The sequence below is a fragment of the Rhynchophorus ferrugineus genome, unplaced genomic scaffold, assembly GCF_030347505.1.
Source record: "Rhynchophorus ferrugineus isolate W39M unplaced genomic scaffold, kcgeb_rfMv2 rfM8, whole genome shotgun sequence".
Lineage (NCBI taxonomy): Eukaryota > Metazoa > Arthropoda > Insecta > Coleoptera > Curculionidae > Rhynchophorus > Rhynchophorus ferrugineus.
In genome coordinates this window covers 35,903,603-35,975,691 of record NW_027472587.1, presented here as the reverse complement: position 1 = coordinate 35,975,691, position 72,089 = coordinate 35,903,603, and positions in this window count along the sequence as shown.

The window sequence follows — 72,089 nt, the reverse complement described above, 5'->3', positions numbered from 1 at the left end:
ATATTTTTGGCAAAATATTTTTTTTTATTCAACATAATTCCCTTCAAGGGTTTATACACTGATTATAGCGACCCTCCAACTTTTCGATACCATTTTTGTAGTACGGTTTGTCCTTTGCTCCAAAGTAGGCCATAATTTCGGCGATTACCTCTTCATTCGACGAAAATTTCTTCCCAGCGAGTCTTCACTTGAGATCTGAGAACAGGCAGTAGTCGCTGGGGGTCAGATTTGGAGAATACGATAGATGATGAAGCTATTCGAAGCCCAATTTATGGATTTTTGGCATCGTTTTCACTGACTTGTGACACGGTGCATTGTCTTGGGGAAACAGCACTTTTTTTCTTAAAATGCGGCCGTTTTTTGGCGATTTCGTCCTTCCAATGGTCCAATAACACTATATAATAGTCGATGTTGATGGTTCTTCTTTTTCAAGGTAGTCAATAAAAATTATTCCATGCGCATCAAAAAATACAGACGCCATAACCTTGCCAGCCGACTGTTGCGTTTTCCCAGGATTTGGAGCGGGTTCATTGTGTGCGGTCCACTAAGATGACTGTCGATTGGACTTCGGAGTGAAATGATGGAGCTATGCTTCATCCATTGACACATATCGGTGCAAAAACTTGGATTATTACGCTTGATCATCTTCAAACATAGCTCCAAATCATCAGCTCGTCGTTGTTTTTGGTCAAAAGTAAGCTCGCGCTGCACTCACTTTGCACAGAGCTTTCTCAAACCCAAATATTCGTCAGTGATATCATCTACACAGTCAGTTGATATATTTAGAGTGTGCTATTTCATTCAGTTTCAATTGACCGTCATTCAAAATAATTTTGTGCTTTGATTCGTTTGATTGAGAAGTTTGATTTTCCTGAGGCAATGTCCGGAAAATCGGCATCCGGAAAAGTTTTTGCTTGAACTGTATTTTTCCCTTCAAAAATCAATATTTTATCAACCCGCGAAATTCCTTTTTATCCATTTTTTTCACAATAACAAAAGTTGTTTCACTCAAAATGCTATAATTCACAAACTAATGATCCAACAGCTGTCAAATTTACACCCGCATCTTTTGAGAGTTAGGGCTAACTAAAAAAATAGACGGATTTAATTCTAGTAGCGCCGTTTATGTGTCAGACCGCAGTCAGCCTTTTCAATTGACCTGTTATATGTCACAGGCAAAATGAAGTAAAAATCACTTCATAATTTTTTTACCTCGACAAAGCAACACCTAGCCTACAAAAGAATAATTAAATCGTTACTAAAATATATCACGATTAAAATAATGATCTCATTTTTATCAGTTATTTTAATTATTGCTAATATTTTTAATAGACAAACCTCATTAGTGAGTTTAATTGACGAATTTTTAAAAAGCTTTTAATTCTTTACTTTTTTTTCCTCTTTACTTGTCCTGTGTCCTTCATGGCTTCTAAATATCCCCATCGACTAAGTTGTCTCATTTCCATGTTCTCATCCTGTCCATTTGTGGTCCACTCCTGAGTTTTCCAGAGTATTGAATTACTTTAAAGTATTATTATTACCTTATTACTAGACGTTGCCGATTAACCTACAATTTGTATTCACAATAAATTAAATCTACGTGTATACCTAAGAGGAATCATTGGCCCTATTTTAGTTTCTGGTTTAATATGTTTAAAATGTTTATGAATTAGCACTTTTTTTTTATTAACAACATTCACATAATTGAATGCTGTATGTTCATATAGTTTGTAATATTTGCTTATACAATAGCGATTTTTTATGATTTTCCAATCAATTTGATAGTCCAAAAATTGCTACAGAGAGATCCTGATCAACGAGTTGAATACAATGCAATCCTAAGTCTGGTGAAACTGAAGATTTTTCGCCTAAATTGATAATGAGCGATGAAACCCATTTCTTCACAGTGGCCACGTCAATAAAGAGAACAGTCAGTTTTTCGGGAAGACAGAATCCTCAATTAATTTATGAAACATCATGGCATCCACTAAAAACAACTGTATGGTGTGGTATTCATACTGGAAACATCATTAGTCCCTATTTTTATGAAAATGACCAAGGTGTTGCAGTTACTGTTAACTGCTGAATGGTACCAAGACATGATTCGAAATTTTCTTGTGCCCAAAATGGAAGAGCAAGAGTGTTTTTAGCAAGATGGGGCCACAGCACACACACTTCGTTCAACAATTCAATTATTGAAAGACGTTTTTCCATGAAAACTACTTTCGCGAAGTGGCGATTTAGCATAGTCAAGCACATCTCCAGATTTAACAGCACCACAGTTTTTCTTATAGGGTTTTTTAAAATCAAAAGTTTATGTGAATTAGTCCCAAATGATGCAACATCTTAAAGACAATATTCGTCACGAAATTGAAGAAATTCAGCCTCGGATGTTGCAGGATGTCATGAAGAATGTCATTTCGTCGACGTACTTTTTCAACCATAAGAAAAAAAATGTAAAGACTAAATAAACTTCTTATGAAAACCAAACTTTCTTATCTTTCTTTTAACCAAGTTACAGGCTATCAAAACGATAGGACGTAGAAATTTTGCCCCACGTTTTACACTTTGTATTTGATTAAGTCTAAAATTAGTTTAATTTTTACATATGTATTTTCTAAGATCACTAAATATGCAATAGGATACCACTGGCCTTTGCCATAACTGCTTAAAATAATATTGATTTTGAAATAATATTTTTTCTTAACAAAGAAACTAATTTCTTATGAAAAAATTACTGTATAACTATACAAAAATAATACTCATATAAAGATTCTATTGATCTTATTCTCGCTACAATAGTTGTATCTTTAGAGATTGTCCTTGTAGTAAATAATTCATTCATACGTAATAACATCAAGACCCCCTAGAGTGCGAAGTCGTTTCTTAGAAACTCTCCGGTATCCATTTAGTGACCGCACCGTACTTTCTTTCATCCCTTTATATTTTCGAGATATGTTCTTTTGCTGGGTGAATTTTTTAACCTTATTTTCATAAAATATTTATGACCTATTGAACCTTGTATAAGTTCTTGTTGAATTTTTTGTGAATATAGTTGGATTACTTGAAAAAAGTCGTAAATATTTTTATATCTTTATGGCACCAGAAAAGTATATCTTCGTCTTTTCCGATTCCCCTTAGACATCTTTATAAAAATTTTAAATATAGCTTTTGTGATAGAAAAATATTGTAGAAAATGATATAATGGGCAAGAAAATAATGTTCTTTTCTTTCTTTCATTTCAGGCACAAGAAAATTTCGAATCATGTCTTGTTACCTTTCAGCAGTTAAAGGTGACTGCAACACCTTGGTCATTTTTATAAAAATAGGGACAAATGATGGTTCCAGCATGAATACCACACCATACAGTTGTTTTTAGTGGATGCAATGATGTCTCATGAATTAATTGAGGATTCTGTGTTCCCCAAAACCGACTGTTCTGTTTATTCACGTGGCCACTAAGAAGAAAATGGGTGTCATCGCTCATTATCAATTTAGACGAAAAATCTTCAATTTCAGCATACAGCCCTAGGATTGCATTACTGTACTCAACTCGTTGATCAGGATCTCTCTGTAGTAATTTTTGAACTATCATATATTTGAGTTTTCAAAATTCGCCTTAAATTTCATGCTGGAATATATAACTAGGAACCACGTCTTCGAATTGATGTTTCTGGGGATTCTACTACACTACAGGAGTCACATTTTCAACATTACGACACGTCCGTTATTTTCCAGAACGAGACCTGTCTGCTGTCATACCGTACTGTCGAAATTTTGCATGTAAACGATAAATTGTGGTTTTGTGAGGCACAGGACGATTAGGATATTTTTAAAGCAATTTTAGATGAGTTACAATAACGGAATGATTATTTTTAGTAAATATTGTCACTATTTCTGCCCGTTCTTGTGGCCTATACATAATAAATCCATAATAAAATTTGGACATCTTTACAAAACAATGGTTAAAGTGAAACTGAGTTAAACGTCACATAACCAAGATAGTGCGCAGTCAAAATGGTAGCGAGACTTTTCTCCCACCTGTTATAACTGGTTTGTGAAGTTTGTGCTAATTTAAAAAGTTGTTGCCATACTTCTTGGGCAGTAGGTTCTCAGGGGGTTTCAAGAAATATTATTATTTTCTTTTTTTTGTGGGGCAGTAAAGGCACCAAAAACCACTATTAAGTTACAAATTGACCAAAAAGAACTGACTTTGTTTGTGGTATATGAAACGTTAAATATGAACCTAATTTTCCATAAGAAAATTATTTCATCCTCCTTACATATAAAATTGAGTTTAATGAAAAATTTTGTCAAGGTCATGGATAAAAATGCAGTTGTCTTTAAAATAACTGATGCTACATTAAAAGAAGGCATTTTTGTTGGCCCACAGATAAGAAAACTTAAGTTATTTCTAAAGAAAGTAAATCATGGATCTTTAGGCAATCTTAAAGCTGAAAATGTCGACTTTTTAGGGAACGACTTGTTATAAATGTTTAAAACAGATAGAAGAAGGTCATCAAGGAAGACAGAACGCTAAAATATTATCAGATTACTGCCGGTTTGTAATCAAAGAGGATTCTACTGTTCACAAGAGAAAAAGTTAATGTATCTTCATTTTCTTTCAGAATATATGGCTCATATTTTCTATAGGCCATTTAAATTTCAGCTAGCAGTGTCTCTTTTGCAAATATATATATATATATATATATATATATATATATATATATATATATACAGTCTAGAACGAATCTAGGAATAAAAATAACAAAATAATGATATTTAGAAATATATAATGATGAATATTAATAATAAAGTTATTGGCGAATCAGTTTAACGAAAAAATATCCTGTAACTTTTATTTTCTTAAGCCTATTACTGTAAATGATTGATTCTTTAAAACAATTCATCAATATAATATTACAATAATAACAATGAAAGTGCAAATCATTTCGATTTGAGAAAAAATCGCTACAAACAATACCGAAGCGAACAGAAATAAGTTTTAATGGGTTTATTAAATTTAATACGTTCTCATTGTGTTGTTCGATCGTGTGTTTTTGATATAAAACAACAATAGTTTATTGTCTAAAATGGAGCCTTTGTCAGTCGATATTTTAATTATGAAAATGATTGCAGAACGATCCAAATAACATTTCCAAGTTCTGCCTTTAAAAATTTTAACAATACCATTGTCTTCGGTTCGTATTCATCATTGATCGATTTTTTCCTTTTCTGCTGGGTAACTAGGTTGAAAAAAGACGAAGCAATGAAAGCTTTAGAGCACGGTTTCGACATGATTGCTCTCCTTGTTTTTGTAAACTAAATATCATGTAAGATGATTGTGTTTCTAATTCCACATAATTTTTCTATTAGTAATAAATATTAAAAAAGGTCCTTTTAACTTATAGTTATATTTTTAAAGTCGTTATAACGACTTAGTATCATAAAAGGAATGGACTAGAACTTTGTATGAAGCTCATAAATTGCGTTAGTTATTTGGACGATAATTCCATTTATTTTCCACTACAAATTGTTACTATATAAATAATTTTAGAAGCCAGCACGTAGCTGCAGAATGCAACTGTAGAGTTGTTTTAACCGTCAGGTAAGCCATGCTGCATCGATCTGACCAAGTTTTAATCAAAAAGCGCTATGTTTGTCGAATACGCTGGATATGGCAGACTTTTCACATCTCTTGCAACGTGTCATTGTACAGATTTGAGCCTATTGCCGGTCTTTTTTTGAAGCAATACGTCGGTAAATGTGTTCAATTGGCATCTGCAGACGTCTAGAGCAATAGTTTTATTACGTTTTATATTTATTTATTTTATATTTATTAGCTTGTTATACACTGTACCTTGGAGATCTTACCAAATGTACAGCAGTTACAAAATGTCATAGATGACAGTTTGAAATGGAATATGCATCCAAGTACACAACACTTCCTAGATCGAGAATTCACTTTAATTATTGTATTACCGAGTTATACATACTAATCAACTAAAAACTTAATCTCTAAATGTTATAAAGATCTCAACACACTATTCCCCACGTCAGGCATACTAGAAATGGCACCTGAAATAAATGGAATCTAGACTAGACTATAGGACCTATTTTGGTGGCGATGCAACAATATATAAACTTATGGTTTTCTGTAATTTAAACAGTAAAAGTCACACTTAATGACAGAGTTTTGACGTAAATATAATTACAGAGACCCTGCTGGTCTGTTATTACTTAACATTTAAACAATTAAAAAAGGGAACATGCTCATTTTCTGTTTACCACGGTAGACCGTCGATTATAAAATTTAAATAGTTTAAAGGGCGGAAGTGTACGTGGACTCATCCGTTTGATTACCTTCAATAACGTCACGTTCACGTTCACAACATCCGTATCAAAACGCAAATGGAAAACGTCAAAGTAAACTTTGTTCGTTTCAGGTCGGAATGTAACGGGCCCATGCACCTGGAACTCGCGCCAATAAACCAACAAAACAAAACATAATAAAATACAGAGTTAACATTGTGAAACGGCCGTAGAGCGAACGCGGGCGACAAACGTCAACTTCCGGTTATATGGGGAAAATTATACGAGTTGCCACATCAAACGAAATAAATTATTTTAAACAACGCGCGCCCCCTTTTAGCTGCAAAACACAAAATATGCCTACCGCATTATTTAGGGGACCGGAGGCTATGCCCCGGCTAAATGATGTATAAGTTGGCGAAACATACAAATGAACTATTGTTCTGTTTTATGAGGGACCGCGGCTAACGTTGTAAGGTGTGTTTTGTTTAATTTTATTTGCTATTTCAATTGAATTTATGTTTCGTACAAGACTCGTTCTGTAGTCCCAAGATAATTTTGTATTAACTAATCGCCTGAACACTGTTTCCTGCATCTGTCGTGTCGATTGCACCATGTTCTATACAGGTACAATAAATTTCACGTTACGAAACATATATTAGGTTTTTTGCCACAACGATTTTCCTGGTGGAACCAACACAAAATCAACAAGTAACCTTTCCTGCAAATATTATCCAATCAAATTAGAAACCCCTTAAAATAAAAAGATGTCCAATTTTGTTGGATTATATGTGAAATTTGATTTTTCTACTGGATCTACAGTTTAACATGGGCTCCGAACCACAGTCCTCGGCATTAAGTTACCAACTAGCGAGTGATCAAGTTAGAAATCATCCCAGAAGAAATCCGGTTATACCCAGCCTGGTTACTGGCGTGACTGGGATCATTTTCCTTGTCGGATTTTACACTCTTACCTAGGACAATCACAAACATAAATTCACGGTCATGTCCCAGCCTTTACTACTACGCCAACAAAGCCGACTAAATTTATTTTTGAACATGAAATATCAAACAATATTTTTACTTCTTGATAAAGTGAGAGTACTGATTTCAAATTGTTTATTTATTTACGTTTTATTAAAATTTTGTTATTAATCGTTGCCGATAAACATTTATCTAGAAAAACGTGTACTTCCTTGCTTGATCTCTACAGTAGTAATGTTGATGTAGTATGATTGGTATTGTGATCAACGATAACTAATAACGAAAATGCAGCAACTATGAATGAAGCTAATCTATTTTTTCAAAATCTATTCTCTTAACATTCCACAATCTGTCCAGTAGGCAATACATATATGATTATATATGTGTTCTACAATGTCATCTAGGAGATAGCTTGATCAAGTGATCTCCTGCAAAAATATCCAAAAGTTGTATTATATTTACCATAATTTTCCTTGGTTTCTAGAGGATATCGCGCTGAATTAGGTTGTTGTATTAGGTTAATATCTGGAAGATGGCTATGTTAGATTTGCTAGTAATACACCACAGTTTGATAACATACGTCCATAGGGGCCTAAGAATTGACTTATACGGGAATATCTTATTAAACAAAGATAATTTGGCCCTATCAGCTAATACATCTGGTTCAGTTTAAGCACAAGCTATTTGCGTTTTGTCACTATATGTTTTTTCCATGTTAAACGTCGATCAAAATGTATTTCCAGATATTTAACGTTGTCTGCTTGCGGAAGTTCATGATTATTCAGTTTTACTGAGGGACATGTTCTTCTACAAAGGGTGAATGTCACATGAATAGATTTTGTCTCATTTCCTTTGATACGCCACGTTTTCAACCACAATTCGACTTTGTTAAGATGGAGTTGGAGGTTTCTTGTGACTGATATTGGATCCTGGTGTGATGATAAAACCGCCGTATCGTCAGCATATGTTGACACAGTAATAGTATTTGAGGTCAGTACGTCAGTTATATACAGGAGATATAACAATGGGCCAAGGGCAGTGAATATTGACCAATGAAAGTGAATACCACTCCTTCTTCACAATACTGGCATAATGTTTTAAATAATTGTTCCTTCTTTTGTTGTGTTAATTTAATAAAGACAAATAACAAAATAGCATATTGTAATTCTAATATGGTTATTTACTTTTTCTGCCAATTGGGGGCATTGTTTTACTGTCTTATTGTCTCATTGTTCAATCACATTAAAAAACAAACATTCACTATCATGTACCAGTATGATTCGAACCTGTAAATATTACAACATTAAGACCAAGCTATCATCCTAACCACTTCGCCAACCAAACTGTCTATAAAAACTTCTTTTGTCTAATGCTCGTTAATTAAAGCAAAATATACACATGACTAAAATCCAAATACACACCATATTCACACACACAGTCCATAGGGAAATATATAAACTTAAAAGCATATATTTATATAGACATTTTGGATTAGGAACCTACGCAATTTTCCACAGCATCACCCATCCACCCACAAGTTTCATCACAATCGGATAAAGGATTTAGGAACGCATCGAAGACAAACAAACAACTATTTTTAATATATTAGAAAAGAAAATTATTTTTTCTATCTGCTCTGTTTGCTTTTCTGTAAAAGCAATTTCATTTTCAAACAAAGCCAGACAAACTTTTAAATAATCATTCTCCATTGTTGTTATTTATCATTTATCGTTAAGATCGTATAATTGCAAATATTTTTTAAAGTGAATACGGTGCCTTTTAACAAACAATACTTATTGCATCAAAATAAATATTTATGCGTGCATTCAGGTTAACGCTTTTTCATTGTGTCGCAACGTTTGGTTTTTTTTTGTGTTTTGTATAAAAATAGTACAATAGTTTATTGTCTAAATTTTAGCCATTGTTTCTGCCAAATATTTTAATTTTAAATCGTTTATGTGATACTAAGAAAATATAACCGTAATATTAAGTGTACTATTGTTAATTTATTGTTTTATATTGCAATGGACAATAAAACGCAATGTGCTGATAATATTTTAAATAACTTTATATATTCATATAAAGGACTACGTTAATGGATAGAGTAGTGTCATAATTAGCAACGTTTATACAACTTGTATGACGCTAATTACCACTGCAGAAGATAATTAATACCTCAGTATTTCCTTATACACTATAAAAGTTTGTGTGGTTTGCATCGCTTGAATCTTCAGATTTCCTTCGTCCAGTAGCTGGATTGCTTCTATTTTGCAATGATTTAACAACATTATTTCATATTTTAAGACGAGATCTTGGGTCACTTCACGTAAATCCGTCTGATTTCGAGGTCATCGTGCCGTTCTTCGTTAGGTATCGATAATCATTGGCAATTAATCGTAGAACAACGTTTTGGCTGTGCTGGATTAATAGTTAATTTAATGTTTTAGCGCTTTAAAATTGGTTTTATGATTGACCGACAAACTAATATCTTTGATTTTAGATCAAGTTATGAGTTGGGACTAACCAGTGCAGTTACTCTATATTTTGATAAATTGATTCCAATTTAATCTACCATCGAGATGGAAGCGGAGGTATTTAACATTTTCTGCTTGAGGAATCGGGCAACCGTCAACTAATGTAATCATTTGAACATTTGGTTTTTATCATATCGTCACACAAACACGCAACACAAAATTAACATGGACTGGTTTAAAGCTGTTAAAATGTACTTTTCAGTCTCTACATTGATGATACATTGGGTCACTCATGGCAAAATCATAATAAATATAGCGTAAAGGTAACAAAAGTTGATGAGAAAAAGGTACACATGGGAATAATTGTCGATTAGATTTTGCTAGTAATAACATTTGTTAATAATTCATTGCAAACATGACCATATGTTATGAAGAAATACTTCATGTAGTCTTAGTGGTGCAGAATTAGTGTTTTTCCCGAAGTCTAAAGGGTGACTACCATGGAGAAATGTACCACTTCTGCTGTGGTTTGAAAATCAACTTTTAAAGAACTTAAAGGAAACATCAGTTATTGTCAAGGGCAATTCACCATATCTTAGAACGCTGGTGGAGAAGATCCCAACAAGTGCAACAACAAAAGCTGCAATTAAGGAATAATTTGAAGTACATAAAATAAGCTTTGAAGAAACTATGCTAAACAATGAACTGTTTCAAGTTGTTACTAGGTAAATATAAATGAAAAGTATCGTTGCGTTTTTGCAATTTACTTATATTAGAAATAAGCCTCAAAAAAGATATACAGTAGATCAGATGGCTGAATAATATGGCCATATAGCATCACGATTTCGTCCCTAACACTGTGTATTCAATCCAATCGAGTTGATATGGGGAGTAGCAAAGACTTATTATAATAGACATGCTGGTGGAGAAGGATATTCCATCAAGATGAGTGTGGATGAGCACGATAAGACATACAGAGGAAGTAATTGATAAACGGTGGATTGTGAACATGGTTTAGACAGATTGGAAATTAACAGTTTAGTGATTGACTTGGACAGTGACTTGGAAAGTGAAAGTGATTAAATGAAACTTTTAGGATATGTGTTAACGCTGGAAATTCGTGATACCGACCGATGAGAGTGGAAACAACTAAAGGTATGCACATAATTAGTACAATATAACTGTAGAAAATGGTACTGTAGGGCGTGAACGTAAACGTGGCCTTGTAGAAGAAGATTTGTGTGCACAGATATGATTGTAATTGTTCAGAATTAAATATGAGTATTAGGTTAGAATGTATGAGGTAAAATGAATACTAACTTTTTTGTAAATATGGTAAATGCATTAGACAGAACACTATCAAGAATGGTGTACACAGATAGTAGCAGAATAAATAAAAAATTGTGATATTAAGATGACTTAACAAGTAAACACACCATCGAAGGAAACAAGAATTAAACGTAATATGCTCTGGAATGAAACTAAACTACTACTTTGATATATAATTGTTAATTGGTGGATCAGGCCTCCAGGGGGATACCACTACATAAAAAAACGCACGTAGAACTCTACCTCAGGCGCGGCGTAGAAAAGAGTTTAATGTAAACATAATCAAACACAACCCTAACCTACAAACTATTATACCTGTGTTCTTCAATTATAGTTTTAAGTCCGATAATATATGCATTAGATGAACTATAATGTTAAAATAAATTATATTTGATAATATTTTTGTTCAATTATTTTATTTAGATTAGAATTTTGTTGTATGTCAAAGCCAAACTGACCTAAAACTCAGAGTTAGTACGGCATTTTCAACATTCGGCGACGTTCTAACGTCACAGATTTCGATGACGCGTATACAAATAAACTTTGAATAGACTATATATTTAATTTAAAACCATCTTTATAAATTTATAAGAAAATTAGTTAGAATTAGGAGACGTCTAATAACATTATCGATCGCCTGACATTTAAAGAACGTCGAATTCTTCTCCCCCGCGAAGTTTCCTTGGAAACAAATATTTCCTTTCACTACGAGATGACATTTCCCTATTATATCGTATAAAGAGCGGCGGAAAAATAATATCTATACAAATACTTCGTCGACACTCACTTCCTCTCCATAGTACGACACGTCACGATCCTCACAGGCGGACCCTTTCGAACGAAAACAAATCATAGTTGTCAGAATCCCTCGCATGACCGGCCCGGCCCCGAAAACGGTCCAACCTGTCCATCCACTCACCCCCCTACTTATTTTTGATGTTACGGCTCTCTGCATGTAGAAATACCTGCCTCGGTAACTATGGCCTTTCACAATTATTTTTTTACGTGATCACACTTGAAACATGTCAATTTGGACGGGACGATTTGATATCTGGAGGGGCCCCGGACGTGTCCTTTGATAAATGTATTATTATTATTGTTTTTTTTTTCGTCTCCCGGGTTGTGTCGTGAAATGGGTAAAGATGGGGAACCTATACAATCAAAGAACGGATCGCAGTTTGTGTTTCGTTTCCCTGATATCAATTACATGTAAAAAAATAATTCGTTATAATTTTGTTCCCCATTTTCCTGAAAATTATATGGCTTTTGCATTGACAAGGCGATAGTAAAGCTTCCTTTGAAATAAAAGAAATGTTTTTTAATTAATTATAATAATTATAGTGTACTTATATAGAACAGCCGTCTGTCTGCTATATTTCTGTGTTCATATATTGTTTCTTTCTATTTTTCTTTTTTTTTTCGATATTTTAATATCTCCTTTTACAAACTAGGGTTTTATCTAGAGTATAACTACAGTTTAACGTGGATTCCAAACCACGGCCCTCGGAATCAAGTCTACCGACTGGCAAATGACCAACATAGGAATCGTTCCAGAAGACATTCGGCATTACGCAGCCTGGTTACTGTCGTGACTGGGATCATTTTTCTTGTCGGATTTTACAATCTTACCTAGGACAAGACGGCCTCTATTTTCCTTCTTTTTATCTTTTTAATAATCCATCAGATTCATCTATCTCATCTATAGCATCTCTATGTGCAACTACGATTTTCCACATTTTTATATGAATTTTATCCTCACGAAAATTACAACAGGAAAGTGACAATATAAATAATTGGACACAAGCTTGGAATCTAAAAATTCACGAAAGTTAATCTGTGCATGTGCAGTTCACCTACAATCAGACCGTACAACCACCTATTTCATCAAATAATACTATTATTCCATATAGCAACAACGCTAAGTATCTCAGAATGAATCTAAATGAAAACTTCACTGGAAGGAACAAATAAAGAAGAAAAGAAAAGAAAGAATTGAAATATAGGAAAATGTACTGCCTATTTGGAGAAAAATTACAATTATTAGTACATAATAAATTGCTATTATATAAACAAAGACTGAAACCTATATGGTCAGACGGAGTTCAATTATGAAGATGTTCTGCAAAGAGTAACATAAACAAAATAAAAATTTTTCAGAACAAGCTCCTGAGAAGTATCATGGGCGCACCCAAATACTATAGTAATGATTACCTATATCGAGACCTTCAGATACCTGCAGTAAGTCAAGAAATCAAGTGAATTGCAAGGGGGCATGAGGAAAGACTCCATTCTGATGAGAATATTGTAGTACTGCAGCTTCTGGATGCCACCAGAACAGGACACATACTCAAAAGAATCAAACCAACTGATCTTGTGTAGTGTTTTGTAATGAGATGCATATAATAAAAATACAGCAGTGACATGTTTAAACATTATTTCACCAGAGACTGAGATGGGGCCGATGGGCTCTCCTGGTTATATATCAAGATTTAAGTCATCATAAAGACAAATTGTAGGTTAGTCGGAAATGACTAGTAACATTGTAATAATTAAATAATAGAATAATATGAATTTTTATAACAGAAACGGATTTCTCCTTTTGCAGCAAGTTCATATCAATTTTTTTGAAAAATGTTTTCGATCATCGAAAAAAGAAGAAACTTTTTATTCGGTATGCTTACTTGATTCTTATTGGTAAACAGTTTTTATAATTAATCAATGTTTTCCTCGCGTAAATATTTATTTCGAGATAAAATCATATTTGTTTTCAAGATAAAATAACAGTTGATAACAAATATTTACAAATAAATATATTAAATCGTATAAAAGTGTGTTTTTTATCGCATTTTAAACATAGTTATTATAAACTAAAAAACCCATTTAAACTGTTTTTTTTTCGATGAAACAAATTATATTTTAATACAGCAATTTACCGGACGGTTCACCTATTATTGCGATAGTCGCAGGTTCGAATTCTGTTGGGGCATGTGATTGTTTAATATTTGTGATTGTCCCAGGCAAGAGTGTAAAATCCGACACGGAAATGGTCCCAGTCACGTCATTAACCAGGCTGGGTAAGACCGGATGTCTTCTGGGATGATTTCTAAATTGATCACTCGCCGGCTTAATACCGAGGACCGTGGTTCGGAGCCCACGTTAAACTGTATATCCAGTCCAGATAAACCCTCGTTGGTAAAAAGGAGATTTTAAGATATTCAAAAAAAATACAGCGATTTTCGGTATTTTATTTACCAAAATATTATAAGGTGATTCGATAAAATACTTTTCATTTTGTAGTAAATGTTTTTTTAATAATTTTATATAGTATATTATCATTAAAAATCAAAATAATTGTGAAATTTTTATTACAGTTATTCAGCCTATCGTTAAATACGTTAGCTGTGGATTTTAATTGAAAACAGTTGAACATGACAATAACACCGTTAACAAAAAGTCATTAAGACCTTTTCTGCTAACGCATTTTCTATCCTGCTTTTTAAACCGACATAATCGAATCAACATGTATATAACCGTCATCCTGACAATCAATAAGAAGACGCCTTGCCCATTATGCTTAGTCAGGGTCCAAAAAATAAATTCAATCCTGTTTCGCAGATCGAAAAAAAATCTTGGTATATTGAAAAGCCTGCCAGTCTTCGTCGACACGTCGGAGGCCGCGTTATTGGGCGTCTGGTAAACGAACGATGACTTATCGATAATCGCACAATTTTGATTCAGAAAGAGCCGATAAACCACGAATCTACGAAATTATATTATCGAAATAGTAGGAAGCGTTCGTGTACAGGTATGAATGTTGGTGGAGAGGCCTGGATCTGGCAGCGAGTGAAATTAAAATATCGATTGATGCTGATTCTTCTGACTTTCGATATAAAAACTAATATATTTTTTAAGATCTGACGAATATTGAGTGTAGCACATATATATATATATATATATATGTGCTGTGGTATATATATATATATATATATATATATATATATATATATATATATATGGAACAACGGTCTACAAAGTACCCAGAAATATAATCTAGACTAGTAGACGATAACGAATATTTGACGGTCACACCATGTTGCCTCTAACAACCTATTTAGTCAGTAACGAATAAATCAGTACCCCTGATCTAACAGTAACTTGAATCTTGATGAAGAAATCCAATAGCTGCATATACGGTTTCTCGATTTTTTATGCAAATATTATCTTGATATAAGTTTAATTTTTAATGGCATATGACATGGTATTACAGTTATTTACAGCTTCATCCCTTCGTTAACTTTTATTATATATAATTTTACCTGGGCCTTATATTAATGTGGGCGGATGTTAATCATTCATTTTATTGGAACTGGACATAACTTGAAATGAATGATGAAAATTGTAAAATGTTAAATACATCAAGTTTGACAGTTAGTCTAGGTCACTTCACATTTGTATCATTATGGTAGATATCCTAATCAAAATATACAGCTTATAAATTACAGATGCTATAAAGTTGATTAATAACAAATAGTATTACTGTATATAAGTGCCTATCTTTTTCAGGCTTCACTTTTCAATAAGGTGCCATTTTTTCGAAGTGTGAACTATTTTTTTTTGTAACAGTAAAAGAGTAAAAGTAATAAAAAGAGTAAAAGTTTACTTCAACTTGAAGAAACAGGCAACTGAAGGTCTTCGAATACTTTGTTAAGCTTGTGATAACCGTTCTCTATCAATTTAAAAATGTGAATAATGGTTTTGACGTCATAAAAATGGTCATTACGACACCGAAGAAACAGAGTCAAAAACATTTGACCATTAGGATTTGAAAGCATATGCAAGCTCGCTAATAGTTAGAACAAAAGCAATTTTTAATCCCTTTAAAAACATGGCACCGATCCAAAAGCTCGGATGAAGTATGAATTGAAGCCAAGAGACATTGAAATATGTTTAATAAATTGTGAAAGTTACCTCAATGGCAAAATCAGAAAGGTTTTTCTGCATAATATTATTACTGTTTATAACAAATTAATCCAAAGTGAAAAAATCATATAGACCACCAGGTCATGTATATACATGGCTCCAAATGAATGCTGTGTAGTTGGTGGGATCAGCTTGGTGTGGTATATTATGATCTGCTAAAACTTGAAACCATGAATGGAAATTGTAGACTATTGACTACAATTGATGACTATAAGCTAAGCACTGCCTAAAAGCGATTAAAAAACGGGTAAAAACACAGGTAAGTAAGACACTTCTTCAAGACAATGCTCGATCAAATGTTGCAAAATCGGTGGAAACATACTTGGAAATATTAAAATGGGAAATACTACCCAATTCGTCGTATTCTCTAGATCTTGCTCCTTGTGATTATCACTTGTTCCGAGATATGAGTCATGACATCTTTGAGCAACACTTCAGTTCTTAAGAAGATATCAAATAATGGGTTAATTCGACGATAGCCTCAAAAGATCATTCTTTTGCGCTGGAACAACTAAATTGGCTGAAAGATAGGAACAAGTAGCAGCTCCGGACAATATTTTGAATAAAATATTTTTAAGAAAAAAATTGAACCGACTTAAAGAAATAAATAAACAACTTATTAAAACGTAAAAAAATGGAACTTAGATTTTTAACACAAAAAAACGCTTTAAAACAAAATATGTATATAACAATCGTGGTAATAACTAAATAAAAATAAACAAAAACCTTATTTAACCTATCTACTACACGTGTTTTATATTCTACTATATACATACAATTTAGCTTAATACCTACCTAAACCTATTTATCTATTTACAATATTATTTTAACTATTACCAACTGACCACTTTGAAGTCGGTGATGAGGAAAAATTTTATTCGTTTTGTTCGTTATTTAATTTTCTATAAAGGTTACAAAATTATATTTTTGAATTGTTTAGGTTCCCTTGCCCCAACAGATCCTCTGTTAATTCCAATGACCCCGGCCTACCATAGTATAGCACTTTTTTTCGCAAAATTAGACTTTTTATTCAACATAATTCCCTTCAAGGGTGATACACTGATTACGATAAGCCTCTAACTTTTTGATACCAATTTCGAAGAACAATTTGTCCTTTGCTTCAAAATAGGCCTCAGTTTCGGCGATCACTTCTTCATTCGACGAATATTTCTTTCCAGCGAGCAATCTTTTGAGACCCGAGAACAGGAAATAGTTGCTGGGGGCGAGATATAGAGAATACGGTGGATGAGGAGGCAATTCGAAGCCCAATTCATGGATTTTTACCATCACCTTTTCACTGATTTGTGACACGGTCAATTGCCTTGGTGAAGCAGCACTTTATTTTTCTCCAATGCGGCCATTTTTCGGTGATTTTTCCTTTTCCCCCTCCTTTTTCAAGATAGTAAGAGAAAATTATTTCATGCGTAACCCAAATTCTGACGCCATAAAGTTGCCAGCTGACTGTTGCGTTTTCCCAAGCTTTGGAGAGGGTTCAGTGTGCAGTTCACTCGGATGACTGTTGATTAAACTTCGGAGTGAAATGATGGAGCCATCCATTGTCACATATCGACGCAAATACTCGGGTTTATTACGCTTGACCATCTTCAAACACTGCTCCGAATCGCCAACCAGTCGTTGTTTTTGGTCAATAGTGAGCTCGCCTGCTACCCACCTTGCACAGAGCTTTCTCATACCCAAATATTCGTGAATGATATGATGTACACGTTCAGTTGATATCTTAAAGTGTCTGCTATTTCCTTCAATTTCAATTTACGGTCATTCAAAATCATTTTGTGAATTCTTTAAATGTTTTCGTCGGTAACAACCTCTTTTGGGCGTCTACTGCGTTTACAGCCTTCGGTGCTCATTTTACCACGTGTAAACTTAGCATACCAATCCTTGATGATTGATTTTCCCGGGATAGTGTCCAGAAACTCGGCATCAAGTCAAGTTTTTGCTTCCACTGTATTTTTTTCTCTTCAAAAAGTAATATTTTATCAACACGCGAAATTCAGCTGATACGTTTGACAGCTGTCAAATTTATACACGCATCTTTTGTGGGATAGGGCTAATTAAAAACTAATTTATAAATTATATAAAAACTAACTGGATTTAATTCTAGTAGCGCCATCTATGTGTCAGGCCGAGGACTTCTCAATTGACCTGTTACATTTTAAAAAAATACAGCCGAACACAGAACCTTATTTTTTCTCAAGTCTGTTGATAAAATACATTGTACCGATTTTTCACAATACAAAATTTACAATCAAATTTTAAAAAATCGTTTTAAACTAATTTATAGGCCTAATACATGCATGAAAATAGTTATAATAACTTTGTGTAACTCTAATATATTTCATAGAATATAAAGTTTAACCATAACCTAGATATAATTAGAACTATTAACACACATTCAGTATGAATTAGTGTTCCCTTACATTATATATCCGTATCTAATAAATTAAAATCGCGTTTTCTATCATTAACTAAACCGTATGTATATTAGGCGTATGGGAACGTTCCCAATAAAAATATTTACATTATATTTTATCGCTTATTGTACGAACGCCTTTTCCGTTAGACATGTATTTGATGGATTACGAAAGAAATCAATTTTATTGCTTCGGTATTACGTTCGATTGCTGGTTGTCTATGAAATATTATATTTTTTTCTAGATAGTGACAGTGAGTTGAATAAGCGTAGCGAGAGATAAGATTATAATAAAATAAGTTTATGCCTTGCTGGTGTCAATATACCATGTGAATTATAATTAATTTTATTATTATTGGTTCTGGTGTGGATACATCGACTATGTCTGATTATTATAGCATGTATCCCGGAAAGCTATTACCGGTTTTTTCCGAAAAAAAACACATAATTAAAAAAAATGAAAAATTTGTTTATTAAAAGTTTGGCTATGTGTGCTTGTTTTTAAATCCAGGTCGTAATATAAAATTATATTTAGAAAAACAATCTAAAATAATCAAACATCTTAAATATATAAAAAAAAGAGATCAAAATAAATGATAAAACAACTACTTACTCAATAAATGGCAAAATAAATAATGTAAACAAGCGTGCGAGATCCTGATGTTCGAGGTGGGCGGGTGATAATTCTGAAAATATAACAAAATGTACCTGAGCAACCAATTTTCAATGACAAGGGTGAAATTAAAATATAATTGACATATTACGTAGATGAATGCTTTTATTGTCAGGTAATTAAAATATAACGTTACTGACAGTCGAAATACTGGCAGATATTATAGTATCGGTAATAATGGCATGGATAAATGAACATATCGACAAATACTGGTAATGGATGGTATAGATAATCTCAAATAAAGGCGAAGACAATGGTTGGCAATAAAATGATAGATTAACCAGGATGGTTAGCAATAATCTTAGTCCATAGTAGTCAATAATTGACGGACAATCATTATCAAAACAAACAATCACTATAAAACAGACAATAACGGTAAGTCCATATGTAATTGTGTCAGTCAATAAATAAGCAACTCGGTTGTTATGTGCACTCACTTCTCTTAACTCCGACTATCATGAACGTGCAATGCGTACAAGGGAAAAAGCCAAAAGCAAACACGCTAGATACGCTGCCTCCAAGAGCCGACAGCAACCACGCTTGGTGGCGTTTATGTATGCTTCAGATAGTCAATAAACCATCTATAATAGATAATAATGAAAATAGCGATAATTGATAGCAATGACAATCTGTGCTTGTATAAAGTATGACATCTACACGCGATACGAAGGGAAAGCAGCCCGCGACGTACCAGCTTATGTCCTAACACTAACAATAATGACGTGCAAGAGATCAAGGGAAGTAACGGGCGCGATCTGCTTCAAAATAAATAAATGAACAGTACTGTGACTAGTGCACTCACTTCTCAAGCTCCAGCTATGATGGACGTGCAATGCGCACAAAAGGGAAAGCTAAAAGCCACACGCTAGATACGTTACCACCGTTTTCTAGCAGAAACTACTTTCGGTGGCATTTATATATGCTTCAAGTTATCCATAGATGATAACTAGGCATCAGTAACTTTAGCCACTTTGACGTTGGTTTCTGGATTATAAAATAGTCATAATTTATATTTACAATCACAACCATAAAACTATTATCTTTGATTTGCCATAATCTAAGAATTATTGATAATATACGACGATTCGAAGAAATAATAAAATAGAGCAGAATAAAATATATTACGATTGTTGGATAAATAAATAAATAAGTAGAGCATCATGAATAGAAAACAATAAGTATAAAATAGTAAATAGAGAATTATAAATTAGCGATAATAAATAGAATATAAGAAATGAAAGCTAAAAAATATAAAATAATAATTAGAACATAATAAATCGAGATTTAATAAATAATAGATGATAAATAAAATGAGACAACTGGAATACTCTCAGACTCAGCTGTTGACACTGGCCGTTGCTTCTTAAAAATGGACTTTTATTAAGTCCCTAGGACGTGACCACATCTGGCCAATACAACCCCCGAAGAAAGATCAACACTGTTGCCATTCATGGCAATTACTTCTGTTAATAAGTATTTGCAACGGTGACAAATATAATTAAAAAGAAGTGGAAATCCCGCCTAGTTCCTTACTTATCCTTCAAAGTTGTACGAGAAGGAATTCTAAGTATCACAGTCGAAAATTCGCATTCGGTTTTGTGAGGCACTGGACAATTAGGATATCTTTGACGAAATTTCTGCTGAGTGGCTATTAGGGAACGATTATTTCCAATAAATATTGTCACTATTTCTGCTTGTTCTTGTGGCGTATATTTATCCAAAATAAAATTAGGACGCCTAGACAACACAATGGTTAAAGCCAAACTAAGGAAAACGTCACATAACCAAGATGGCGCGCGAGGTATTGTTGATGTTTCACAGTACATTCGTAACGACAATCTATATAAAGACCTGAAGGTAGGAACTGCCGATAAAGTTGTCGAGGACAATGCCCAAAGATACGAACAACGGTTCCATAAGCATATAAATGTTGAAGTTCTGCAGCTCTTAGATAATAATGAGCAAAACCATTTGATCTAGTTCAGTGAAGTTATCAGTAAAACTCAGTGCACATTAAAAACAGCGACATAAATGTTGAACCCAAAGTGTTTATTATAGAATATGTACTTTGTAAATTTAAAACCATGGCAAATTAGGACAAAAACAATGAATTTCTAGCCTTTAATTTAGTAGATTTCTGTAATAAATAATAAAAAAATAAAATTATACGTTTTATATCTTTTACATATATTTAATCAATATTTCAATCATCAGGTATAATTGAAGGCAAGGCAGTATTAATAGTTTCACTAATATCCTTTTTAGATAGCCATTGATTAGATCGCTGGATTCCGAAATAAATTACCATAATTAAACATTGAATATTAAATTAAGTTGCCTTTTGATTGACATCTGATTTGATCTGAAAACATTCACGGCAAGAGAACGACCGTAATATTTAAATAAATATTATAACGTTACTATATAATAACAATGTATTAACAATCGTTTTTAGGTATGGCTATTTATGAGACATAGGCGCATTTTGCTGTAGATTCACTTTTTGTTTATATTTGCATATAAATTATATTTACAGGCCAGTGACTGTATAATATGAACATCATTAAAAGAGTATATTGCGGGTTAGTGCGAATTAACTTCTCGACATCCTCAATGATGAAGTTCTTAGTGTTACCAGCATATTATTGTCAAACACTGTAATATTTCAAGATTATAATGTGGCCGTAAGAACAGTTAAAAAAATTAACTGAAAAAATTGAATCCACTTCAAAAAATAAATTAGTAATATACAATAATCACTAAAAAGTATAAAATAATCAAACTTAGATTTCTAACACACAAAATAACGTTTTAAATAAAATATATACATAATAATAGTTGTAATAATATGTAATAAATCAAACAAAAATCTTATTTAACGTATCTACTACACGTATTCTATATTCTACTATATACCCACAATTTAGCTTAATACCTACCTAACCCTGTTGACCTATTTACAGTATTATTTTAACTACTACCCACTGATCACTTTGCACTCGATATATTATTATTTTTGTATTATTTAGGCTCAGATCTCAACATAATTGAACCATTATGGAAGTTTCAGTGACGTTTTGGTCCAGAACTGGGACAACAGATGTTCTACAAATTTATTCCCACAAGAATTGCAACTACTTCAATAGCAAATGCTGCCTTATTAGCTTTTTAACCCGCCCTTTTTCATGTCGTTTTGTCATCTCCTGTACACGTATAGTTTTTAGCTTAAATTATGATACATAGAATAGGTAGTGAAATTAATTCGGTCTATTGTTGGATACAAATAAAATAGTTTCGTCAATATAACCGTATCCATAACAATAATTCAATGTTATTTATATCAAACCAATTTCTTTCAAGATTTTTTCAAGACTCAGTCAAGTTGAAAGTGATAACCATTACAACAGAAGCCAGAGTAACTGTGGTTTTTCTAATAACAAAAAATAGACGCAGAAACACCACAACAATCTGATTTGTAGGTCACTGCGGGTATTGGTCCGTCTTGTATACGGAATTACTTAACTTAAAATACATAATTTGTCTATATAGCCACACTAGTTATTTTTGTGGTGGGCACATCGGCCGTATACAGCTGATACCGTACTACCTTGCGGAACTCCTGAATATATGGGATTTAATTCAGTATGTTCATCGTCTTTGTTTATACTAAAATTTCATCAGTGAAATACGATTTTAGTGACTGATAGCCCGGATGAGGGACAAGTTTCTTGAGTTTAACCTTGTCCTTTTGTCTTTAGTTATATATATGTATATATATATATATATATATATATATATATATATATATATATATATATATATATATATATATTAATATATATATATATATATATATATATATATTAATATATATATATATATATATATCCCCTAGCTATTTTTTATACATTTTAGAACAACGATAGGTATCATATCGAATAAAATATGTATATTAGATGAAAAATATGTATAAAAGATAAATACTGTATAAGTATAAATAAATGAAATAATGAAAATATTCATTAGTTACAACGATACTGACTACATAATTTGTATAGATGGAACATATAGAAAAATAGAAGAAATTTTTAACGATTAACAGTAAATTTGTAAAAATATATTATATTTGTGTATATGGTATTTTATTTTTTGAACTTTGTATCCATTATTTTGATTGTTTACTTTATAGACCTATGCTTTTAAAAATAAATAGTTAATTTAATGCTTGTAAATACATTCTTTTATACACATTTCTATACTGTAAAAAGTAAATTACCTAAATGGTTTTTTTGTTATTGTTTTAATATGCATATTAAAGTAAAATATTAATTAATATTAGCACTTATTAGTTTATTTATTATTCCATAATCATATTGATGTCAGCAGAATAAAATGACATATGTGTAAAATCGCGCATTGCATACTTAAGAACAGCGACATTTGTTAGAAAAACCGATAATGATTTTCCGGTATACCTGGTACATTGAATAACTCAATAATACGTTGTGGAAAACTATTATTCTATGTAGCAAAGCCATAAACTTTAACTAACTAAAATTTAAATTAAGTTACGTACGTTTACTAGCAGTTATTTACATTGCCAAGTATAGTTTTTTCACCAATAGATATTTCCAATCAAAATACACGCAAGCACGTCATACGTTGAGCCACCATAATATCATTTGACAATGTATATTTATATGAATTAAATCGATAGCAGATAAGGCATTTCAGTAATATATTGAAATAATGGCGGTGGCTATACAGGCAGAAATGCGATAAATTAGTTGGATAGCTTTTATAATTACCTAATAATTACCCTCTGGTTCTTCACAAATGATGATGCAGCTAGATTTTCAATAACCCCGCTATCTACCTGAACTAATACGAAATCTTTGCCATGAATTTCGTACCATAAAGTTTTTTTTTCTTAATTAACCAGAATAGATTAGTGATAAGATCGGAGCTGTCCCAAAAATTACATGCTTCTAATTCGCCTTTAATAAGCCATAAAATTTATTTCTTTAACGTTACCTTAATGTACCATCAACTACTAAAGCTTTCCAAATTGCCAATTACTTTTTAGAAATATATCATTACGGAGGTATGCTGGGAATTTTGTTTTTTTATGGGAAATTTCTATTAAAATCAAAGTAATAAAAAAGGCCATTTAATATAAACGATATATTTTGAAATGTAATTCATGTATGTTATAGAAAATTGCTAAATAACATTCAATAATAAAGTATAAAATATTACACAGTTCTCTATTATCTTATGTTATAATGTAAACTAGATATAAATAATTTTAGTTTTTCAAATTTATGTAGCATGTAATATAAAAAAAATAGCTCATATATTACGACTGTTGATTTTTGTACTTTTGTTGTACCCTAATAATAAAAGGATAATTATTTATTAAGGCAATAGCTTTACTGATTTTCGAGTGAATTTGTATGCTTGTTGTATGCGCTTGAACTAACATTGGTATCACTTGTTCCACTTAAATTTAATGAAATAGAGAGAGAAAGAAATAAACTGGAGCCATATTAGGTAAATACTTTGGTTTGGTAATAATGGTTTAGATAAATACGTTGGCTCCATGTATTTGATTATTTTTGGGCCAAAAATTCATTCGCAATTCACAACAAGAGTTATCGAGATATTAATTTAATTAATGGCAAACCATGATAGGCCACTTTCACCGAATATGCAACTTATAATAAGTCTTTGATAAAGTCAATTCATAATCCCTTTGCAACGTACCATTTTTTCAGTTGTTGTTGGTTTGGTCTCACTGTAAAAATCACAAAATATATCACTGTGAACCATAGTGTTCATAGAGATTTAACTTTTGATTCATTTTACCCAATCACATTTGTTTTTGCTATCGGTCTATGCCTGCAAAACAGGAAATGAGTTTACACACATCATTCAATATAGTCTATTTAAGTAGCAACGAAGTACCTTAATCATTAAAGTACTTCAAACCAAATGGACAAAGGCCTCCTATGACGTTTTCACTTTATTAATCTATTACACTATGATTATAAAGAAACTAAAAGACAAATGACAATCATACTCCGCGTTAATATAGTGTCAACAAGTGTCAAAAACCATCATGGTTAGTTTATAAAGCACCAATAACAAATATCTGTTTTCTTATTAACATCAAATAGTACAATGAGCTACTCTTCACCAGTTTAAAGATAACTGATGCATAATTGACATAACAATATAGAATCTATTCAAAACAGTAGCGACGCACGTCATCAATACGTGCCTGTCGAAAGTTGTAAATTCGTTTTACAGTCAGATAATAATTTCCTTCTCATTTCATTCTATTTAAAATGAGATAGAACGCTGTTTGACAAGTTCGAACATGTAACCAAATGAACCTGCAAAAGTCGCCCGTTTGTCTAACGTCTGGAGAATTATTCAAAATATTATCATTACAGGTAATAAACTGACAAATCTTGTTTTAACGCTTTGTTTTAATAAATTCCAAATCGCCGCTGTTTTTATTGAAATTATTATTGCAACTACACTGCATATTTGTAGGGACACGGTCACTAAAATATCTCAAAAATTAAAGAACAATATAACCTTAAATTCACCAAAAAAACACGGTCTTTATGCGAAACGCGTGACAATTCAAGATCAGCTTGATGTTAGCTGTATCAGAGATCACGAAATATATAAAAACAGAAAGTAGTTTTTCAATCGAAACATAATTTAATACAATTATTTCAGAGAAAATTGTTAATCTGGAAAGTATCCATAAAAAGCTGAAAGATATGAAGCTATTTCAGGGATGTAGGACATCCCTTCATACACTGTTGCATAATATAGGATTTAAGTGATGTAAATATAACCCACGAAGGCGTTCAATGGAACTTCCAGACATTGCTTTGAAAAGAATACAATTTTTAAAAACATATAACAAAATAAAGGAATAATTATTGTATAAATATGTATATTTATACGAGACATGGATTTTTCATAATGGTACATTGCAGACAGACTTCATGCTGGCAACAGGAGTGGTTTTATTCCTGGAGCAGAATTAGCGTTCTCAGCAGTGGTTTGAAAATCAACTTTTAAAGATCTTGGAGGAACTATCAGTTTTTGTTATTTACTTAAAGTAAATAAAATAAGTTTTGAAGAAATCCTGTTAAAGAATGAACTATATCAAATTATTACTTGGTAAATATAAATGAAATATTTAATTGCTTTTTATATAATTTACATTTTTAGAAATAACCCTGAGAAACGATACATACATGGTATGTGCACGTGAGTTACTGTTCACAATATACATGAATGTTTGGTTAAAATATATGAGGAGAGATATAATACTAACTTTTTTGCAGATACGGCAAAGGCATTTAGGGGAATGCAGTGATTAAATCTAGTTTTATCAAGAAAGGTGTATATAGATAGTAACAGAATAAACTAAAGAGAAATACAATAATATCAAAATGACTTTACAAGGTGTTTCCTGTAATACAATGTTGTACTGAAGGAAACCAGAAATAAGTGTCAATGGTAAATATGCTGTTTAATGAAAGTAAAATACATTACTCAGATATAGAATTGTTAATTAGATGGATTAGGCCTTCGGGGGATGTAAGCACTACATGAATAACGCGCGTAGGACTTTACCTATACTAGTGTGGAAAAAAGTTTAATTTATATATAATAAAACAACTCTAACCTATAAATTGCTATAATAAATGTTATTGCCGTATAATTAATTATGGTTTTAGGTTCTTCAATAATATATGCATATTGTTAAAATAAATTATATTAGATAACATGTTTGTTTCATTATTTTATTTAGATTAGAATTTTGTTTTCATATTTTTGTATAATTAACGTCGCAGACTTTGCGTCACCAATTATATCTGTGTATCATAATATAGTAATGATATTTTTCACAAAAATTAGTAATTTTATTATTAGAATCTACAGATTTTAAATAACTTTTTTTCAAAATTTTATGTGTTCTGCCTGATGATTAAAAATCAGACAAAGATTAATAACGTCTGAAAATGTCCTTTCTACAAACACTATGACTCAAGTCCATTCTTCGATTCAAGTGGATTAATTAAATATTTCTCAGAAAACAAGATCTTTAAGTAAAGATAAAAAATCCCTAAGTGATGGGTACGAGATTAGGGCTAGCCTTTCTAAAGCTTTCAGCTGACTACTATTTGGTTAAATTTATTCACGAGCAATTTCCCTCTGAGGGAAATGTTAAATCCCCCTTCTTCTCGCTTTGGGTTACCTTTCCCTTTGTAAATAAATCCAAATTTACTTTGTATATTATTTTAAACTACTCAAACTGTAGTGTACGTATTAATTAACATTGAGTAAATTAATAGAAGATAGTATGGAAGTTAGTTAGCGAAAACCGAAAACATTTTTATATACTGCGACTTCAGTCATAGTGAAAAACTAAAAATTGCAAAATACTACTCATCTATCTGTGGTCGAAAGTCGACCACAATTTATTAAGTACAAATTTCTTTAATAACAAAGTAAGGGGAATAATTATGATATGTCACTAAAATTTGTCAGGCCACCGTATTTTGAGCATAAGATCACAAATGTATTTGGTATAATATTAAAACAGTAAATGGCTGTGTATTAAAACATATTAAAATAACTACTTCAAGAAATAATACACACTAAACTTTTTTAAATTGTATTTAATTAAATATAATTTCCATGAATCCAATTTCCATATATGTTTCAATAATCAACAAAGTGTTGATAAGTTTAAATTACTACAGTACTGAATATTATACCAAAATATCACAAGTAAGAGTATTTTCAGAACTGTAACAACTTCAGAGCATCAAATGGATACGGTTGCTTTTTAATAACTTTCCAAATATTTTTCTTATTATTTTTTCCTTCCAGATAATTCTAGAAAATATATTATCAAGCCCATTTTTAAACAATATATCGGATTTAGTTGCAATTTGCGATGAAAAACTGAATTTAATTACGTGGGATACCTTCGTCTCCCCGCCCGGCCAGCATATCGAAATCCTACACACATAATGCTCATCGTGAGACATCATCACTACATAGTATAAAACAAAGTCGCCTTTTCTGTCCCTATATCCCTATGTGCGCTTAAATCTTTAAAACTACGCAACGGATTTTGATGCGGTTTTTTTCAATAGATAGAGTGATTCAAGAGGAAGGTTTATATGTATAATACATGCATAATATACTAAGGCAACATTGCTAATTTTAGAGGTTTCTAACGTGATGTCGTAAATTAACCTATTTTTTTAGGCTTATTTAGCAATTAGCAAAAACGCTGCCTAACCCTACGAGTTAGATCAAATTAATGTACTACAGTATTGTACACCATAAAAAGGTCTACAAAAAAGTCCGCGATGGTATATGTTTATCTTTTAGGGATAACCCACATTAACCATTTTTATTGTTTACTTTTTATGTGAGAAAATGGCTTATTTACGAAGCTATTTTAAACAATACGGCATTAATCCTTATCGAATTAAGTACCTTAAATACAGTGTGCAAATAATATAGATCAATATGGTTCCTTACAGCATGTAAATTAAACAAATATTTTCGGAGATATTACAAATTTAAAATTTGCGTTTAAAAATGTGTAATGTAATAAAAATTGTATGAATTTAGATATTCCAAAGATAGCAGGAAATCTTCATAGTAAGTATAGGGGAAGAGGAATTGTTTTACTCCAAATTTAATGCATGCAGGCCAAGGGCAGTAATGAATGAACCAAAAATACTGGATCGATTTTAATCATGTTTTCATTGAGTGACATAGGCATAACGGAATAGGACGCATTTGGCGTCTCCAAAATCAAATTGTTTTGATCGTAAGACATCCGGTCCCACCCAGCTTAGTTACTGGAGTGGCTGGGACCATTTTCTTTGTGGAATTTTGCACTCTGGTCTTATGAGTCATGTCCCGGCAGTAATCTTGTCGGAAGACCGTCCTGTCGCCTTGACCACTGAGCCAATACAATATTTAAGTGATGGTTGGTTATTCACGTCATGCCAATGACACGATTCAGTAAAGAAAAGGTGCGAAAATTAGCCCCTTAAAAGGGAACCTTTTCATGTTATTGTCTGTGGCACGCCCGAAGAACACTCACACAGAAAAAACGGAATTACTTATTCGAAACTCAATTTTACGGATATCCTTTTTATTCAAGCCGAACAAGTAATCGTCAGTAATTATTTGTAACAATATCAGCGGAAAATTAGGTTGTATTTTTTCTGTGGACTAAGTTCGGTATCAAGTTTACGCTTTTTTTTAAGTAAGGTGGATTTAAACGTAAACCGATATCGATATTGACCTACAAAGAAACGTTGCGGTTAGTACGCGTAGTTCCAAATAAATTGGAAATTTCAGTGCTGTAATGCAATTTGTAGAGTAATATCGAGTGGTTGTAGTTAATTTATAGTTGGCGGTTACTTATTTGTGTTTTTTTTTCGGTGTTTTAGAATTCCTTTTGTGTGTTTACAAAATGAGAAATTGCGATTTTATAGAATTAATCCTATAAATGAAATTTAAAAAAAATGTTACAACAGATGGTGTTACTGTGTATTAATTCCAATTGGATGCATTTGTAATTAACTTTATGTTGAAGTCTCACTTGCAAGTTTCACCTTTCAGTAGTAGGTAGAATTGTGAATAAAAACTTTTTCAGTGCATAGAATATGTCTGATTTTATACCGAGTAAATGGCATTTGCCGGTTTTATTTTTTTTACCTTCAAATTTTAAGAAAGAGGCGACTGAAAGTCATTGAATGCTGTTCTAGATAGCCAATGAAATTTGAAGGCGAGTAATTGAAGGCATCACTCGACCAAAACGATGAATGGCGTTCGCTATCAACTACAATTAATGGGTTTGAACACAGAAATGCTTATTCTTCAGAATATCAACGCACGACCACATTTTACCCACCTTGTGAAAATACACTTGGACATACTAATTCCGCCGTGCTCTCCAGATCTTTCAGAAACATTTAATACTAATTTATAACCCTAATATTTTCTTTATTGTTCAAATAGAATACTTACTTTTTTCCCAACCTCATATAACATATTATATAATGAAAAAAAAGATTTGTACATAAGCCTCTGAATAAATAAAATCGACAAATAAGTAGTTTAATGTCATTAGCCGTGTATTAAGATAAATTGGTTCGCAACAACTCAATCCAATTAGGGGCTTGTAGCCGTTATTACGGCAAACATAATTAAAAGATAATATTTGTCATAATGAGCGCGACCGCAAAAAGTTAAACCTTATTTTTTATAATTAACTAGGAGCGTTAAGTGAGCAATATTTAATGTTTTGTGGGTCAACGTCGATATCGAGCCGAGTTGTAATATGCCGGCAAAAAATCGAGCAACCCGATATATTTTTATCGTTATTCGTTTTTCTTTTTCAGTTTGTAATTGTGGGTAATTACAGGCCATCACTGCTTTTAATTTGGATTGTGATACAACGATATCGTTATAAGATAACCTCGTTCTATAATCACAAGGAATGTGTTTAATTGCGAACTACTGGAATAAAACTAAGGTAGTACCAGCTTCACCACTGGTTAAAAACGTATCTTATAATGACAAATGCAACGTTTTTGATAATACTAATTATTTGTTAATATTGCCAATTATTAAGGTGAAAGTTAGGTAGTACTAGCTTAGATTTTGGCATTGAAATGTCATATCTTCTACTGATTGAAATAATTATTTATGCTGAATACAATTTATTTAATAGAAATACTTATTTGAACGTTTTTGCATTATTAGGATGAAGATAAGGTAGTACCAGCTTCGACTGTAGTTTTAAAAAACAGTATCTTTTATTGATAATTACAGTTTCTTTGATAAAAATACATATCTGTTAATATTACCAATTATTGGGGTGAAATTAAGGTAGTACCAGCTTCGTTCTTGACTTTAAAAAATAATATCTTATACTGCTAAATACTAACATACTTGATAAAAAATACCTGTTTGTTCATTTTTCGAATTATTGGAATGAAAATAAGCTAGTACCAAATTTAGTTGGCTTTAGAAAACCAAGCCTTATAATGATATATAATTTCTTTGATAAAAATCCTTATTGGTTAATTTGGGAATTTTTGGAATTAATATAAAGTAGTACCACCATCGACGGTAGTTTTAAAAAACTCATCTCTTATTGATAAGTACGGTTTCTTTGATAAAAATAGCTATTTGTTGATATTGCCAATTATTAGGATGAAAATAAGACAGTACCACCTTCGATCTTGCTTTTGGAAAATATCTTATACTGTTAAATACTAAAGTCGTTAATAAAAACATCTGTTCATTAATTTTAGTTTGTGAATTTTCGAATGAAATTAAGGTAGTACCTCGTTCGACGCTAGTTTTAAAAAATCGTATCTTATACTAATAAATAGAATTTCATTAATAAAAATACCTATTTGTTCATTTTGCGAATTATAGGGTATAGGTATAGGTAGTATTGTAATAGAGGTAGTACCAACTTCGATCTCGGTTTCAAAACCATGTCTTATACTGAAAAATACAAGTTCTTTAAAAAAACATCTGTTTGTTAATATTGTAAATTACTGAGACGAAAATAAGGTACTACTAGCTTTGATGTGGATTTTTTTATAATAACATTATGCTGATAAAATATATAATATAAATGGAAATCCTCTTAACTTTCTAACTGGAAAGTAGCTAAAATATTAATGATACTTAAACCAGGAAAAATACCAATAATCTCGAAAGTTTTCGAGAAATTATACATAAAAAACTATATAATAGAATAAAGAAAAATTATTCCAGAACATCAGTTTGGCTTTCGCAATAAGCATGGGACTATAGAACAAGTGCATAGACTTGTAAACCCAATAAACGCTGACCTAAATGCCAAAAGATATTGTTCGGCTGCTTTCCTAGACATATCTCAGGCTTTTGACAAAGTATGGCATACGGGCTTGCAGGTTAAACTAAAGAAACTTCTCCCTCATCCGGACTATCAGCTACTAAAATCGTATCTCACTGACAGACATTTTATTGTAAATCAAGGCGATGAACATACCGAATTAAATCCCATATATTCAGGAGTTCCGCAAGGTAGTGTACTGGGTCCAGTACTGTATCTTCTGTATACGGCTGATCTGCCCACCACAAAAATAACTACTGTGGCAACATATGCAGACGATACAGCAATCTTAACGTCCCATGAAGATCCAGTCACAGCATCAATAAACCTACAAACCCACCTGGAGCAAATACAATTATGGTTGAAGACATGGCGCATTAAAGCCAATGAATCAAAATCCACGCATATAACGTTTACCCTGCGTAGAAGAACATGTCCACCAGTAAATATCAATCATCGTCAACTCCCCCAAGTAGAGCATGTTAAATATCTTGGTATGCATTTAGATCGACGCCTAACCTGGAAGAATCACATACTCTCTAAACGGAAACAACTAGGACTAAAATTATATCAAATGTATTGGCTCATTGGGCGCAAATCCAAGTTATCATTAGATAACAAGGTATTGCTGTATGAGTCTATACTCAAGCCCATTTGGACATATGGAATTCAACTATAGGGTACCGCTAGCAAATCTAATATATCCATCATTCAACGGTTCCAAAATAAGGTGTTGTGTGCCATTGTTGATGCTCCGTACTATATTTCAAATAAAGTGATACAACGCGATATTCCTCTAGAACCTATAACGAGTGTAATCCAACGTGTTTGTGTGAAGTACTTCGAAAGAGTGTCAGTGCATCCCAATGTACTCGCTAATCAGCTAAATATGCGACGTGATAGTGAAGTGCGTAGACTAAAACGTTTAACACCACCTGATCTGATTACTGGACATATGTAGAGTTTAGAATAAGCATTAGAATAAGACTAATTAATTAAGATAATATTTTACACAGAAGATTGCTTAATGAAGTGATTTTCTACATGCCATGTATATATAATATAGACAGAAGAAATACTTATTGCCAATAGGGCAGTTTGTGGACTCACGAAGAGTAATAAAAAAAAAACTTTCTAACTTTCAATTTTTATTGTTTTTTTTTTCGTTCGCATTTGGTTGAAAATTGAAAATGTCCAAAAAGCGCAAATTTTCATGACTATATATATGAAAAGAGTGCCGATTTTTCTTTTACCTCCTGGATAAAATTAAAATTCTCCCTGTTTATTCTAGTTAAAAAGAGACGCAATACGATCTGATAAGTTCGAACGCGTAAACGAATATCAAAATCGTCCGGTTGTCAGACGTATGCAAAATTCTTGAAAACAATAGTGACAAGAGGCTATTATTCTAATTTATAAACTATTGTGGTTGCATAATTAACTGTAGTTTTTAAATGTACTATAATATTAAAATTAATTATATTTGATAATATTTTTGTTCTATGATTTAATTTAGATTAGAATTTTGTTATATGTCAAAATCAAACTGAACTGAAACTCATAGTTGAGGTGGCAACATTACGACGTTTTGATGCCACAAATTTTAATGACGTACGTACAAAATAACTTTAAACCGCCCTTATTGAAAAGAAGAATATTATCTCATTTAGATGTTAAATAAAATATTGTATATTAATATATATTTACAAACGAAACATCAGTTAAAACATAACAGTACCAACAATGAAATTTTAGAATCCTAAAAACTAAAAATATCTGGCCCGGTGTTCCTTTATTCCTTGCAAAACTCATTTTGAATTTTATTGTTCTCTAGCACCAAAAGAATTCCCGTCTGTAGTTTACGTAATGAAACATTTCCCCAAATATTCAGAAGTTTCAGGGAAATGTAAAAAAGAGCGATTCGAATGCGTGCAGAATTTAAAATTTTATATCCACTCGAAATAGGAGAGAGAGAGAGCTTTGAAACAATTTCGGCTTATATCCGGCAACGCGTATATATAAATAAAATTTTCGCTTTATAAAGTTCGTGCAAACGTAAAATAGTTTTCTGTATTTTTAATTAAATGTCAAAAGTATAGAGTGCAGGGATTTTTTATATGTTAAAATTTCCATGAAACATGACTATTTTCTCATCGTCAGTTATATATTTCCAGTTATAACTTCTTTCAGATTTATCTCTTACTAGCGATCCGCCCCGGCTTCGCACGGGTGCAATGCTGATACTAAATTAAATACACTACAGAAAAAATATGAACGTTGTATATAAAAACATAGCGGCCCGCTCCGACTTTGCACGGGCATAAAATATATATGCCTATGTCACTCAATGAAAACATGATTAAAATCGATCCAGTATTTTTGGTTCATTCATTACTGCCCTTGGCCTGCACGCATTAAATTTGGAGTAAAACAATTCCTCTTCCCCTATACTTACTATGAAGATTTCCTGCTATCTTTGGAATATCTAAATTCATACAATTTTTATTACATTACACATTTTTAAACGCAAATCTTAAATTTGTAATATCTCCGAATATATTTGTTTAATTTACATGCTGTAAGGAACCATATTGATCTATATTAATTGCACACTGTATTATTTTACATTTTCTCACATAAAAAGTAAGCAATAAAAATGGTTAATGTGGGTTATCCCTAAAAGATAAACATATACCATCGCGGACTTTTTTGTAGACCTTTTTATGGTGTACAATACTGTAGTACATTAATTTGATCTAACTCGTAGGGCTAGGCAGTGTTTTTGCTAATTGCTAAATAAGCCTAAAAAAATAGGTTAATTTACGATATCACGTTAGAAACCTCTAAAATTAACAATGTTGCCTTAGTATATTATACATGTATTATACATATAAACCTTCCTCTTGAATCACTCTATCTATTGAAAAAAGCCGCATCAAAATCCATTGCGTAGTTTTAAAGATTTAAGCGCACATAGGGATATAGGGACAGAAAAGGCGACTTTTTTTATACTATGTAGTGATATTTCTACTAGCGGACCCAACAGGTCCGATTTTATACCCGATCTAACGATGAATCGAGGTTCTTTTTCTTACTCCAGAATGACCAGCCAGAACCAAATGGTCTTTTGCTGATATCGCTTCGGGTTCGGGATAGTGAAGTGTTTTGAGGGCGACAGAGACCCTGGGATTGTCGTAGTTTTTATCTATCGGAGTTCATGAATGGATAGGGATTTTACCAAGTTATTCTCGTGTTCTAAGGCGCTTAGGCGAACCTTACACTGAGCATATTCGTGAATCTGTTCAAGAACGGAATGCCTGATTCGAGGTGGGTGTTGACTCATAAGCCATGGGGCATTGAGTAACGCGTGGACTTTTTTGGATTGGAACACTTGAAGTAGTTCAAACTGTCTCTCAGAGACATACTTGTATCACACCTGCGCTCCTCAGAGGCAGACTGAACGGAATAACATTTTATACGAGTCGCTTTCTGGGGGATTGGGAGTTTTCTTATTCTGCAGAGGAATGGGAGCAGTAGACTGTACAAGCTATTGCCTTTGCAGATAGCCTGCTGGATTTGGGCTGACCATTGGAACCTGCGGTCGAACTCGAGACCTTCTGCAGCCAGGAGATATAGACTATAACGCAAAGGACTATATCGATTTGGAAATGATAACGGATCAATTGAAAAGTCCACGGCCTGACACATAGATGGCGCTACTAGAATTAAATCCATACGTTTTTTAGTCTCGACCCTGAAAAGATGCGTGTATAAATTGGACAACTGTCGGATCATTAGTTTGTGAATTATAGCATTTTGAGTGAAGCAACTTTTGTTATTGTGAAAAAATGCATAAAAAAGAATTTCGCGTGTTGAAAAAATATTGCTTTTTGAAGGAAAAAAACACAGTTGAAGGAAGAACTTGGCTTGATGCCGAGTTTCCGGATACTGCCACAGGAAAATCAACCATCACTATCGGTATGCTAAGTTTAGATGTGGTGAAATGAGTACCGAAGGCGGTGAACGCAGTGGACGCCTAAAAGTGGTTGTTACCGACAAAAACATTAAAAAAATCAACAAAATGATTTCGAATGACCATAAATTGAAACTAAATAAAATAGTAGACACTGTAAAGATATCAACTGAACGTGTATATCATATCATTCACGAATATTTGGGTATGAGAAAGATAAGTGAGTGCCGCGCGAGCTCACTTTTGACCAAAAACAACAACGAAGTTCAGTGTTTGAAGATGATCAAGCGTAATAAACCCGAGTTTTTGCGTCGATATGTGACAATGGATGAAACATGTTCAATGGACAGTTATCCGAGTGGACTGCACACGATGAACCCGCTCCAAAGCGTGGGAAAACGTAATAGTCGACTGGCAAGGTTATGAAGTCTGTATTTTGGGATGCGCATGAAATAATTTTCATTGACTACATTGGAAAAGGAAGGAATATCAACAGCAACTATTACATAGTCTTATTGTACCGTTTGAAGGATGAAATCGCCGAAACACGACCGCATTTGAAGAAAAAGAAAGTGCTGCTTCGCTAATACAATGCACCGTGTCAAAAATCCATGAATTCGGCTTCCAGTTACGTATTCTCCAGATCTGGCCCCCAGCGACTATTTTCAGTTCTCAGATCTCAAAAGAATACTCGCTGGGATAAAGATTTCGTCGAATGAAGAGGTGATCGACGAAACCAAGGCCTATTTTGAAGCAAAGGACAAATCGTATTACAATAATGGCATCGAAAAGTTGGAGGGTCGCTATAATCAGTGTATCACCCATGAGGGGAATAATGTTTAATAAAAAAAAACTAATTTTGGCAAAAAAATGTGTTTTTCTATGGTAGGCCGGGGACTTTTCTACTGACCTGTTAAGTGCGGAGCTCCTTCTTGACGTGGAACAGAATATGCATGCGTTTTGCACGGGTTAATCTGCAGCCGCCAGAATTTTTACAACGCAATCGCCTGGTTCAGTTGGTCTTGAATTCTGTCGCGGATGGCATCAGGGCTGTAACCAGTGGTAAAGAAAGCTGTGTTATCTGCATAAAATGCTGTGCGAGAATATTTGTGGTGTGGGAAGTAAGCCATATTAAAGTTGAACAGGGATGGGGCTAGTGGAGCACTTTGCGAAACTTCCGCTGAGATCTATTTTCGAGAGAAGGCTGCCTCACCGATCCTCACTTGAAAGAACCTACCGTCCAAGTATGAATCAATTAGGTTGATTAGGTCATCCGGTAGACCAAGCTGGTTCGCTTTGAAGATTAGGCCGTTGTGCCATACTTGATCGAAAGCGTTGGAAACATGTTAAAAAGATTTCTTCAACTTTTTGAATGGTGGTGGATGGTTGCTGCGACGCCAGCAGTTCGATGTATCAGTGAAGAGCGTAGGTTAAAAGGTTTGCTATCATCCCACCTGATTAATGGACCCAGAAAATAATTTTTAGAATAATATGGGATAGTAATTAAATTAATATAATACTAGTTTATAAGCTTCACAGGAGGTCAAAGTCACAGGTTTAGTGAAGCGATCTTGCCATGTTACACATGTTATGATTAACGTTAAACGTGTCATTGTATAACATAAATCTCATCAAATACTTATTCGCTATTGGGCAGATTATGGAAAGAGAATACAAAATAAAACAGTCACTCGTTGTGAATTACGTTTGAGCAGGACAAGGCCTGTCGGGTCTGCTAATACAATTATAAATCCCTATTTGATATTAGATGCTATTGGTTTGAATATTTTAACAAACAAAACTTATAGTTCATAATATTGGTTTAATATTGCAAAAGCCGTAAAGCTACATAAAATAGTGAACCCAAAAATTTCTAAACCTGTGCTTCACCGAAGTTTAGCAACATTGCTTCAAAACCGGCTTTTCCTGCTGGAGCATCGTTGTATATTTATGTTTGTGATTGTTTAATATTTGTCATTTTCCTTGGACGAGTATGGCAAATCCGAGAAGAAAAATTATCCCTGTCACGTCAGTAAGTAAGCTGGATAAAACCGGATGTCTTTTGAGATGATCTCCAAGTTGGTCACTGGTCAGTTGTTAGGTTTAATACCGAGGACCGTGGTTCGGAGCCCGGCGTAAACTGTAGGTCCAGTTCAGATAAACCCTAGTTGGTCAAAAGAAGACTAAAACATATTTTTTAAAAATCTCTCTTTATGGATTATAATAACAGTACTATTACCAATTAAACTTTCAACAACGTTATGATAAAAAAGAAATTATTATCGCTAGAGACAGGACAAAAGCGTATGCGACACTCTGACGAAAACTTAATTAAACACTTTTAAAAATAAAATTCAATTAAGCCGAAAATTACGGCGTAAAAAATCGAAGATTTCTCTCACAGCCACGGTAGGTAATGTGTTGTCATCGACGGCGGCCCGGAGCTTTACGATCGAAATTAAACGAGACTGTTGGCTTCTAATTCGAAACAGCGCTCGGTCAGGTTCAGTGGGTAAACTTAATAAGAAACGCCTTTTGCCTTTCGACAATAGACAGCGAGATAACTGGATTGATACAATTGATCGGTATCGGAAACCATAGAAAGTAGTTCGAGCATAACTAGACTGTGGTACCTACGCACACAAAAAAGTCTAATTGAAAGAAACAAATAATGTCAAAGTGATTTGTAATTGTATTTTATGGTGGGTTATTTCAATAATTACCATTGTTAAAGTACGTTAATGCTAGGTTAGGCCGGGATTTATTAAGAATATAGAACTGTTGTTCATATTTTGATTTATTCATTATTACAGGTTATAGTTATTGATGCTTTTTACGATATGATTGAACAACATGTAATTTTACCACGCACCTTATAGTAAAATATCTATAATTATCTATGAAAACATAAGACACTGTGAAAGACAGAAATTCGAAGAGGAATATTTACAAGCTACCAGTGTAACTATTGAAGAAGTACATGGGTCATTAACAATTAGTGATATAAATTGTTCACCTAAACACAACAATAAGGCAGAACAATACAACGTTTTCTTTAACACGCTGGGTAATAGATTCATTGCCGGAGGAGACTACAATGCAAAGCATGTTAGGTGGGGTTCTAGAGTAATAACACCAAAAGGTAGAGGATTGGTCAAAGCAATGAGGGCACATAATTTACGGCATATTTCTACTGGTGAGCCAAGATATTGAGCCTTCAGATAAAAATGAAATTCCTGATATTATAGACTTTTGTGTTACAACAAATATTGATACCAATACATGCAAAACTGAATCATGCTGATCTATCATCTGATCACCCACCAGTTATTATAACAGAGAACTCTAATTGTCAACAAAACAAAATGACCTTTTTGCATAACACTAAAACCAACTGGATATTATTTAGAGCAAATTTAGAGCAAAGTTAGAATAGTCATTAGAATAAGTTAGGATTGGCTTTAACATAAGTTAGAATAGTATCTAGAATAAGATTTAGATTATAAGTATTTTACATGTTAGTATGGTTATATCATATAATGGAAATCAAACTATAATACTTATTGCCCACGGGCAGATTGTTAACGTTCCAAGAGATTAATAAAAAAAACCTTATAATACTACATGACCTACAAATCGGATGATGTTGCTAAAATATAATTAAAAATATATGGTGTACCAGAAAGCCATTACCAGTATTAGCCATTTCATTTTATACATCTTACCCAATTTTCAGGCAATTTATGGATACGCGTGTTCCATTGATGCAAAACTTGATGGGACAAGGTCTGAAGAATACGGCGAATATGATAAACTTCTTTTAACGCTTTCTTGGCCAGTTTTGCTCTATGAGACAACGAGTTATCATGCTGTAAAATCACTTTACCGTGGCTTTGGGCCCATTCTCTAAATGTTTTTCACTTACCACTTGAAATTTCCTCAATCACTCCTCACAGGTTTTTAACGTTAGAGCATGCCCACCATAAGTGTCTACCAATATATGGTTATTTTCAGTGGCTCTTTCTTCTAATTAAATAGGAAAAGAAATACCTGTCACAAAAGCACGTTTTCAGACACGATAGTTGATATTTTCAAAGAGGTATCAGTCTATGACGATATTACTTTTACAAAATATAACATGTATAGCTTTGAAGCTTGATGTCAGTTGAATAAAATGATACTTGAACCTAGAGATATCTCTTAGAAAAACCGGTAAGTACTTTCCGATACACCTGGTAGGCATATATTTTTAACTGTAGAGAATTGTGTTATAAAGTGTGAAAGCTTTATCTGCATGTGTGTTATTGTTCAGAATATATATGAATGTTTGTTTAAAATGTATGAGTAGACAAATAATACTAACTGTTGCAGGTATGGCAGATGCATTAAGGAAAATGCAGTGATTAATTATAGTTTTATCAAGAAAGACGTATACAGGTAGTAACAGAACAAACTAATGAGAAATACAGTAATATCAAAATGACTTTACAAGAAAACATTGCACCGAAGGAGACAAGAACTAAGCGTAAAAAGTAAATATGCTCTCTAATAAAAGTAAACTATATTCAAAACAGATCAAACCTTCGGGAGATAACATTACATAAAAAAAGGACCCAGGCTCTACCTATAGAAGTGTGGAAAAAAGTTAAATGTAAATATAATAAAAACAACTCTAACCTATAAATTATTGTGACTGTGTAATTAATTTAATAATTAATTAATTTAGTTTTAAATTCTTCGATAATATATGCATTAGATGTGGTACAATTTTAAAATAAATATATTAAACAACATTTTTGTTTAATTATTTTATTGAGATTAGAATTTTGTTATATATCAAAGTCAAAATGTACTAAAACTCAGAGTTGATGCGGCAACATTGCGTCATGAATTCAGATGACGTGGGTTCACTGTTGTTTTGAATATACTATATATACTTTATGCATATCATATATATAAACACAAAAAACTTTTAAAACATAATTTATATTTAACATAGTGATTTTTTTGGATATTTATGAATTCAACAGAAGAATATAAAAGCGGCGTCGAAGATTTATGAGGTTTTCAGCCTCAATTGTTATCAGCTGCATACTAAAAAGAAGTGTATCATAAACCAGAATTTACCCCACGTTTCTTACATTTATTTCATATAAAGCGTTTCGTAATTACGAAAAATCCATAATAATGCCATAATAGGACTTTCTATATGATTTATGAGTCTCCGACGAAATTTGATAGATTTAACTTATTGATAAATGATTCCCATGGCACTGTAGTGTACGTGTATTTGTTTGGAAATACTCTTTGCGTGGCGTTTTCGAATTTCGAATATATCAAGCACAGTATAAAATATATTTGATACGTTACAATGTATATATAGCAAAAGTGTTTTTTTTTTTGTTAGTAGTGTGTTATATAAAACCTATTGTATTATATAGAATAAACTTGAAATTATAATCTTTTGATACTAATCCAATTAAAAAGTGACTCTATTTTTAAATTTATTGTTAGTTTGCTGTAATAGGGCTGTTGGCCACCGAAAAAAATATTTATAATTCCATATATCAAATAATATAATACATATATATATATATATATATATATATATATATATATATATATATATATATATATATATATATATATATATATGTATATATATATATATATACACACGTTTTATCAATAAGCAGATAAAAATCAGTTGATATTTTTTACAACGTTATATATTGTTGATGAACACGTCCTGAGGGTCATCCCAATTTCAAGCTGCTGATGCTAATCTTAATGGCACTTCTTAGTCAGTTGGGAGTGTTATCAAGATGTATGGCGCCAAAATAAAATTACGCTCCATATATACTCGTATAAAAGCCAATACACAATAATAGGATAATAGTATGTTAGTAAATTATGAATATTATTTTGTATTTCGTTAAATTTATTGCTATTTTTATATTCATATAATCTAAATTAATTAATTACGTACTTCTTAAGGCATACTTTGACTTTCAAATGATATTCATTGAGAAATATTGGTAAAATATTCATTAATTCAAATGAACTATGTTGTTGTGTCGAAAAAACCATGTTAGTTTGGTATTAATTGCTTAATTGCCTGAGAGTTCTCTGAGAATTTGAGCTGGGTCATTGAGAAAGATTAAAATCTTCAAAGTTTTCAGTACTCTACCTTGCGGAATTCCTGAATATATGGGATTTAATTCGGTATGTTCATCGCCTTGATATACAATAAAATATCTATCAGTGAAATACGATTTTAGTAACTGATAGTCCGGATGACGGAGAAGTTTGTTTAGTTTAACCTGCAAGCCCGTATGTCATAATTTGTCAAAAGCCTGAGATATATCTAGAATAGCAGCCGAACAATATTTTTGGCATTCAGGTCAGTGTTTATTTCGTTTACAAATCTATGTACTTGTTCTATAGTCCCATGCTTATTGCGAGAACCAAATTGATGTTCTGTAATAATTCTTCTATTTTCTATTATAGAGCTTAGCTTCTTTATATATAATTTCTCGAAAACTTTCGGGATTATCGATAATAAACTTATAGGTCGGTAGGAGGTCACATCTGCTGGTATTTTTTCTGGTTTAACAATCATTAATATTTTAGCTACTTTCCAGATGCTAGGGAAGTAATTAATTTGTAGCTTACCATTAAATATAAATGTTACTATATATATAAATATAAATACTTTTATACCCTTTACTGATAGTTCTTTTAAAATTTTACCAGTAATTAAGTCATAACCAGAAGATTTTTTAATATTAATCTCTCTCATTATTGTTTGTTTAACTTTTTTGATCGTTAATTTCTCGTGCGGTAAGTCCATTTGAAATGGCGAATCTAGAAAGCTAGTAATTTTATTTTCCTCATCTTTATGTATCTGAGACTGGGAAGGTTTAAAAACATTTTTTAAGTGTTTTGAGAAAATGTCGCCCTTCTCTTTGTTGCTTCTAGCACAAGTATTATCGTTTGATTTAATAGGTGGGTTATGCTGCTGGGATCTCCTAAACTTTTTTGTTGCTTTCCACAACGAATAGTCTGTCGCATCAGTTGGTGTCAAATTATCTAGGTATTCTTGAATGCCTTGGTTTTGTTCATTTTGGATTAGTTCTTTCAGCCTTTTTGCCCTATTAAATTTTCTTTTATTCTCTTTAATCCTTTGCTGTTGCCAATTCCGTCGTAACTTTCTTTTTTCTGCTATCTCTTTCTGTATTGTACATGATATATGGTTATGTTTTCTTGAAAAAGTTTCACTGTTAAGAGTCGCAAAATATGCTGCCTCCTGTATATTTTTAGTAAGGTTTATTGGTGCTATTTTTGTATTCATTTTAGCTGGTAACGGTAAGTTTAGAGAAATGATTCGGTCTAAGTTTTCTCTAAATAAGGGCAGTTAGTTCCTTTACTGAACAGAGAAGGGGGTTTTAATTTTTGAAGAAATTGTTACTGTTAATGATTATTAATGATCAGAAGACAGGTCGAAACATGATTCTGCTTGACACTTTTTGTATCAATATTTTTTGTAATACAGAAATCTGTAGTATCTGGTTTCTTATTTCTGTTTGTAGGCCTATATGTTCGTTCACACGTAGAGATATGTTGTACGTTATCTGTCTTTATTGCTTTTAGCAGTTCTCTATCTTTTGAGGTTATTATTTTGAACCCCACATTAAATGTATTGAATTGTAATCTGCTCCGGCTATAACCTAGCGTACTGAAGATTACTTGAAAGTGTTCTGGATTGTTGTTATGTTTGGGGGGGCAATAAATCGCAAAAATATGGTTATACTGGTGGCTTGTAGGTAGTCTTTGCGGAATTTTTTTTTTCGAAATGCTTTATATCATATTGAATGATTATGGCGAACTACATGTTAAGTGAGAAAACATAACTACAACTTCGAAATACTATATTATACGGAAACTAATAAATGATTATTGAAAATTAATGGTTGTTGTACGTGACCAGTTTTAAAATAGACTTAAATGAAAAATTAATAAATTAATAACATAATAAGCATTATATTAAGATGACGTACTACTATTAACGAAAACACATAAATAAAATATGCATATACGTAAATAACACTTAGATTAACATATTTATCTTACACAAATTATAATTAACGCCAATAATTAAAAGGTAAATGGTATTTCCACGCATTTGCTGACCTTTGCAGTTCCTGGGTTCCTGGAAGTTATTTAGCAGGCAGGCAGGTTTTCATCCGTAAACCCCTGGAAGTCGATGTCGAAAAGAAAACCGCTGATTTCCCAAGACAGTTTCAGAGCTCGATGGGATTACAATTGTGGATTTCGGCCCCCCAAAAATGAAAAGTTTTGATTGCGTTCGTTATTTAATATTTTACTATAGAAGAAAATGTGAACTAACCCAAAATCTGATAATATTACTAACGTTGTAGATATATATATATATGTCATTCAAAATAGCAGTGACATGGGAAACGTCGCAATGTTGCCGCAGCTATTCTGAGTTTTAGTTCATTTAGGCTCTGACAGATAACAAAATTTTAATATATATAAAATAATTCAACAAATATTTTATTAAATATAATTTATTTTAACAATACAGTACTTCAAATGCATTTATTATCGAAGAACTTAAAACTACAATTAATTTTACAGCCACAATAATTTATAGGTTAGAGTTGTTTTATTATATATACATTGAGCTTTAATACCAAGCTGCTTATTTCCAATATAATAGAAACTTGCTCAGGATTCTACCATTTGTCAATTTCTTCGTCAATGTGTATGATCGAGCTCATGCAAACCGAAGGTGGTATTTCCGACAATGCCTCTTTCCATAAGTTTCTTCATGGTGGTCACCCTTGGACCTAGAAAAACACTTATTCTGCACCAGGAATATAACCATTCCTGTTTCCAGCATGAAGAACTATATCTCTGCAATTAATAAATATTATAACTATCAAAACCTAATCTATAGTTATTCCAACGTTTACATTTTTCCATGAAACTTTGTTTTCTTTATACTATATTTATTTTCATCTTGCCATGAGCAACGCAATGTGCCATTCTGAAATATTCATGGCTCTTTTATATATATAATTATATCAATTTAATATATAAATTGATATAATTCTTCCATGATTTTGTTATATGTTTTTAAAAATTGTATTCTTTTTTGTATACTAATATTAATACATATTCATAAATCAATTTGTTTTTATAGATTTTTTTTGTCTTTGTAAATCTACTTACACCAATAGTTGTTGATGTTGCCAAAAAAATTGACATCTTCAGTACTAAAAAGGCTTCTGGAATTGATGATATTTCACTTGGGTGATTGAAAGGGCTGCTATGAAAAGCAATCATCATATTGACATACATATTCAATGCCAGTTTGAGACTGAAGAATGTTTCGAAATTGTTTAAGGTTGCTCGAATTATTATATTCAAAGATTTAGCTTAAGTCGTTTAGTTTTATTTTAATTTGGGAAATACATAGTAACGTATTAATCCCATACTCGTTTTGCTTGTCTATTAATGCAAGTACAAAATAGCAGTAGTAATACATTAATTTATATATTAGGATTGTACTAAACACACTTATTGTCGGATGTAATTACTTTTAAAATATATACCTAATATTTTACTTAAATCCATTGATTGTTTGGCATTCCATAGACAGAATTTATTATTTAACTTATTAACAGGTTAATTTAAAAGTCCCCGGCCTACCCCAGTAAAACACATTTTTTTGAAAAAATTAGTTTTTTTATTCAACATAATTCCTTTCAAGGGTGATACAGTGATTATAGCGAAACCTCCAACTTTTCGGTACCATTTTTGTAATACGATTTGTCCTTTGTTTCAAAATTGGCCTCAGTTTCGGCGATTACCTCTTTATTCGACGAAAATTTCTTCCCAGCGAGCAATTTATTTGAGATCTGAGAACAGGAGATCTGGGGACCAAATCTGGAGAATACGGTAATATGAGGAAGCAATTCGAAAACCAATTCATGGATTTTTGCCATCGTTTTCACTGACTTGTGAAACGGTCCAGTCGGATGACTCTCGATTGGACTTCGGAGTGAAATGAAGGAGCCATGTTTCATCTATTGTCACATAGCGACGCAAAAATGCGGGTTCATTACCCGTGGTCATCTTCAAACACTGCTACGAATCATCAACTCGTCGTTGTTTTGGATCAAAAGTGAGCTCGCGCGGCACCCACTTTCTCATAACAAAATATTCGTGAATGATATGATACACATGTTCAATTGATATCTTTAGAGTGTCTGCTATTTCATTCAGTTTCAATTTACGGTCATTCAAAATAATTTTGTGGATTTTTTAAATGTTTTCGTCGGTAACAACCTCTTTTGAGCGTCAACAGCGTTCACCGTCTTTGGTGCTCATTTCACTACGTATAAAGTTAGCATACTAATTCTTGATGGTTGATTTTCCTGGGGCAGTGTCCGGAAATTTGGCATCACGCCAAGGTTTTGCTTCAACTGTATTTTCCCTTCAAAAAGAAATATTCTATCAACGTGCGAAATTACTTTTTATCCATTTTTTTCACAATAACAAAAGTTGCTTCATTCAAAATGTCAAAATTCACAAACGAGTGATCCGACAGCAGTCAAATTTATATACGCGTCTTTGGAGCGTTAGGGCCTAACTAAAAAACATATGAATTTAATTCTAGTAGCGTCATCTATGTGTCAGTTCGGGGACTTTTCAATTGATCTGTTACTAAGCATACTTGTTGTAGGATGTATTTAATCTAAAAGTATATAGCTATTATTTTACTTAAATCTGTTGATTGCTTCCCATTCCCTAGCTCCAATTTATTATTTAACTTATTAATTAACATCAGTTGTGCAACAATATACATTATTTATAAATTAATTATTAGAGACACAAGCACATTTATAACAATGAACAAAAATTACAATATAATAGATCCTTTCACTCCCATACCGCGATGAATTAAATACAAATAAAAACTGAATCTATTATTCGGATAACACGCATCTGCCGCATAAAATCTCCGATTCGATTCTATTCATTGAAAATTCCCCTTTTTTACAATACGGGACTGTATCAGATCTTGTCCGTAAAAACAAATTTGTGAGAATTTTTCAACAACAACGGACAGAAAAAAAACAAAGCATGACACGTAAATATCTTTCAAAGAAAAAATAAATTATTCCATTCATCGTTCCACGTTGTGCACCATTTAAAAACGACAGATGTTTTAGAAATGATAAATAAAATTAGTTATTTTTATCTTAACCGATGGATATAATTGAAGGTCGTTGTATTTATGTTTGTTAATATTTTGTAAAATATCAAATATTTTTTCTACCCTGGTTCTTTAGAAATAAATCGGCATAATCCATTTTTTAATGTAATTCATTGTTACTAGTCGTTTCGCGCTAAACTGACCATAGGGCCTTACTGAAACTCTATAGAAATTTTTTTAACCCTTAGTAGCACAATCTGCCCACACGGCAATAAATTATGTTTATGTTATATATACCTGGCATGTAGAAAATCACTTCATTAACTGATCTCTTGTATAAAATACTACTTTAATTAATTAGTCCTATTCTAAAGCTTATTCTATATTCTATATATGACCAAAAATCAGATCGAATGGTGTTAGAAGTTTTAGTCTACGCACTTCATTATCACGTCGCATATTTAGCTGATTAGGGAGTATATTGGGATTCATCGACACTCTTTCAAGAACTCGAAGTACTTCACACAAACATGTTGGATTACACTCGTTAGTTAGTTAGGTTAATTCTAGAAGTATATCGCGTTGTATCACTTGATTTGAAACATAGTACCAAGCATCAACCATGGCACGCAATACTTTATTTTGAAACCGTTGTGTGATGAATATATTATATTATTTGTAACTTACTATATATTATTTGTACAAATATTTGTACTTACTTCTAATTGTTTTTGGAGATTGTAATGGAGACTGAATTTGTGCTGATTCCAATATTGAACTAAGATAAGCGATTTATTAAAAAAAAGACTTGAATTGTACGTATTTCAATTCAGTTATATATCTAGAACATAATATATCATTAGTATAATATAACACTTAGTATTTAAATTGCAATTCAAAGTTGATCTCTCGGTTAATCAGTGCTCTGCTATATTTGGATCTATGAGCATTTGGTCTGAAATGCAAAGAACAAACCTTCCTGAACTTCAAGCAGTCCCGGGCGTAACAAAGAATACGCGGTATTTTTGTTCAGAAGTTACATAATCATTCCAGCGCCGCTGTAACATTTCAATACTACTTCTGTAGAACGATTTATCCCTTGCCTCAATATAAGGCTGTCCCAGTGAAGTGATCGATCCATGTTTCATCCATTGTCACATATCAATGCAAAAATTCCAGTTCATTATATTTAAATATGGCCAAACACTGCTCAGAATCATCAATATCTTCTTGTTTTTGTACGTAAAATCAAACATTCTTTTGATATCTTTACGCTGTTAGCTAACTCACGCGACTTCACTTTTCGATCATTAAAAACGATTTTGCGTCTTTTTAAAAATATTTTCAGGTTTTACCACCTCACTTAAAAGTCCACTGCGTTCTGCATCATCTGTCTCTCTACGACCAGGTTTGAAGTCAGCAAACTAACGCTTTATTGTTGTTTCTGATCGAACGGAGTCCTTAAAACACTTTTCAAGCTATTGCTTCGCTTGAACGGTATTTTTATCAATCAAGAAGCAGTGTAAAATTAAAACACGAAATTGTTTTTGATTCGTTGTTTTGAAAATAACAAAAGTAGAGTCACTCTTAGCACAATAACTCATAAACTTATGAGTAGAATGTCATGAAATTGTAATAGCGCTCTTTTGAAGGTTATTATTAACTGAGGAAAAGGCGAATTCAATAAAACTAGCGCCATCTATGTGTTGGGCCCGAGTTTTTTCAAAATATGTGTTAATTTTCCTTTCAACGCCGCTATGTTCTGCGGTAACAGTATAATCGACTCGACATGAGTCAAAACATCTCCGTATTTATACTCAATATACGACATATTTCAGTATAATCGATATATATGTCGATATAATCCAACATTCCTAGTATATATATATATATAACAATATAATAATAATACTAAAAATATATTGTAATATTCCACGACCATATCCAATTTTAGAACAAAGAAGTAACACATAGCACGCACATCGTAATAAGCGATACGCGAAACAAAAATAAATTGTTCTATTCAGTCTCCTTCGTCTTATTGCCAATTTAAAATGATGGCAACGTAATTCCATTGTTCGAATAATACGTTTCGGATGCGTAAAATGAAAGAATGTCGTTCGATCTTACTCAGCAAAAAGCCCGATTGAAATCAATTTACATTATCACTCATATTTTCTCAAATTTTGTTTTCCTCCTTGTTATTTTAGTTCAATGACGAATGAATCTACTTGAATATATTTAGAGACTTATAAAACTAGTTCTGCTTTGTTTCAAATTTGTTTCCTACCCTCCTCAGTAATTTTAATCCATGAATACAATATATGTACACCTGAACAACGACTTCTTGAATTTGGTTTCTTGGATTTTAATAATTAATTAAAGCGGTTTGTCTTAGATTGGAGAAGAGCAAGCAATGCTAGAGATGTAGACAGCGGAGACAAATATTGATATCTTGATAAAAATAAAGAAAATATACCCATATAAATATATCAACATTTAAAATTAAAGCACCATAAATGTTTTTTTTTTGTTCTGGCCTAAAAACCAGGCGGTGGGATGCATGACGCATACCTGGTCGCGGAGACTTGCCCTGGAGTGACAAGTTGGACCGGGTTATGTGGGACTGCCTTTAGACTTACCAATACACTAAAGTGAAACCGCCTCACAGTTGACCCCTGTGGATCACTACTGCTACTGCATTAAATTTGGGGATATGGCACCCGCTGATCGGGCAGCTGTTATTGGGCACGAGGGCCCAGCGATTCTATTGATTCGCGAACCTGAGTTAAGACACAACTGGGTACTGTTGTATGGGGGCAAAAGTTATAACTGTAGCGATGGATGAGGTCAGCCTGGAAAAGGGGGGGAGCTTGGCGGTGACGCGGTGCTAAGCTCCCAGCATGTCGACCAGCTCGCGAACAAACGCGTTTTCAGAAGGACTTGAGCTGAGTTGTTGTTTGTGGACTGATTGAGAAATGAAGTGCTTGATTTCTGGAGTTTCCCTATCAATTTGATTATTTCTCTGACAAACCATGGAGCGCTTAATATTCTCCTGAGGAGCTTATTTTGGAAAACTTGAAACCGTTTGACCTGGTTGGGTATAACAAACTTGAAGTAGACATTAGATCCGTAGAGGAGTACGGACCAAATTAACATCTTGTAAAATAAGCATTTGATGGAGATGAGAAGTCTGCTAGAAGGGCAGATCGGAGATATCAGCACCATAAATGCAATGCGAATAAAATAAGTAATTAAATACACGGTGGTCAGACGAAGATGTACGAATACTTCCCTGTATAAATTGTGAGAGAGGAAAGGACGGTAGACGGACGACATTTTTTTTTCCAACGGAAGTATAAGCGAGACAGAGATGTACATATTAATTCACGTACTACCTTTAAAAAAGAAACGGAGACATATAATTAATAAAATAATTAATAATGATCGCCCAATAACTACTAAAGCTTATTTAAATAAAGTGATTGCTTTATTTGTCATTGAACGGAAATATTTTTTAACAAAAATCGAGGGAGTAATCCGAATATTACCTATGATTGCCAATAAAATCTGTCAAAAGTATTTTACTATTTATCATTCACAATTTTAATATTTTTTTCCTATTACATTAACCAATCCTGAATAATATCGTTCCAAAATGCTGCTATATTAATATACAATATATTGTTATTTACAAGCAAACAACCAGAAATATTACATATAAATTATATATTTCATATATACCTATGTAATCATAAATGGGGTATATTTTTGTCAAGGTCGCGGCTAGGACGATAGAGCCAGAGCGTTAAAAATCAGACGAATGAAACTAGTAGAGCCAAAAATAGTAACTAAAAATATACGACTGAAACAGTCGATAGTAAATAGTAACAAAACAAGTTGAACCCAAAATCGAACAGTCGACTGAAACAGTCACTGGTAAAAAGTAGCAAAATCATTCGAACCAAAAATAGCGATTGAAACAGTCGATAATAAAAAGTAGTAATTTACTAAATAGTCGAGAGTCGATTTCAGTCGATAGTTCCCAACACTACGTAGAACGAACACAGCATCGTCCAATGCAATTCAAACGCAAAAAGCTCTATTAAAAATAGTATAGACTGGAAAATTGTCCGTCCCATTGTCCGTAAAAATACCTATCGGCGGCGCACCGCGTTATTCCGCATTTTAATTTTTCTTAATTACCCCGTTTGTTCCGAAGAAAAATGACCGGGCTAAAAATTAATGACTGAAATAGAAGGCGAAACTAAAAGCAGCTATATTGAGTTTCAAACGGTTTCGGGAACTACTATTGATCATTAAGCCCGAAAGAGATATGGGAGGGGCCGGGGCCGAAGCCCCCATAGATTTTACGATGTATTAAATTTCTTCTTGATTATACGTTCACGCTTTTATGATTCTTTTCTTACGGACGGCCAGATTCGTTTCCCAGATAAAACGTTTCTGTACCGTGGCGAAGGCGACGTGCGACTTAACGTGAAATTTCCGAGCTTTATCTTTATTGTTATTTTACATAAATTATCCGACGAAAAGATCTGGACGATCTTAAAACCATGCACTCTGTCTATCTCTCTCTGGGTCGGCTTTATTTCGTCGGATAGTCGGAACTGTATTCAGCCTTGGTTATAAAAGGAATTATAGTAAGGATCGAATATGTCGGTACGTTGAGAGTCGTAAAAAATATCAGATTTACGTTACTTTCGGATATACGCATTGATTGAATTTTTTTATTATTACTCTTAATAGTTCCACAATCTGTCCAGAGGGTAAAAGGTATTTGTTATGTTTGTATTATACATGTATTGTTGAAAATCATTTCATTAAGTAATCTCCTGTACAAAATACTATTTTAATTAATTACTCTTATTTTAAAGCTTGTTCTCAAATCTATATATGTTAGACGTTTTAGTTTATGCACTTCACTGTCGCTTTGCATATTTAGCTGATTAGCGAGTACATTGGGATGCGCACCCTGAACACTTGTATAATAGTGAGCAATTGAACCAGATATTTCTTTTACTCTTTGTGATTCCACAATTTGCCCCATTTGCAATAAGTATTTCTTATGTCTATATTATAAAAACATGGCATGAGAAAATCACTTCATTAAGCAATCTTCTGTATAAAATATTATCTTAAATAATAAGTCTTATTTTAAAGCTTACTCTAAAGTCTACATATGTCCAGTAATCAGGACAAGTGGTGTTAAATGTTTTAGTCTGCGCACTTCACTATCACGTCGCATATTTAGCTGATTAGTGCGTACATTGGAACACTCTTTCGAAGTACTTCACACAAACTCGTTAAATTACACTCGTTATTAGTTCTAGAGGAATATCGCGTGGTATCACTTCATTTGAAACACAGTACAGAGCATCGACAATGGCACGCAACACTATATTTTGGACTTGCTAGCGGTTCCCCATAGTTAGATTCCATATGACCAAAGAGGTTTGAGTATAGATTTATACAATAATATTTTGATATCAAATGATAACTTGAATTTGCACCCGATAAACCATATGCATTTGGTAAAGTTTAAGTTCAAGTTGTTTCCGTTTAGCGAGTATTGTTTTTTCCAAGTTAGGCGTCGATCTTTTTGCATACCAAGATATTTAGCATCCTCTGCTTGGGGGAGTTGACAATTATTGATATAGACTGGTGAACATGTTTCATTACGCAGTATAAAAGTTATATGACTGGATTTTGTTTCCTTGGCTTTTATACGCCATTTTTTCAGCCACATTTTGATTTAGGTGTGTTTGTAGCTACATTAATGTTATGGCTGGATCTTCATGAGAGGCTAAGACTGCCGTGTCGTCTGCGTATGTTGCTAAAGTGGTTATATTTGTTGGACGTAGACCAGCTGTGTACAGAATATATAATATATATGTATATATGTATGACACAGTACACTACCTTGTATTGCATATAATTCGGTATATTCATCGCCTTGTTTTACTGTAAAATGCCGATCTGCGAGGGAACATTTTAGTAGCTCATAATCCGTATGAGGGAGAAGTTTCTTTATTTTCACCTGCAATCCAGGATGCCATACATCATCAAAGGCCTGAGATATGTCTAGGAACGCAGCTGAATAATATTTTTTGGGTTTATTTATTTATAGAATCCGTATTTATTTTGTTAACAAGTCTATTCACTTCTTCTTCAATTGTTGCAAGTATGGTTCCTATATGGGGGATTATTTAACTTAATCTACTAAAAAAGCAATTTATATAAGCTTCCTACAGAAAGGTATCCCAAAAACAGTATCAAAAACTATAAAAGAAAATTTTATTAAATTATATAAATTTAGCAAAACAGTAATGAATACCACTAACATTCTATGTTATAGACTCCTTACTGTCTACAACTTTCACGTTAATTTTACATTGAGGCGAAATAATAAAAACTTAATTATATCACTCAATGGATGCCCGATTCCTTAAGCAGAATCAGCTAAATACCTTGGAATCCATCTTGACGGTAGATTAAATTGGAAGCATCACGTTAGAAGAAAGCAAAACACATTAGAACCAAAATAAAATAACTATACTGGTTAGTTGGAAGATACTCTCAACTTAATATAAAATAGAGGTTGATTTATGATATATTTATATAGCCAATTTGGACCTGATTACCAAATAGATAGACATTGATTACCAATGCCTATCGCTATGTAACTAACGAAGAACTGCACGATGACCTGGAAATCAAATGGATTTGCGATGTTATCCAAGATTTCGCCTTGAAACACGAAAGAAGATCACTAAATCATACTAACGTGGAAGCAATACAACTGCTGGACAGCGCGCAGGATGTCAGGAGATTGAAGCGAACAAAACCATACGAACTTATATAAAGTGTATACATTTAGTGTAAACTATAGCTATAAGTTAATAATTAAATAATTAATTATAATTTTATAGGTGAGGAATACATATTGATATATTTTCTCGCTCTCGTCTTGCTTGTTAATTAATCCAAGTACATAGGAAAAGTAGTAATAAATTAATTGTAAATTAAGATTGTACTAAGCGTAACTAATAAAGATGTTATAAAAAAACTGTCCACAACTAACCCAATTGAAGCAGCCGTTTAAAAAGAAGGGCTAAAAATTATTAATTTAAAAGGTTTTGTCCTCAATCACATTAATTAGTGACTCGATCAAACTTAGAAGTGATTGACTGAGAAGTTTGTATATGTTTGTAATGTATTCATCATGTAGCTCGACCTTACTCCATCTGACACCCATATCCTGTTCCGGACTATGTAAAACTCTCTTAATGATATAAATATGTGTATCTTAATGTCAGAAATCTCAAAAGGTCCGGTTTCATGAGAAAAATGGCAAAAAGTTATCAATCAATACGGCTTTATAATTCTGATTAGTGTTTAACATTTATGTGAATAAAACGAAATTACTTTTTTCCCAATTCCAATAATATGGATTACCGAGAGAAGGAAAAAAATTAATGTAGTTCTTTGTGTTTAAATGAAAATATAAGGGAAAGACTACCTTAAAAGTTAAAGATGAGTGTGGATATATACATGAATTTTTTAATTATATCTAATATTAGATATATTTATTAACAATTTTTATTTACAACTTTATTTGATACTATTGTTTCGTTGTACCTGCATCAAGTGCAATAATGGATGCGGAATAAATACTTCATTGTATGTTTCACAAATTAAAATTAAATTAGATTATTTTAAATAAATTTAGGAGTAACAATTATACTCTATACAAGTTCGTGTGGTTTGGTTCGTATTCACAATTCATATTTTTGAGCCTGGATGTTGGATAACTTCGTACCTACATTTGATTTCATCGAAGTCATCCTGTATTTCTACGTTGATTACGTTGGGTTGAGAAAGGCAGTTAATCGAAGTACGTTATTTTGGTATCATAGGATTGAATTGGATTTCTAGTTGGTTCGATGTTTTTTGTTAGTACAATCCCATATATTCACTCCAAGTTTTATAATTGACCAATAAATCAATTCCTTCAATCTTAGCTCAAGTTGGAGATACCAACCGGTACTTCTTGTGTTTACTTCATGTATGTACCCGGAAATTAAAATGTTTGTTTAATTGATTATTATTTTCTTTGGTATTATTAATTTATGTTAAATTTATTTTGTATTGTGAGGAGAATTTTATGGACCTATAAATTAATTTTAAAAGATTTACAACAGATAGCTTTATTGTGTTAACTGGCATCGGGTACATTTGTAAATAAACAGATTTTTTCAGTAAAAAAGGCGGCAATCATGCTCCATTGTTCTAAATATGTAAATACTGACTTGAACTGATGAAACCATCAATGGAGTTCGCTATTGACGCAACAATCTCAGTCTTCAGCATGACAACGTTCGATCACATATTACAAAACTAGTGAAAACATACCTGGAAACATTAAGATGGGAACTACTGCCCACACAGCTCTACAGATCTGTAGAATAGACCTTTAGAAATAGATTTGAATCTGATAAACGCTTCACCTATCACGAATATGTCGAAAAAGTGGGTCGATTCACATGAAGTAAATTCACTGTAATGATTTTTCACAATACAGCCTCATATTTAAACTAATTTATAGGGAAATAATTTTGGTTTTTGTTGTATAGAAACCGTTAGTTAAACAAAATGAAATCAATCAAACCTGTTATAGTAATGTGATAGTGATTAAATCCATTTTTAACCGACTTCAAAAAAGGACGTGGTTCTATGTTCTGCTCTATATATATATTTTTTTATTGTATGTTCGCCGATTTTTCCGTCAATTATGGACCGATTTTCAAAATTCTTTTTTACTCGAAAGAGTGCAGGTCTTCCGAGCTGGTCCCATTGGAAGTAAATCAAGATCTGTTGGGGGGAAGGGGAAAATCGAGGGAAACAACTTTCAAAGGCACGTACAAATATTTCACATATTTTTTTTATCTAAAACAATCAGATATTTGTGTGTAACGTTATTGCTGAGCTGATCTGACGGAAAATCGGAAGGCACCAACTTCAATGTGCCATAGGTAGCTGTTAAAATAATATTGTAAATAGATGAATAGGTTTACATGTAGTAGATAGGTTAAATACGATTTTTGTTTAGCTATTATAACGGTTATTATGTACATATTTTATTTTAGAACGTTTTCCTTTTGTGTTAAAACTCTAAATTTGATTATTTTTTACCTTTTAGTTCCTTATTTATTTTTGTTTGAAGTCGGTTCATTTTTATTGTTAAAAATAATTTATAAAACCTAAATTAACTAACTTAACAAGGGTCGACATTTCACAATAATTGAACGCTAAACCTTTTTTCGTGTTCGTTTTCCTTTCTCGGAGAATCTACTTTCGAATTTAAAAATAAAGAAAACTAATTACGCAGAATGATTCCGATTCTTTCCCGATGCCGTCAGATTTTTCGGCATCGACTACAAAGGATATTTAAAACAGTTCGCAAGCTTACGACCATTCAATAAGACTCTGCATTTCATTAAGGGCGCACTTCAAAAAGCCTGAATAGAGAAGGAAGTTTGTGACAGTTTGCTGAATGGTCTAATTGCTGACGCACCCTCCCCAGACGACCACTGTCGTTCGGTGATATTTAAGCCGCCTTTGCCAACCGTTCCACAAAACGATGGGGTTCTCGACGAAGGCCCCGGGTCGTTCTTCGCTTCAAATTGATTCTCGGCCGTCCACAAAGGGGAAATGCAGCTACCGAACGGAGCGTTAAACGCGATTTGTTCGGTGTAGTAGATGAATTAATAACAATATGAAATGAACGTTTAGTATCTTTTGTTTCAGTCATGTTTTGTACTATTTTTAAACAAAATATAACGCAAGAAAAAGCATGTCTTGTAAAAAAAACTATAGACCTATTCAATAGTTTTAAAAGTATTATTTTTATTTCGAAGCTTTGTTGCAAAAAATTGGTACAATGCATTTTATTCAAATTAATTTCCAACCGCTGCTGTACTGTGGTCGTACTTTTACTTCATGATACATGTAGTGTAAATTTATCTACAAAATATAAATATAATATAAAAATAAATATATCTATAAAATATGAATATATATATATATATATATATATATATATATATATATATATATATATATATACTATAAGCAAAATACTTTGGTACATTGCAAATCAAAATTATCTCTTCCGTCTTTTTCCTTTTTTATATTTGTTTAGTGCCATCAATTTAATAGGATCCATCAGAGTTCAGTCTTTTTGTTCTTCTTATACCGAAAGCAAGCAAACTTTGAGTCTTTCTCTCTAAATATTCTGTTCACCTGTTTTACTCAAAGTATATAGCGCCCCTTGTTAGTACTTGTAATATTTTATCCGAAAGCTTATTATGGAATTTACAATTGAATGGTTTTACATCTACTTTCTTTTTAATATTTGACAAATATTTTGTTATAATATCGACGTGGCAAAATCGCTGAATAAAATGAAAGGGGTAGTTCACAGACCTGACAGTATAATAAAACAATTTTGTTGCAGTGTGGGGCACGAGATATTGTCTGGCCTATATAAAATCAGTCTTACTTTGTGGGTCTACTGACTTGTAATTGCATGTAAACAAAAATAACAATTGATTTTTAACAAAAGTTTTACTAAATAACCTGAGATGTACACTACAACGTAAAACTTTGTTTGGACCTAGGATCATGTGGAACTGAAGTTATAAAATAAAGTAATTAACGATAAGAATGATCAGAAAGAGGGGTACTGGCTAAATGAATACAAAGTTTACCTTTACCTTTCGGAGTTTGTTCAAATGTCGAAGTCACTTGCTTCGAACACCCTGGTTGTAGGCCCGGAACGATGGAAATAAACACTACAAATATAGTAAGACAGTTTAGAAATTAATGGTAACAATTATGAACAGAAATGTGACTGACCTCTTCAACTTATCTTCTATATAATTTTGATTATAATCCACCTTAAATTGTACATATTCTGGGCTCGTGAAATTATTATCACCATCACTAAATTGTTCATAAGTACTTAAAGGAAAGTTTATAAAAATGTATCATAAAAATGTAATAAATTTAACCCAACCAGTTTCGGATTTTTTATGTTTCCTATCCATTTCTTAAAGAACGCTGGGTGTTTCTTTAACAGAAAACGATGATACATCTCATCATTACCTGTGCATCCGGACACACAACACTTTCTAGAACGAGAATGTATTTCAACTACTGACTTGTATATACTTATAAAATAAAATAATAATTTAATCTATAAACGTTATAACCGCTGACCAGACTGTTCTCTATTTAAGACAAATCGAAAATGGCGTACAAAATAAATAAATAAATAAACTATAGAACGAAGGGAACCAATCAGATCCCGTCACGGCTCTTAGCATAGCGATTAAAACAAGTAACATGTTAAAAGTAGCGATATCTACATGTAAGACGTCGCGAAAAATATCGCCAAAATTTCCTATAAAGTCAAACCTATTTCGCTATGATTATAGGGAAGATAACTGTTTCATTTCATTGTTGACAGTACAGTTGTTTTACCTTATATGTATTACGTTTGTTATTATCTTCTTTGTATAAGAAGATGGCATTTAAGTCATCGAAACCTTGCTGAAAACAAAAATGGTTAAAGCTATTAGCAAATGATTATATAAGCCTAAGCCTAACAAAAAATCCTTCACATCATTACACGAAACGAACAATATTATTATTATGCTGGTATAAAAAAAACCCGATGAAAACATAAGCAATTTGTTGTATATTGTTAACATATTCAAGCAACAAAAATTATTTATTTCAACCTTGATGTTTCAAGACATTAATAAGGTTTAACGCATGAATAGACAAAAGAGAAAAAATTCTACAGTCATATTTTTATATGGCTTTAAAAACTGGAAATAAGGTTAAATGAGATATAAACGGAGAGTCATTGAATTTAAAACTAATCTTAATGGTATTGGATAATGATAATTATTTTTCAGAGGCTGTAAATTAGGATTTATGATTAGTTTTTTGTTCATTAGTTCATTTTGCTTAGTGGAATTCATATTATTATTATATCATTTGAAATGACGTTACTAATTACATTATTAATATAAAGGAAACATACAAATTTAATCAAAGTGCATTATAACCAATCAAAAATTGCTCAATGAAAAGTCATCGTACTAGTATAAAATTATTCAAGGTATGATTTGGCAATGGTCATGGTAGAACTACTCCTGCGGGTTCGAATCTTGCTGGGACATGGTCGTAAATTTATGTTTGTGATTGTTTAACATTTGTAAATGATCCCAGTCATACCAGTAGCCAGGCTGGTAAGACCGGATGTCTTCTGGGATGATTTCTAAAGTTGGTCACTCGCCAGTCGGTAGGCTTAATGCTGAGGACCGTGGTTCGGAGCCCACGTTAAATTGTAGGTCCGGTCCAGATAAACCCATAGTTGGTAAAAGGAGACTTTAAAATATATATAAAAAATATATATTTGATAACGTTTTTGTTCAATTATTTTATTTATATTAGAATTGTATTGTATATCAAAGTCAAACTGAACTAAAACTCAGAGTTGATGCGGAAACATTAGAATGTTTCGACGTCAGAAATATTCATGACTCATTACTAAAAAGAATTTGAATAGACTATTCAAATATTATTTTAAAACGTTTCTTTTTGTGTGTGAAAGATCTAAGTTTGATTATTTCTTAGTTTTTAGTGGGTTCTTATTAATTTTTTGAAGTCCGTTCAATTATCTTGTTAAAATATTTTTTTGATAACACTATAACGCACTTCCATTTCGGCACAATGTAAATTATTCCATTCACATGAGGGCCGATCGGGACGGTGAATCATTTATTTTTGCAGTAAGAGACTGGTAAATGGAGCCGTTCCGAGCATATTTTTTTATCGTCGGCAACGGAGGAACCTTTCGAAAATGGAAACAATAAATCAGATATTAAGCGCGCCGCGGCGGACCCTTCCCTTCCCGAAAAAAAAGCAAACATAATGACGCCCCAGTCGCGCATAGTACAGATACGTTGGGCCGGTACGTTGCTTTTTTTTTATGGAAGTGGCACGCACTCCCGCGGCATACAAATACCTTTTTAAATTCGGGTCTTTCGTGCCTGCAGCAAATTATTTACACAAAGGGGACCATCTGGGTCGTTCTACGAAAACGGCACGAAGACGTGCACTCTGATTTTTATCGGGTCGCATTCTTAACTTTTTATGTGCGATACATTTAGTTTACCGAAACGGTTTGCGGGCTATGTATGATTTTTTTCGGGTTGTGAGTTGCTTTTGTTTTGGAGAACGGTACTCCGTGGTGTTTCCCGCTATAAAATTATCTGAAAATAATGCCCGTCCTTAGCATTATCTCCACATCTCGTATAGCACAAAAAAGGTATTTAAGGTTTCAAGATATTTGTTACCTATTTGGACAATGTAATGTTTAATTATACGGACAAGAAGGCAGGAAGATAATTTTAGACAATATATAGTGGAAATATAGTCTAATGAAAGCTTTTTTAGTAATGCGTCATGTATATATGTGACGTCGAAACACTGCAATGTTGGCGCATCAGCTCTGAGTTTTGTTTCAGTTTGGCTTTGACATACAAGAAAATTCTAAGCTAAATAAAATAATTGAACAAAAATATTATCAAATATAATTTATTTTAACATTATAGTGTATCTGACAACTACAGTTAAAATATCCATGACGCATTACTAAAAAAACTTTGAATAAACTAAATGGATCGTTACCTAATGAATTCTGTCTTATTTTTCTGAACCTCTCGTGGAATTCAGATTTCTAATCTCTCACTTTGCTCTCTAGTTACAGACCACTCTATATATAGATAAAACAGAAAAGCCACTCGATCTAACCTCAAGATAGTTAATTATTAAAATAATACACTACTGGAACATAAAGAAGATAAAATATTATTTGCCACTGTCAACATGCTGGCTCAGTTTAGCAGAAAATCAGATAACAGCAGTAACTCTTAAATTTAGCAAATACAATGTTACATTAGCTACATTTATGGAAGCTGGAAGAATAAACAATGAAACTATAATGAAATTTATCAACTTGATAAACTTGAAAGAAAATATATAATTGGGGATGATTGCAATGTAATAAAATACAAGTTGAGGATGGTGACAAATAAAGGCAATGAACTTTGTAAAGCAGCTACTGAGCTTAGACCCAGTCAACGGGAAAACCAACTTATTGAACGAGTGAACCAGAGAAGACGCCAGACCTGTTATATTTCTTCATAATTAAAAATATAACATCCAATTATATGAAAGTCGAAGAAAACCTCGGCCTAAATTCAGCTCACATGCTAGAGATTCTGTTTTATATAGGCATATATATTTTTACTAATGGGAAAAATGTTTCCTGCTACATTTTGCCACAGCTCTGTAGAGATAGAAAAGGCATTCGATATAACCCGGAGACAGTTATTAAACAACAACACTCATACAAAATAAAGTGAAGTGTTCTTCATTTTATAAAAATTTGATAGTAAATCAACAATCTGGGCTTCGTTTAGCTAAAAATCAAGTAATAGCAGTAACTGTTAAATCAAGCTGAAAATAGAAACAAAAGAAAAAATTATTTGTATGTCTTAAATAAACTAGGAGAAAAATGTATAACTGGGGTTGATTTTAATGCAAAATTGGAAGACGTGCATCCAGAATGACGACAACTAGAGGCAATGAACTTCATAAAGCAGCTGCTGATAGATAAGATGTACTTACATGTCAAATACTAGACCTCTTAGATTTCTTCATAGTTAGAAATATAACATCCAACTATATGGAAATAGAAGAAAATTTCAGATCACACACTAGTGATTCTGACATTGAATGAAAATATAATAAGAAAACAACAAAATCCAAAGTTAATAGATTACGCGACAGACTGGAAAGGTTTTTTCCAAAAAGTGGACAAACGAATTCAACTAAATATACCCCTTACAAGCAGCCGAGCAATTAAATTTTTAATCCGAATAATTCGTTGTAGAGGGACATTTAATGAAATTAATTATCTGAATGAAATCAAAGATATGGTAAAATGGTACTCTACGCATATTTTTTTTTATTTTTTTTATAACATCTTTATTAGATACGCTTAGTACAATCTTAATTCACAATTAATTTATTACTACATTTCCTATGTACTTGGATTAATTAACAAGCAAGACGAGTGCGAGAAAATACATCAGAATGTATTCCTCAATTATAAAATTATAATTATTTATTAATTATTAACTTATAGCTATAGTTTACACTAAATGTTCACACAAGTTCGTATGGTTTTGTTCATTTCAATCTCCTGATATCCTGCGCGCTGTCCAGCAGTTGTATTGCTTCCACATTAGTATGATTTAGTAATCTTCTTTCGTGTTTCAAGGCAAAATCCTGCACAACTTCGCAAATCCATTTGATTTCCAGGTCATCGTGCAGTTCTTCATTGGTTACATAGCGATAGGCATTGGTAATCAATCGAAGAACCTTGTTTTGACAGCGCTGTATGACTATTTGAAATGAATTTTTAGTGCAACCGCATATTTGCACCCCACAAGTCCAAATTGGCTTTATAATTGTATTATAGATCAACTTTGATTTGATAGACTTTTTGATTTTAGATCAAGTTGAGAGTATCTTCCGATTAATCAGTATAGTTGTTTTAGTTTGGTTCTAATATGTTTTGCTTTTTGCCTAACGTGATGCTACTCTATACATATGACACATGACAAACGGAAAATATCATGATGGCTACATTTGATGATGATACACTTATTTAGTTTCTTTTACATTTTTTATACTTCAAAGTCTCCTTTCCACCAACGATCGTTTATCTGGAGTGGACCTAGACGTGGGCTCCAAGCTACGGTCCTCATCATTGAGCCTACCGGCTGGCGAGTAACCAACTTAGAGACCATCCCAAAAAACATCCGATCTGACCTAGCCTGGTTACTAGCGTGACTGGAATCATTTTCCTTGTCGGATTTTGCATTCTTGCTTAGGAAAATCACAAATAATAAACAATCACAAACATAATTTTACGACCATGCCCCAGCAGGATTCGAACCCACGACTATCGCAATAGTAGGAGGACTATCCTGTCGCCTTTACCACTGCACTAACCAAGCTGGCTTTCCTTTATTGTATCCTCTTTACTTTTGTTTGACTCTAAACAATCTGACTGTAACTTATGAATAAGGCTGGCATGTCATACCTTATCGAAAGCTTGTGCTACATCTAAGAATATAGCTGAACATATCTCTTCAGCTTCATAGGCTTCAGTGTTATTGTATGCAACAAACATTAAATTATTAACGAGTTGAAACATATTAGGTAACTACAGTAAGCCCATTATTTATAATCAACGAGAGAGGCAGCACAGCAACTTTCAATCAATAATTAGCCGATATCGGCCGATTTAGTGCTACCATAACGACGTCGCTTGTACCCTAATTTAAATTTTTATGGTTTCGGCCGTGACACAAGCCGGTGGCGATAACGAAGGCCCACTAAAATCGCGTCGGAAAGTTTCAGAAGTTTCAGGGGGACCCCTTATCTCGAATGCCAATCCCTTTTTGACAAATAATACGTTTAATATCGATACGGGTACGGGGTGACCCACCGACCGAAACACAATAGGGTCCACGTCTCATCAATTATTATTAAATCTAAAACGTTGCGGCCGCTTACGGAGGTTCGCTTCTTATGATTTTAACCTGAACCGAACGATTGGTTGAACGTCCACGAAAGGAAAGGCAAGGAAAAAAACCTAATTGAATTTGGGGCCTTTCGAATGGTTTCACGGACAGACAATAGAATCTGAAAATCAATATTGATTATTACATTCGAGGCATTTGACGATATCTTTGACCACATCGCCCTATATATTAATGGTTTGTAGGAAATATTTTTTTTTTAATTATTATTCTCTTAGCATTCCACAATCTATACAACGGGCAATAATTATTTGATCAGATTTATGTTTTACAATGACAGATAGAAGACCGTGTCGACATTCATTAATTTTGTAGTTTGATTGTTATTTAAAGATGAAAAACTAAGTCATTTTGTCTCCATAAATATCCCTTATGACAAGTACCGAAATATATAAGGCAGCCCTGTTACTTTTAAAAGCCTATGCTACTTACAATATTATGATATAAAAACTGGGCGATTTAGTCTTTAGAAATGTTATTGATCACAAATCCCGAAATATATAAGACAATACTTTTACTCATGAAAGTACTCATGTACGATACTCATTATAATTATTGAAATTTAAGAACATAAAGTTAATTACAGGTCTCTACGAAAAAAATTTCGTTCGTTTTTTTATTATAAAGTTTGCTTTTGTAATAGTTGTTACAAAAATTGTAGTAGATGTTTGGAAGGTTATCAGCAAATTTTAATTAAATGGTGAATTAAATGTAATAGACATATTAAGTTCTATTTCTATTTAAACAATTTGTTAAAAATTGGATCAAACATCACAAGCCTTTGAATACTTAAGGAAATTTTTTCCGAAATTATTAGAAGCAAAGGTTACGGCTGGGGTTTTTGTTCGTCCGCAAATCAGACAGATTTTCGCCGATAAGAAATTTCCAATGCTGCTGAATCATACTCAAAAAGCGAGTTGGAAGAGTTTCAAAGCCGTCGTTTCTGGATTTTTAGGAAATAACAAAGCGAAAACTACACAAAGCTAGTTAAAAATGTGTTAAAAAAAATTAAGACCATAGGCTGCAAGATGTCATTAAAATTTAAAAAGTTATATTGATAGCAAAACTTAATAAAAATAATTAAAATGTTCATTTAAATGGTTTCATTTTCAATTAAAAATTAACACCACAGATTTTGAAAAATATCAAGCGGTTTCCTAAATAAAAAAGCAAACTTTTTCATGCTATATTTTTCTTCGTCGACTTACGACCTAAAGAATTGGAATGTAATGCTTTTAAGTCAAACTCAAATTTTGTGTTGACCCGTCTTATTTTGCTCTCTAGAAATGTTAGTGATTTCGAATCCCGATATATATGAGGCAATCCTTAAACCTTTTCAATGTATGATAAAATTTCAATGTATGTTAAAAATGGGTTTGATCACCAGTCCCGAAATATATAAGATAGCTTTTCTTCCCTCAAAAGTGTATATAATTATGATTATTGAAATTTAAACACACATAAGTTAGTGATTTAGCACTAGGAGTCTTTTTTATAACAAATCCCGAAATATATAAGGTAATACCCTTACTCACAAATGTGTACGATACTTATTATAGTTCTTGAATTTTAATAACATAAAATTAATTATTTAGTATCTAGAAATGTTAGTGATCACGAATCCCGAAAGATATAAGGCAATCCTTAAGCCCTTTTGATGTATGGTATTCATATTATTGTTAAGACAATCCTTATACTCTTATAAACGTATGACATTCGTATTATTCTGATTACCATAAATAAAGACACAAAAGCTAGATTTTGTTTCTAGAAACCACCTTGATTACCAGTTTCGAAATATATAAGGCAACTCCTTAACATTTTAATGTCATAACAATAACATCTAAATAATAAAAATTCTAGTTTCCATATAATGTTTAAAATATGTCAGGCCGAGACTAATATAACACAAACAACCAACATAAAAGAAAAATGTTATTGATCAAAAATCCCGAAATATATAAGGCAGCACTGTTACTTTTAAAACCGCATGGTACTTATAATATTATGATATTAATCTTTAAATACATAAAAATAAGCGATTTAGTCTTTAGAAATATTATTGATCACAAATCCCGAAATATAAAAGGCAGCCTTCTTAAACCTTAAAAGTGCATATAATTATGATTATAAAAATTAATAATAATACACTAAGTTAGTGATATAGTACTAGCAATGTTTTTAATCTCTAATCCCGAAATATATAAGGCAACTCTTTTATATTTTAAAGTCATAGCAAGCACAATAATAACATCTAAATAACAAAAATTGTTTTGTTTCCATATAACGTTTAAAATAAATCAGACCGAGTCTAATATAACACAAACTACCATCATAAAAGATAAAAATTAAATCATATCTTACGTTAATTGCAGTAGCCGTCATTTAACACCAAAAACTAACGAGGCTATACATATCTAGTTCTTCCTATTCATGGTTATACCAGAACCAACATCCGTGCCTTTTATTTACTCGAAAACATGTAAACTTTCCCGACCAAGTCTTTCATTGTTATTAAGATCTTTATCGGGTTTGTTAAGAGATGTTTCTGCCGTAAATAAGGAAGTTTTTCTATTCTTATTGTCCTTTTTATTAACCTGTTCGACGCACTGCCATATTTAGTTCACACAGATACACACGTAAATAATTGTGACTTTCACAAACCATACAAGTTTTATGGGGGATCGATTTACGTAAAAACAATTCTGCGTTCATGTCGAAGAAGTCTACATAGATATTTGTGATGTTAACGATAGCCGGTAATTCTATAAATTAATTAACCTTCCAGATGTATCTTGCTAACAAACCTTACTTTTAATTATGTCGTATCATTTCGTTGAAGATTAAGTTTACAATTAAGCATTTATGGTTGTCTCAATGTTCTTTTTCCTAGAAGTTCATAATATTGCTATATTAAGAGGCTATATGAAAAGTCCCCGGCCTACCATAGTAAAACACATTTTTTGGCAAAATTAGTTTTTTTTAATTCAACATAATTCCTTTCAAGGGTGATACACTAGTTATAGCGACCCTCCAACTTTTCGACACCATTTTTGTAGTACGATTTGTCCTTTGCTTCAAAATAGACCTCAGTTTCGGAGATCAATTTCTTCCCAGCGAGCGTTCTTTTGAGATCTGAGAACAGGAAATAGTCGCTGGGACTAGATATGGAGAATAGGTAGATGAGGAAGCAATTCGTAGGCCAATTCATGGATTTTTGCCTTCTTTTTGACTGACTTGTGACACGGTGCATTGTCTTGGTGAAGCAACACTTTCTTTTTATTTAAATGCGGCCGTTTTTCGGCGATTTCGTCCTTCAAACGGTCCAATAACGCTATGTAATAGTCGCTGTTGATGGTCTTTCCTTTTTCAAGGTAGCCAATGGAAATATTCCATGCGCATCCCAAAATACTGACGCCATAATCTTGCCAGACGACTGTTGCGTTTTCTCACGCTTTGGAGCGGATTCATAGTGTGCAGTCCACTCGAATGACTGTTGATTCGACTTCGGAGTGAAACGATGGAGCCATGTTTCATCCATTGTCACATATATCGATGCAAAAAGTTGGGTTAATTACGCTTGATCATCTTCAAACACTGCTCCGAATCATCAACTCGTCGTTGTTTTTGATCAAAAGTAAGTTCGCGCAGCACCCACTTTGCACAGAGCTTTCTCATACTCAAATATCCGTGAATGATATGATGTATACGTTCAGTTAATATCTTTAGAGTGTCTGCTATTTCATTCAATTTCAATTTACGGTCATTCAAAATCATTTGGTTGATTTATTTAATATTTTCATCAGTAACAATCTCCTTTAGACGTCCACTGCGTTCACCGTCTTCGATGCTCATTTCACCACGTCTAAACTTAGCAAATCAATCCTTGATGGTTGATTTTCCATGGGTAGTGTATTTATTACCTTCAAATAGCAATATTTTATCAACACGCGAAATTCCCTTTCATCAATTTTTTCACAATAACAAGGTATATGAGTCTATCTATACGCAAGCCTATTTGGTCATATGGAATCCAACTATGGAGTATCGCTAGCAAATTTTATATATCCATCATTGTTGATGTTCCGTACTATGTTTCAAATGAAGTAATACAACATGATATTCTTCTAAAACCTATAACGAGTGTAATTTAACGTGTTTGTGTTAAGTATTTCGAAAAAGTTATTAGTGTATCCGAATGTACTCGCTAAATCGGCTAAATATGTGACATGATAGTGAAGTCTGTAGACCAAAACGTTTAACAAGGATACATTACTCCGCAACATCTCCGAATGTGGTGCATGCGCATATTGGCTCCATTTAACCTTAAAACACAGAATAATCCGAGTTTGGCGCATTCCTGTATAAAGCTTCATTTACTTATTTTTTATCGTGATTATTAAATTTAATGTCAAATATATTAAGCAGGTAAATAGGTTCAGGAAGTAAATAAAATTTTGGAAATAAATACTATTGAGTAAAACGAAATAATAAAAATATAATTAATATATGTCCGGTTATACTATTTTTCTAAAAACATCATATTACATATTATCATTATTTTTTATAAATAAAAATACACAGATATGATAAATAATTGATTTAATGTTGAAACTATATATAAGGAGAGAAATAAACATGAAATTTTTTTAATTAACACTATTTATTTAAAAAATTATTGAATAAAATGAAATAATAAAAAGAATTTCTGTGTGCCTTTCTATTTTAAACTCCATATTTAATATATATATATATATATATATATATATATATATATATATATATATATATATATATATATATATATGTATATATATATAGATGTTACAAATAAAATTTTAAAAATCCGATTCGTTTTACATGAACAAATATAAAATCGCTAAGGAATATATTATTTTGCGACTGCCGTAGAACCATGAAAAATTATTGAAATATTGTTTTGGTTTGGCCATTTATATGGCTGTATATATTTAAAGAAAATGTATTCGTCCCGCCATTTATTCCGGAAATTGCTGTTCACTTTTGAATTTCAAATTGAATGGAATATTTATGACTTATTTATGTTCGCATGGGATTTGTACTCAGAGTTTTAAAATTCGTCGACACGGGACAACAAAGGAAAATGGTTCAATTATGTGTCGCGGAAAATATATCGACTGTTTTCAAAGTCCCTCGTTCAGTATGTAGATTGTTTGATATCGGGTCAGTATGAAACAAAATTTAATTTTTTTGGTATAATAATGAACTAATGTTGTTTATAAACTAATAATGTAACTATTTATAAACTAATTATTTTAAAAATTAATAATGTTTTATAATAATAATGAACAAAATGACTAATTTGAATATAAAAAATTCCTTTATAATATTTTACGTATATGCTGTACCCAGAGATGGACAGTATATGAATTACTCCTTATTAAAATATATAATCGAAGAATAAATAAGAGGTGGGGCAAAAGTTCCACTACTATTTTTATTGCGCGCCATCTTAGTTATGTGACATTTAGCTCAACCAATGTTTAGCTTTAACCAATGTGTCGTGTAGATGTCCAGATTTCATTATGGATAAACATAAGCCACAAGAATGAGCAGAAATAGTGACAATATTTGTTGAAAATAATTATTCCATTATTGCCACTCACAAAAACACAATTTGTCGTTTACATGCGAACTTTTGACAGTACGGTATGATAGCAGACAGGTCTCGTTCTGGAAGACAACGGAGGTCTCTTAACGCTGAAAATGTGTCTCTGGTGCGCGATTCTGTTACAGAGTTTCCAGAAACATCAATTCGGAGACGTTGTTCTCGGGTACCAATTTTTGCACACCGTGTAAGGCGAATTTTGAAAACTGCTTCCGTGAAATGTTCCCGTACAAAATTCAATTAGTCCAAAAATTGCTACCGAGAGAGCCTGATCAACGAGTTGAGTACAGTAATGCAATCCTAAGGCTATCTGGTGAAACTGAAGATTTTTCGCCTAAATTGATTTTCTACTCAGTGGCCACGTCAATAAGCAGAACAGTCAGTTTTGTGGAATACAGAATCCTCAATTAATTCATGAAACATCATTGCATCCACTAAAAACAACTGTATGGTATGGTATTTATGCGGGAAACATCATTGGTCCCTATTTTTACTAAATCTAACATATCCATCATTCACCGGTTCCAAAATAAAATGTTGCGTGCTATTGTTGATGCTCCGTACTATATTTCAAATAAAGTGATACAACGCGATATTCCTCTAGAACCTATAACGAGTGTAATTCAACGTGTTTGTACGAAGTACTTCGAAAGAGTGTCAGTGCATCCCAACATACTCGCTAACCAGCTAAATATGCAGTGTGATAGTGAAGTGCGTAGACTAAAACGTTTAACACCACCTTATCTGATTACTGGACATATATAGACTTTAGAATAAGCTTTAGAATAAGACTAATTAATTAAGATAATATTTTATACAGGAGATCGCTTAACGAAGTGATTTTCTACATGCCATGAAGATATAATATAGACATAAGAAATACTTATTGCCTATAGGGCAGATTGTGGAATCACAAAGAGTGTGACTATATTATTGTTGCTACTGTTACTGCTGAACGGTACTAAGACATGATTCGAACTTTTCTTGTGACTGAAATGGAAGAGCAAGGACTAGAGAACATGTGGTTTTGGCAAGATGGGGCCACAGCACACACAACTTCTATTCTACTAGTGAGACTATTCATTTAGTGAGTGACGTTTTTTCACGAAGACTAATTTCAGTCAGATCTCTGGATTTATGTTAAAAGCACCAGACTTTTTATTATGGTTTGTTTTAAAATCAAAGTTTATATGACTAAGCCCCAAATGACTTAACATCTTAAAGACAATATTCGTCAGGAAATTGAAATAGTTCAACCTCAGATGTTGCAGGATGTTATGAGAAATGACTTAAAAGGAGCCGAAAGTTGCATAGCGAATCGCGGTCACCATTTAGCTGTTTTTTCAACCATAACGAAAGAAAAATGTAAATACCAATTAAACTTTTTATGAAGACTGAACTTACTTATCTTTTCTTTGAACAAAGTTATACTCAATCAAAATGGTAGCGGGACTTTTGTCCATGTAATACATATCTGATATTTGTAATTCAATTACATTTAAAAATGCAATTTGTAATTAGTATTTCAAATACATGACGTTGAGGTATTTAGTAGTTAATATTTAATATACTTGTAGATTCAAAATATAATGTTCTGTAGCTTCTTAAAGCAAAATGGCAACCTCTAGATATGTCAATTTTTAAAGTTGGTAACACTGCACCTCTATTGTTCCTCAAATTGTCAAGTATAGTCTTTCAAATAAAACAGCCAGTGTAGGTCAACGAAATGCATAATGCATCGTTGTCGAGCCAAATTTAATTTATCTCGTATTTTAAGTATAATGAAGGAAAGTACTAAAATAAATAAATTAATGAAACAAAAATAACGTAAAAATGCATATGTTATTGAATGGATTATTCACTGTATATAAACGTTATTCGTGGATTGTTCAAAATTGTTTTTCGATTCAGTGTCGGACGTGAAGAAATCTGATCTTATGGAGGTATTATCTCGTTATATCCAAATTATGGTTTCAGTTCTAACATTTTAAAAGTGGTTATTTTCCTATCAGTCCTTCACATGGAACGTCTTAGATGCCAAAAAGTTTAAAGGCAATAAATTACCAGACTTATTGGTCGAGAGCCCAGCACAAACTTTTAAAGAACTTTCAGACACCTTAACAGGTCATGAGTCAACGGTTTCCAGAAAGATTCATAAGGAAGAAAAATGATAACCACACAAAATGACCCGAAAATTTCAAAAGTCATGGACTAACCCAGGAAAATCATTCGCATCGACACCAAAGCAGAATATTCATGGCCATAAACTCTTGCTGTGCATATGGTATAAGTATATTAC